The sequence below is a fragment of the Liolophura sinensis genome, chromosome 4 (assembly GCF_032854445.1).
Source record: "Liolophura sinensis isolate JHLJ2023 chromosome 4, CUHK_Ljap_v2, whole genome shotgun sequence".
In the NCBI taxonomy this organism is placed as follows: Eukaryota; Metazoa; Mollusca; class Polyplacophora; order Chitonida; family Chitonidae; genus Liolophura; species Liolophura sinensis.
The window spans coordinates 7602175-7674263 of NC_088298.1; the positions used below are offsets into that span (position 1 = coordinate 7602175).

Sequence of the window (72089 nt, forward strand, 5' to 3'; positions counted from 1 at the left end):
TTCTGCATCCCTTTGATGTTCTATTGTTTGTCCATGGACCAATCCGTCAGCATGATACTGGACACTTAAGCGTGGCATAGCTAAAAGTAATTTATTGTGGAGGTAAACATGGAATCCATCCGATCCGGGTATATATTATTGAATTTTCACAAAAAATTAAGGAAATTGGATTATGCTTCATTGCATTTTCATTCTTTAGTGGGTTGTACCACGGAAGGACAGTGGAGTTGATTTAAAATGTGGGAATATTAAATATTTTCGAAAGTATAATGATGTTTTATGTTTTTTTTTCGTTTACAAGGTTTTTGAACGTTTTTCTGGAACGTAGTTACTGACTCTTCATTTATTTATTTATTGGTGTTTTAGGCTGTACTCAAGAATATTTCATATTTTATACGACGGCGGCCGGCATTATGGTGAGTGGCAATCAGGCAGAGCCCGGGGGAAAACCCACGACCATCTGCAGGTTGCTGCAGGTCCTTCCCACCTACTGCCGGAGAGCATGCGAGCACATTGGGGAGAGGCTCCTGGGTCATTACGCTGCGCTAACGCGCTAACCAACTGAGCCACGGAGGCAACCTGACTTCATAGAAAAATTATTAGTTGAATTGGTGTTCAACAATGGACTCAAGAATTTCCCATGGACGAAATCATACTGTTCAAACCAATGGAGTTAAAGCTGCATCGCAAGGAACTAACGAGAGCTGGACTCGATCCCGCGACATTGGTATAGTACACGTACGAATGAACCATCTAAGGCCACATATATAATTTTAAAAGAACAGAATTTATCCTGGACATTTTGCATCCTAAAACTTCTGCTCATACTGTGGTTATTCCTTCGCTGATATTTTCCGGTCAGTCCTCAAATTAGTGTCGTCACCGCCTTATCCTCCCTTCAAGGCCTCTGTTTCGACAGCAATTCTAAGGTTCTAGAGCATGTATACTTATGGTAAGAACCCAGTCGATGGTAGTCCATATACTGCTCCGGTTGAGGCTGTGGCTTGAACTTCATGTCAGGATTGGTAACCTCCGTGGACTAGTTTTTAGCGTAGCACACTAGCCCAGGAACCTCTTATCGATAAGAGGTGAGTTTAAGTCCAACTCATGTTGGTTTCCTCTCTGGTTGTACGAGGGGAGGCCTTCAGACTGGTTCATATTCCGTTTCTGCCTGGTATCCTCCTACCACAATGTTGGCGTTTAAGTGAAATAATGTCGAAGCTCGTTTTATTGTTGAAAATAGGGACCTCGCTTGCTCAGACGACTAAAGCACTGGCTCACTTAAAGTCAAGAGGTTTGTCAGGCACCCGACGAAGGTCGCTGGATTACTCTAGGCTCTCCGGTTTGTCTCCAAACCAAAAACAAAAAGAAAAAAAAAATAACCAAAAACCAAAAAACAAGCAAACAAAAAAAACAAAACAAACAAAACAAACAAAAAACAGAACTATGTGAACGCGTGGCGCCTTGAGACAAAGGGATCATGTAAAAATATTGAAAAATTTATTCTTCCCACCATAATGCTGGCCAACGTCGTATAAGTTAGTATTCTCGAGTACGGCGTTAAACACCGATCAAATAAGTATTGAAAAATTTTATATTTAATTAGCGTGCACTTAAACTACGGTTTTGTTACCGTCGTAGCTCGGTTTATGATTGTTACGTAATTTGTATGTATGAATGAATGATTATGGCTTAACGCCACATCGGCAATATTTCAGCCATATCGTGGCGATGTATGTATGTAATAATTGATAGCATGTATGTATGTAGACCTAACTTTCTGTTACATACGATGGCATGTAAATTTTCTGCTTTCAAGTGCACATATGTCACATATAACTGGGGTTGCTGTTTATGACGTCAGTTTAAATTTTTAGATGAATCGACTTTTTTATAATGGGTATCTGAGAATGGGTCAACAACTCATAATGGACAGTAACCTCAGGTTTGCAGCACCCAGTTTATCTTGTGTCATCCACTTGGGGCACACACGTGAACTCCAGATACGACAACGCCGCATTATGGTCGAGCATGTACCATACACACCACGGAATATTTTAATAAACTTTTGCCAGACGGCGTTTGTCACTGAGCCACTCTCTCAGAGACCAAAGCAAAAACTACCACAGAAATCGAGCGCGAGAATGTCGTGAAATCCCGCGTTATCTGCCAGTGAGTAAGTATGAGCAGAAGACCCCCGAGTACAGATGGTGCTAGTCACACTTGACTAGCACCATGGCTTGACCGCAAATTGTTGGACTCAGTCAGACCGTCACCATGGCTTGACCGCAAATTGTTGGACTCAGTCAGATCGTATCTTACAAACCTGGCTATTTCGTCCAATCACAGTAGTTCTTACTCAGGCACTCGGGTCTATCAGTGGCACATGTAACTTCTCTAGGTGCATCTTGGGTCCGTGCAGTTATGGAGTCCAGCCAGGGCGGTTGTTGTCGAACGCGAATCCTCAGGCTTACTGTTGCTGTGCTGTGTTGTTGTTATTTGTTATACATGGCTGATGTGTTAACGTCGTCTGGACTGTGTAAGTCTGCTTCCTCCTCTTTTCAAAGTGTTCCCCTGTTTGATAAACTTCCACGAGTCCCTGAATTATACATGTATCTCGGATTTCCGATGTCCATACTGGAACATGGAAATTTTATGTTGTTGTGTGGTCACGTTGTAAACGACATGAAGTCAGTTGAAAAGTCGGCTTTACACAGTGAACTTCTGATAAAGATGTCGATGACCAAAACTGTACAGGAACATAAACTTTATTACAGAATTTAAAACGCGAGGGTGGTGTCACGTGGTAAAGTGAAGTTGATTCATTGAAGAAAGGAGCTTGTTACAATGAATCTCTGAGAAGGAGCTCATTGACTAACAATAGGGTCACCCTAGGCTTTACAACTGCCCTTTATTATTCCCCCTCCAGACTTCCTCGTTACCATTATAGTAAAATCGCATGATAGTACGTTATTCAGCCTACATGGTCTAGCCCCATCTGCTTCTGAGATCAGCTGTCAAAAGGCTCTACCTGAACCCGATCACGTGATCTTTTTCTTTGTTGTCGATGGTTGTAAAACCTTTCAGCCAGCTAAACACTCTCAAACCCATTACAAATTATAGTTTATTTCTTCCAAAAGAAAAAAGAACACATTGCTAGTATCATTCAGATTGGAATTACCTTGTTTAACGTGCTACCACAGGATATATGATAAAGTTTAAACCAAATTTATGGTTACAGAATGTGAATCTAAAGTGAATTTAACTGTTAGTTACGTGGTAAGTTGCAAGCCCTGAAAGACCCCAACTCCTTTTCTTGTCGGTTATTGCCCTAGCGTCGTAGCAGTCGTAACAGTATTAATTTCGTACTCAACGAAGGTTCAGGGCGATTCTCTTTGTCATGGAACAAGTCTATGCTTTACGCAGCCCACAGCACCGTTCACCATATATCCCCACTCGCTCTATAATAGATTTATTACAGTCATGAAGGCTTACACGACACACGCTCCACGGCACACTGCTATACAGTGAAGGAGGACATGCGTGTAGGCCTACATGTAGCTACACCACATGCCAGCGAAGACCGACGAGCATGCACTGTGGAAGCCTTCACAGTGCGAGGAGGGACACATGGTGCCGGTGCGGTGGGTGTGGAAAGCAGGTCTTCAGGTTGGTGTTTTTTCTTTGCTCGAGACTTGTTAGATAACAGAGAGAATCGACCTGGACCTTCGTTGAGTATGAAATTAATACTGTTAGCGTCGAGACTCCAACGACGCTAGGCCAGTATAGGGAAAGGAGTTGGAGTCTTTCGGGACTAGGTAAGTGCCCTGTTCCACATATGCAGACTATTGGTTTTTAATTTTGACCAGGTTTTTGTCATAAAAGTAAATCCTAATTTACTAGCTTATTGAACGTATATATTTCAATGGGTAAAAATCTCGACTGCTCCATATTCTTTTAACACAAAAGTTGAATTTTAGTGCGAAACGACCACCTACGAAGTTAAGATTACAAATTCTAAAGAATATATTGCCTAACATTTTTACTATAGGGTCAAGAACGAATTCACACTGGAAGCTACGTGGACCTACAGTTATGTTAGTGCGTCGGAGAGGCGGCCTTTCACGTGCACATTAAACCTTGACGCGCATATTGAATTTCGTGCCATCTTGCATGAAGTTCAGTACCATCAGAAACGCAAATGTAAAATTAAAGTAATTATACTATAAGTTTAATTGCAGCGTTTTTTTTTCTTCGGAGTTCAGTATAATAGACGCTTTAACTCCAATCTTCGCATTAATTCTGTTTTCGATTTTCTGTCTGAACTTTTCGTTATCGCTTTTCATAGTACCGGAACTTGTTTGTAGATTTGTCTTGTAACTAGCTATTAACTAAGGTTTGTGGTAATTCTAACAAAATCATCTTTATCAATCTGAGCATCATTTGATCTGCTTCCTCTTATTTTAGGCCAAATCAGGTCGTTGATTCTGATTTTTTTTGTGTGTGAGAAACTTATTTAGTTATTTATTGGAGTCACTTGTACGACGGCGTCCAGCATTATGGTGTTTTCATGAAACAGCAGACAATATTGTAAACATACACTCATATCTGGTTTTGTTCTTGCTTTGAAATCGGTAAAGTCTTATAACCGTGAATACCGCTGACCTGGTATTTTTGCTTGTAAAACATTTGAAGTCTAGACACAAAAAATTGATACGTAACTGTGGATTGTTTTTTTTTTGTTATCTAGGATTTCTAATCAACTCAGAACATAATATTAATGTTTGTCAGTCCCTTTGTCTCTCTTCCCATTTGTCAGTTCTCTGTCTCTCTTCGCGTTAATCAATGTTTTGCAAGTTGACAATTTTGATAAAGTTAAACGTTGAAGTGTGTTTAACAGTTGAGAACGTGGTGATTTTGGGGAGTTTTAACCGCACAACCCAGCTGAAGATGTGCGACCGGATCCTATCTGATGCTCGTTTGGCACGATCAGAGAACCCTTGGTTTGTCACCAAGGGCTGTAAACTACATAACTACACACACAGGTAAGGATCGTCACTGTAGCAAAAATTGGTTCTTTTTTTCCGGAACCAAATAGTTGTTTTGATGGTGTAAGACACGATTATGTCAGGTCGAATTAAGGATGTCGGTGTTTTAAGAGACATCAAAAACAGTTTAACTAACACACGGGTCTAAGATTTTAATGATTCTACTTGACCATAAAAGAAAAGTTACTCGAACGCGTGGTTCTTTCTGATGGTCGACCTGTCGGTTCGTCGGTTAAAATGTTGGCATGGCTCTGAAAGCAGGACAAGGAAACATATCTGCGCGTTGCAGGACAACATAAAAGGCATAAGAATTTTTCCTCGGTTCGCCATGCTCTTTTCACGGTTAATACATGTCTTTCCAGCGACGCCCAGAAATGTATGCGGAAAATCTCCAAGAGATTTGGTGTGAACAGTATAGCCGTGGTAGGGGACTCGAGGATGAGGAACCTTTTCGTGGGCCTGACGAAATTCCTGGGCAAGGCGGATTGGCACATACCAATACCCATGAGGCACTCTGACTTCCATTATTACAACCCAGATATTGATACCCTCGTGGTAAGGGCGAGTAAACTCTGTTGGCTGTATTACCCTGGTGGCAAGAGCGAACAAAGTTTAATGGTTATGATACCCAGAAGGGATTCAGTAGTAAAGTCTGGTGGTTGTGTTAGCCTCGTGGTAAGGGCGAATAAAATCTGGGTTGTTTTACCCTCGTGGAAAGGAAGAATAGTTTGGGGTTTTTTCAAGCGAATAAAGTCTGTTCGTTGTGATACCATCGTGGTAAGAGAGGAGGATGTCTGGTTGTGATACCCAGTGGTAAGAGCGAGTAAAGTCTGTTGGTCGTTATACGTCGTGGTAAGGGAAGAGAAAGTCTGGTTGTGATACCCCGGTGGTAAGAGCGAATAAAGTCTGTCAGTCCTGATATTCTGGTGGTAAGGGCGAATGAAGTCTGTTAGTTGTGATATCCCGGTGGTAAGGGCGAGTGAAGTCTGTTAGTTGTGATATCCCGGTGGTAAGAGTGAATGACGTGCATACTTATTCATTGCATAGATATTCTAGTGTTTAGATCGAGTAAGTTGTGTTAAGTGTAATATACCGGTACATACATTAATATGTTGTTTGTGTTACCGTCCTATTAAAGGACAAGTGTAATCTAGTAATGGTAATGAGAGGTGTAAACCTATATTGATGTGCTGAGGAACAGATGAAAAAATACTTCACAACCATGTAACCACCAAAGCCTGTCTCTAAGAGTTGCGTCCTGTAGCCGAAATATTATGTCTTCTTGCAGTTTTTGCGGTTTCGAGGGAAAATGGATGTGGAAATAAGTAACGATTACATCTCGTGGGAAGAAAGTCCTTCCATATTGAGACCTCGTGTCATCATACAAGGACATGCGCTGGTGAGCAGGAATTTAAACCTGGACTTACTTTACAAAAGCAGGGGCTCCATGGCCGAGGTGGTTAGCGGGCCAGGGCGATGCAATGACCCAGGAGCCTCTCACCAGTGCGGTCGCTGGCTCCCTCTCCGACCGAACGTGAGAAGGTCTATCACCTACCTGTAGTGGATTTCCCCTGGGCTCTGCCCGGTTTCCTCCAACCATTATGCTGTCCACCAATCAAATAAATAAATCAAAAAAAGTTATAAAAGAGTGGCCTCGCTGGATCAGACGGTAGATGCGACTATCATGTATTCAAATCCCGCTAGTTCTATCACAGCTTTAAATTAATAGGGGCTTATATATGTCATCTACCTCAGGAGGTGGGGTTCTAACATGACCTTGGAAAGAGAATTTGTAGACCCCACCTTCCCGAACACGCATACCTCGCCCTCTCTGCTTGTATGTGTGAAAAATCATCAGTAACTTACCAAAGTTCGATGGTTTACGCCGGCCATTCTGATTTCATTCATAGACTTGACCACCTTCATATTTTGAAAAATACTTCACCACGTGTGTACACAAACAACATATCGGCCACATAGGCAATATATCGGCTACATGGACAATATATCAGCCGCTTGGGCAATGTGTTGGCAGTATATCAGCCACATCGGTAATATATCAGCCATATCGTGGCGGTTTTATATGTCGAACAAGGGCTAGTGTGTCGTATTTTTCGCTTTACAGTGGGATCTTGTATACGGAGGATCTTTCAGGGTATCTTCCAAAAATTTCAAAGGTAAGTGCGACAGTGATTTCTCGTATTACACGCTGGGTCCTCTATTACATATATTGTCGTCATATGACTGAAAAATTGTTAAGTGCGACTTTAAACCTAATTTTCACATAGACACAACTGCTGCTAAAGTATTTCACCAGTTTCCCTAAAACTTTGTGTATGTCTTTAATTTATATTATCTGAACATCTACATGATGAATAATAACGAGTTTGATAAGTGTTTTTCTTAATTCTTGGAAATGTTGTTGGGTGGAAGCATTTTTTGTTTCGGGGATCTAAATTCTGGTTTCTGTTGTTGTGGAAAATTGGCTCTTGGTCAGCGTGGTCGCACGGATAATGCCACATGTTGTGGTTGCTTCTAGATAAAACCGTGGATGGTCGTGAGTTTGCCTCGGGCATGGTCCGGTTTCCTCCCACCGTAATCACGGCCGCCGTCGTAGAAAAGAAGTGTTCATGACCTAGATGACGCATTGAAGTGTTTACGATTATGTTGGTAAAACTCTAAAGGTAAACAAGGGCCTTTGTGGCTCAGTTGATCAACGCTCTAGCGCAGCGTAATGACCCAGGAGTCTCTCACCAATGCGGCTGCTGTGAGTTCAAGTCCAGCTCATGCTGGCTGCCTCTCCGGTCGTACATGGGAAAGTCTGCCAGCAACCTGCGGATGGTCGTGGGTTTTCCGCCGGGCTCTGCCTGGTTTCCACCCAGAATAATGCTGGCGGCCGTCGTATAAATGAAATATTCTTGAGTACGGCGTAAAACACCAATCAAATAATAAAAATAATAATCTAAGGATAAGCAAAAAACTATGCAATGAAAGTTGAATGTCATTTATATCGTCCTGTCAAAACATGAAACGATGTATCAGTTCTTCGCTCATGTCATCACCACTTACCATTCATTTTATCATTAAAACACTGATTATATGGTATTCAACCATAGCTTTGAGACCTTATCTATATCTCTGTGTCTGTATTCAGCAAACCTGACCGCCATTTTGCCTCATATGAAGGCGGTGACATCAACAACTGATATTCTGTGGATGCTTCAAGGTAAGTTCGCGAAAATACACCGATCCACGGTATTAAGCACCAACAAGCCTTGTTTATTATTTCAGAACTTATATCACCAGTGTAGTGCCCATTTGCAACGTTGGCACGGTCTAATTTCAATGGCCGCCCGCGATGGCTCAGTTGGTAGAGTGTCCACTTCGGGGGGAAGGGGGGGGGGGGGGGGCGGGAGATCCAGTATCAATCCTGGGTCGAGTCCCACCTAAAACTTTAAGAGGAATTCCTAGTTTCCTCGCTTGGCGTTCACCGTTACGGGGAAGTGCAACGACTAATTGACCCGTATCAGTATAATAGCTCGGGTGGTGCTTCTTACGTGCCTTCGGTAAGTCGTCTCATTGAAGCAGCACTAGATAAAAGATCAGTAGAAATCCGTCCTTCAAAAAGGAGGCACATTACATGCACCCTAAGGACTCCTTCATTGACATATGACTGTTATTGTCATATGTTGTTACGTAAATTAAGGTAAATTGTTACGTTAAACCCTAAGCACTCACTCACTCTCTCTAATTTTGGTACCGGTACACAGCGCGCATTTATTGAATATGTAATACTGTCCTTCTCGGTAAGGAGAATGCAAAACGCTGGCAAACCATACACATAGTGTTTCAGAAAACAAAAACAATTAACCCTTGATCACACACCCAACCAATTACACTGCACTACATTTTCTTTCTCTCACATTCCTTCACAATTCACTGTATTGACAAATTTGTTCCAACCACTGCATTGAGGCCTGAACGAAAAAGTCTTTTCCAAGTGGTTGTAACGGATTCACAAATTGTAAATGTAATTGTAGATTCAACAGAGGAGTTTCGAGTTGGAATTCTTTTGCCGTCAAAGGTAAAAACAGTTTTACGGTGTCATGTGACATGCTAGGCAACCCTTGTTGACATTAATTTACTGATCATATGTCTCGCCATGTTCCAGAGGCATAGATGACATCTCTTTCCTTTAGAAACTTCTCAAGTTTGCAAACGTTCAAATACTCAATTTTCTCTTTTATTCGTCTAGTCTAAATAAGTTTTTTTGTTTCACTTTTTCGGACGCCCATGCTAAAGTAAATGTGATCAAACGTAGTGTATCATTTTTGACAGGTCACCTGATACAGTTGGACTTTTTCTACCTTAATCGATAAAAGAGTTCGATTGGAACTCCCCTATTATGCCTAAGATTTATTGTTGACAGGTGTCCTCCGTGACCGAGGGCAGTGGTTACCCTGCAGGAACCTCCCACCAATGCGGTTGGTGTGAGCTCAAGTCCAGCACGTGCTGGCTTTCTCTTCGGCCATGCGTGGGAAGGTATTCCAGCAACCTGCGGATGGTCGTGGATTTCCCCTGGGTTCTGCCTGGTTTCCTCCCACCATAATTGCCGCCGCCTTATAAGTGAAATATTCTTGATTGCGGCGTAAAACGTAATCAAATGAATAAGTAAATAAGTATTGTTGGCTGGCCCTAGATGCTGTGCTGTCCTGTCCACAGTCAGTCATCCAGTGAGTTTGGAGGTCATCTGACTCGATGTTTACTTTGAACTTTGGTCTCATTAATCTACGCACTAGCATGCTAAATATATATGCTAGTCGTTGTGGAATATATCTGCTACATGGAAACGCCTAAATATTGTGTAAAGTTACAGTTACTCATAGTTCTTACAGGCATGAACTAATCTAAATATTTTTATTAATTCGGCGGGATTTTAGGGATTTGAAAGACGACTCGAGAACCGAACATCGCAACAGGTCGTTCAGAATGATGGGTTCATTAGTTTTGCTTAAATTTTTCAGATCCAACAGATAAACGGAAAATGGACGACGCGAACATAGATATAAAAGGTCCCAGGCGAATTGATGCCTACAATAAAATGGCCGTCAAATTGCTGTAGGTGGACATTCAGTATGTACTTGGTTGTAGAATTGTATTTCACAGACGTGCTTGTGTTCAGTATACCTAAGATGTCTACTGTTATGCTTTTGACTAGATAACAAGTGTTTGAATTATTAATCAATCGTTTAGCTGAGGAACGACTGAGTGAATGAAAGAATGTGTAAAAAGGAACGTCTGCTTAAAGGATGAATTCAACTGATAGTTACTCGATTTGTTTGCAAAGTACTGAATGGACCAATGATATATTGAATGGACAGTTGTGAATCTGAATGGATGAATCAAATATTGCATGGACGAATCAAATCTTGAATGGACGATTGCAATGTTTAATGGACGAATGAGATACCGAATGGGCAAATGAGTTATGGCATGGAAGGTTATAATGTTAAATGGATGATTCAGATACTGAAAGGTCGAATCAGATACTGAATGGGCGAATGTAATGTTGAATGGATGATTCCGATACTGAATGGACGATTACAATGTTGAATGATTAATCAGATGCCGTATGGACGAATCAGATCTTTAATAGGCCAGTTCGGAGTTGAATGAGTTTGTCTGATTATTAGAGTAGCTTAAGAGCTATTAAGATTGGATGAATCAGATAACGAATGGACGGATCAGATCTGGAGTGCGCGATTGTATTGTTAAATGGATGATTCCGATACTGAATGGACGATTGTAATCTTGAATGGATGACTCAGCTACTGAATGGATGAATCAAATACTGAATGGACGAATCAGATCAGGATAGGGTGATTGTATTGTTGAATGGATGATTCCGATACTGAATGGACGATCGCAATGTTGAATGGATGATTCCGATACTGAATGGACGAATCAGATCTGGAATAGACGATTGTAAAGTTGAATCGATGAATCAGCTACTGAATGGACGAATCAGATCACGAATGGACGATTGTCATGTTGAATGATGAATCAGATACACTATGGACGAATGAGCTCTTCAATAGGCCAGTGCAGAGTTGAATGAGTTTGCCTGCCTATTAGAGTAGCTTAAGAGACGCACAGTCTTACCACAGCTACAGTTGTTTTTCCCCATAACGGCAATCTTCATGTAGCTCCGGTGTCCTGTAAATCAGATGCATGTTAATTATGCTGTCATGATATCATGTTCTGAACAGCTTCGGTGGCCTAGTGGTTAGAATCTCCACCTGGAAGTCGGCAGATCTCGGATCAAACCCGGGTCTGCTCATATCAAAAAAATACTTTACTGTTGTACTTGTTGCTGCTTGAATTGGCACTCAGCACTGAAATTAGACCAAGGAAACAGGACTGGTTGGCTTGGTGACGGTATAATGTAACTGGACGAGGTTTCCTGTTTGGTGTCTCTGGCATGATACTTCAGTGGCGGTAGAGGGCTATTTATATACCCACACCAAATGATTCCTCGTGGTCATGTGACTGAACAATCCACATACGTATGTATCAAATATTTCGATTTTCAGTTCCCCAACTCCCGTGAAGATCTGGCAGTCTGCCAGGAAGGTGGCGCTTCGATTTCCCAACGACAGTGATGCCGGAGGATTGCATTATGGTCCCCGCGTAATACACTATGTAAGTCTACCAAGTCGCTAACATCCATGCCACTATAATGAATTGAACTTTGAATATATTAGTGAAGGCCCACATTCCCCCCCCCCCCCCCCCCCACAAAATACATGATAATGAACAGTCGGTGTCCGCCTGGATTCGACGAAAACAAACACCATCAGTGTTAGTCGGGATTTTAAGACATTCTAAAGCTTGGCATGCACGAGAGCTTTAAACCCGGCATACACGAGAGCTTTAAACTCCGCATAGACGAGGGCCTTAAACTCCGCATACACGAGAGCTTAGGACGTTACTCGACTCCTCTGCATGGTCGTACTGAGTTGGTCCCAGTTGCTGATGGCTGTGCGACTTGATCATTGACCAACATATGCATGAAGGCTGGAGTACAGCTCCAGCTGAATCGGGACGATAGTTCATATACAGGAGCTCTTAGGACCTTACGAAACAGAGGAACTGATTATAGTTGAGCTGTAAGCTCTCATGTAAACTTTTTCCAGTTTTATCGGAGGTTTGGTTCCTTCCAATATTAATCCGTCTATTTGCTTTGATTTGATTTTAGATACTCTCATTAGGGTATCGAAAATCATTCACTGCGTCCTAGTTGAAACATGTTCTTGCCACGATTCGGCGAAAACATGATCAAAGCCATAGTTATTCATTTGTTTTTTAGTTCACCAGTGCGAAGTGAGAAGAGGTACTGTGAGAGAAGGTATGAGATGCTGTCGGTGTCCAGTTTGCTTAAAGTCTTTGGCCAATCACAGGGGTTGCAGTAGCCACCAGTGGCCATCCATAGTACAATAGTTGCTTATTGCAGACCAAGGATTGTTTTTTTTTTACGTCATATCGTAACCTTCCCTCAGCCATTAGAGTTGCAATCCATAGTGCATGGCTTGCCAAATTCAGTTGGTGATTTGCATAGCAAAGACTTCTGTGGTAAATGTGTGCACGGCCTCTCGTGGTAAATGTGTGCACGGCCTCTCGTGGTAAATGTGTGCACGGCCTCTCGTGGTAAATGTGTGCACAGACTCTCGTGGTAAATGTGTGCACGGCCTCTCGTGGTAAATGTGTGCACGGACTCTCGTGGTAAATGTGTGTACGGACTCTCGTGGAAAATTTGTGCACGGACTCTCGTGGTAAATGTGTGTACGGACTCTCAACAGTATCTTTTACCACCGCAATGATTTACAACTCCATAACATTCGAAGTCACTGCTCTGCAATCCTCACTCATATGATGGACAGCTATAGTGGTGACATTATCATCATTTCGGCCTGTCTGGTTGATTTAATGGCAAGATCGTAGTACTGCCTAATCAGAGAATACCATCTGCGTATACCAGTGTCAATCATTCTACTCTGTTTTGGTTTAGAGATCAATGTTTGAACATATCATCATGCGATCTACCGGTATTCTCTGAATGAATTGTTTTTTTTTTTTTCGAGGACCAGCTTCTGAAAATAGAAAAATATCAAGTTTCAAATCTCCCTTGTCCCATGGCAAGATGGGAAGATTCCTCTGTTTTAGAAATGTCTTTCTGATCAGAGCAAGCTGTTGGGGTGGAAAAGGTTTCTTGGTTATACAGAAACTTCGGCCAAGGGATAGAACTCTCCCTGAAAAGGTGTTTGACTTTCACACATATTTGCCCCGTCACAAGCTGTTTTGGCTGGGAAATTCACAAATTTATAATATTTTTTTATATTTTATCTTTGTAGAAAGTGCAGTTGTTTTTGAACTGGTATTGCAACCGTCATATGAATTTTGCGGATGGCACCTGCTGCACATCCCCGGATGTCGTCCAGTCTGTTTACGTAACCACAGCCAAACGTCTCCCTCCGCCAGCAATCGTCACTGTTTTGCTGTCTGGGTGAGTCTGATAGTCCAATTCCATGGTTATCCCCACCTGACAGTCATCACCGTTATGCTGTTTGGGCGAGTGTGATAGTTGTCACTGTTCTGCTGTCTGGGTGAGTCTGATTTCATGGTTTTCCCCTTCTGACAGTCATCACTGTACTGCTGTCTGGGCGATTCTGATAGTCCAATTCCATGGTTACCCCCATCTGACAGTCCATCACTGTCCTGCTACCTGGGTGGGTCTGATAGTCCAATTCCATGGTTATCCCCATCTGACAGTCATCATTGTCCTGCTGTCTGGGTGAATCTGATCGTCCAACTCCTTGGTTATCCCATCTAACAGTCGTCACTGTTTTGCTGTCTAGATGAGTCTGATAGCCCTTTTCCATGGTTTTCCACGTCTCCGGTTGTCTTAAAGAGTTCCATTTCCATGGTCACCCAAGGTAAATGACAGAAATGGGGAAGGTATGCTCACGGTGGATGACTAGATTTTAAGTTTCATTGATTACAAAATGTTTGATTCAAGTGTGAGTATATATTAAGGAGATACTTTACGGAGTAAGTGGTATCCACACGTACACCTGCTAAATGTCATACGTTAAAAGAAAAGAACACCAGACAAAATCGACAAAAATAGCAAAATCCCGCTCACTAAGAAAATCGAAAGCGCCCACATGTTATGAGCTTTAAGCAATAACTCGCTATTATTTTTATAACCCCAGAGCGCAGCTGTTTCGACTGATGTTACTCGGACTGTTTTCCATTTTAGCGATAAGAGCGTTGGGAGGGGAGGCACGCGGCATAGTGTTTCTGGTGTCGTGTTTTCTAACATGGTGCACTACATGGTCTCGTAAGAATTACACATTATAATTTGATTGATGGCGTTAGAGCGAAACGGCTGTGGCCGTTTATGTATGTTTCCATCCGCCTTCCGAAATAACTGGGATTGTATTATTCGGTGACTTTGCTTTCAAAGCTGGCTTCCAGCAGCCTGTGGATAGACGGGGTTTCCCCCCGGGCTCTGCCCAGTTTCCTCCCACCATAATGCTGGCCGCCATTTTATAAGTGAAATATTCTTTAGTGCGGAGTAAAATACCAATCAAGTAAATAAATTGTAAAGCTGGTGTACACTGGAGAAATACGTCCACATGCTCCCAAAGGCAGTCCAATCATTATATATAATAAGAAGCGTATATTTCTGATCACTGTTTCAGCATCATCCTCGTTCTGGTAATCCGGGTCACGTGCTCCAGATCCACACAACATACACCGGAAGTCGGTAAGCGAATTCTTGTGCAAGTGACCGATCGGCATTGTCAATCAAAATATTGTGATCGACCACAACTGCCAGTCAAAATACTACATCAGCGTATGTGCAAACTTGTTATGTTTAGAGGACGCTATTTCGTGCATCAGATAGCTAGCCGGACTAATAAGATCGAATGGGAAATACGTTTGGTGCGCAAGGTTACTTAGATTATTTGGTGTGTCGATTGATTCATTTAGGATGGTGGCCACTCGCTTATTTCCACATTTGAACAATTCATATTAAAGCCATTATCTGTTGAAAGTCGATTGTACAAGAGTGAGTGAGTGAGTGAGTGCTTGGGGTTTAACGTCGAACTTAACAATTTTTCAGTCCACATGACGATGAAGGAATCCTTAGGGTGTATGTGATGTGCCTCCTTGTTGCAGGGCGGATTTCCACCGCTCTTTTATCTAGAGCTCCTTCACTGAGACACCTTACCGAAGGCAAGGAAGCTGCCTCACCCGAGCCATTATACTGATACGGGTCAACCAGTCGTTGCACTATCCCCTTAACGCTGAACGCCAGGCAAGGAAGTTACAACTTCCTCTTTTAAGGTCTTAGGTGTGACTCGACCCAGGATTGGCCCTGGATCGTAGAAGAACCCCACTTCCCTACTTTCATCTAACTTCAAGATCACATTATCTGATAGCTGCTTAACGCTATGCTCAAGATTTTTTAAACTAATACAGTGGACGTCATTTATATGGGCAGAGCAGACTGGAGGGCCTGCGCGGGGGAAATATAAGCTATTCACACCACTGGTATACGAAAAGTGGTCTTCAACAAATGACGGCTTATTGTCATCAAGAGGTTGGTGTCAATAAGACGCTTGTTTCGCCGTTTGCCCTGTCTTATGTTCGTTGAAGACCACTGGTGTTCCACAATGTGGTTTGCATAGTTGTACCTTCCATGTGGGAAGTGCGTCAGTCACTTGCAAATGGCTGGAGGTTTATTCCCGACTCTATTTTTGTCCCGCAGCACTGACCACCATCGTATAAGTAAAATATTCTTGAGTGTGGCATTGTACGTCAAAGCTTGTAAGTCCTGGACGGGTCAAACCAAAGAAAGATTTAAAAAAAATACTTGCTGATGCCTCGCTTGGCGCTTAACACTGAGAGGTTAGACGAAGGAAACCGGAAAGGAAACCAGTGCCAGTATAATGTGACTGGGTGTGGTGTCCTGTCTGTCGGCATGGTGCTTCAGTGGAGACAGACCTCTGACGGCATGGACTCGCCCGATAACGATATACAGTTTTTACACACACATAAGGAGCACTACAGTCAAACATACTACATGCTTACATACACACATAGAAACACACATACACGACGGCAGGCATACGTACACGACGGCAGGCATACGTACACGAATACAGGCGTAAGTACACGAACACAGACATACATACTTACATACACACATAGAAACACACATACACGACGGCAGGCATACTTACACGAATGCAGGCGTAAGTACACGAATGCAGGCGTACGTACACGAACACAGACATACATGCGTACATACACGAATGCATATATACATGCATACATATATACGTACATTCCTCAACGAGTATCCATGGAGTTTATATCGGTACGTTACACATGGAAAAGGTCGTCAGCGGCTTGCCAAAGGGCATTCCCCCTCCTTCATCCTTTAATGCTGTCCGTTATCTTATATAGGGAAAATATTCTGCAGAGAGAATATGGTATTTTATGGTAAACAAAAATGAAATAAAATAAATAAATCGGTGTTATGTAATTGTTTTAATATTAGAATCGTTTTGTTTCTTCTGTTCTTATGTACTCTATCGAGATGTAATAATAGCACAATAGACAGTAATAAGTGTAGGAAAAAAAGATTTCCCACGCCTTAATATTTGCCCTCAGGTAAGCTCGATGGTTTTACGGTGGGACAGGAGAAAGCAGAGCTGTGTGTATAAGGATTCACAAGAACTGAAACAAGACGTAGCACACAGAGCTATAAATGTGCTGGCAGTGGAAAAAGAAACAATTTATAGAAATTATGATGCTCTGAACAGTAAACAAAGCACCCGTTCTGCAGCTCTTGGATACCTGTAGCCCGAAAAACATGTCACCAAAATCAGGTACACAAAACAACTGGCTAATCGCAGTAGCTCTGAGAAAGCTGCACAAAACAAAAGGATAAGATGGTTAAGAAAAGCGAAATCCATTGTATATAAAATGATAAATTATTACATGAATGCAAGCATATTTTTATATGAATTATTGTACATATATTACTCACAATTTACAATAAGTAATAAGTTTAAAAAAGTAAATACCCATACAAAGTACAATTTAGACATTGAAATTTTTATCAGTGGTTAAGAGTTTAATGTATACGTTGATCGAAAAGGAAGTTGTGCTGCTGTGTTAAATTTATTTAATAAACTTATTTCCACAACGCAGTTTATGTCTTTGTTGACCTTTGCAGTGTTTCTGTTGGCCATGGAAGGTTTCTGTTGGCCATGGGAAGTTTTTGTTAGCCTGGGAGGTTGCTGTTGGGGAGGGGCCTTAGGACACTTCACTAGGGGGAGGGACCGCTTCCTGTGGCTTGGGTTTGTTTCTATCTGCCAGGGGCCTTCTCTGTTTATTTCAGACCGTTCCCTTTTATTCGAAACCGTTTCCGCAGGCCAGGAATCGTTTCTGTCGGCCAGAGACAGTTTTACTTGGCCAGGTACCGTTTTCACATACCGCTTTCTCTTGGCTCCGTGTTATCAAACCGCCACGGAACCTCAGTCTATCTCGACAACAGAGAAATTTACAGCATTCGAAAATCTCGAAATCGACGAACAACTTGATGCAGTTCAGTTGTATGGTCCCCATGGAGTCTCCTGTGTAAACAACACATCCGAGGTAAAACATTGCCGTCTGACAATTAATATAATAGTGAGCTCCTCTCATTAAAATGTAGAAATTATGACTAGGTTAGGAATGGGGTTCCTCTAACGCCAAGAAAGATCCATGTGAGCATGACCATATAGTGTTTATTTGGTGGGCATGATTATACTGCGATATTGCCGACTTGGCATTCAGCCATAATCACTCGTTCTCATTCACACGCATGCGTCGTGAACTCGTGATTGTGTTGCGAGTGTTTTGGGATTTTTAAGCTCTAGCGCAGCGTAATGACCCAGGAGCCTCTCACCAATGCGGTCGCTGTGAGTTCAAGTCCAGCTCATGCTGGCTTCCTCTCCGTTGCCTGTGGAAAACCACCTCTACGCCTGAATCCTTCAGCCGCCTTGGCCCGCTGCGACTTGGCATATCAACTCGTGGACTAATGGGATAAAAATACCATCAATGCTGTTCTATATGTTTTGTAGAATACATCCAATAATATTTTGTCAAAGCTGCTCAATTAAAGGAGCTGTCCTATTTTTATTCCACAAGTCGAATTCGTCGAGTTCGTAGAGTGGTGTTCACAAATCACATCGTATTTACACTGCTTTTGGCGATAAATTGTAAAGATAACCTTTGTAAATTACTGCCCAGTCTGCGCCACTCTACGAGTAGGAAAGACTTTCGAATATAAACTATACGTATTTACCTGTGTAAACACCTACATTAGCTATTAGTACACAGAAAAATCGGATAACACGGTGGCCTGGTATATGAAAAATTTTCAAGCTAAAGGCGTGTCCTTCATAGACCTACAAGTGCCTTGTAATCGCACAACACGATGAAAATTAAAGCTTTTATCAGCAACCTACGAGGGGAAATCTTGATAAATTGAATTGGTTGTGACTACGATTACAGTGAGTTAAAGGTTATCCTTAGCACCCGGGCTACCTTTGTATCGCAGTTATGCGCCTGAAGTAAAACTTAATCGAATCTCCAATATTCAGGGGTCACAGGAGATCAGAGGGTGGAAAGTTTGCATTATTTACTCTTAGTAATAGGGGTGTACGGATGCATGTACGCTTGGGGATTTACATCGCACTTCACAGTTTTCTAGTTATCTGACCACGAAGTGTCCTTGCCGCTTAAATCATTGCCGCCAAGTCCTGCCGCCACCGAAGGATTACGCTGAAAATATCATATCCAGTCACATTAACCTGACACCAAGCCAATCAGTCATGTTTCCTTGCTCTAACCTTAAAGTACTAGTTGTCAGGCCTGTAATATTTTTAAAGTCTTTGGTATGACCCGACCTGCCTTTGATCCCGGGTCTCACCATCGGGCAAACTAAGCGGTCACGTTCATTAGTAGGAAGACTTTAAAAACAATTCTTATTGCTGCTTGGCTTGATGCTCAGGACTGGTTGGGCCGGTGTCATTGTAATGTGACTGTGTGGGGTGTCATGTCTGGTGTCTTCGGCATGATATTTCAGTGGGCAGCACTTTATCGGAATGGAATCCTGTCAGAAAAAAATACCGTATATGTAAACGCATATCCACTCCTTGTCGTCAGAAGCTCTCAAGCCACCTGTTACTGGACAGGCTGTCCAACTTCACCTTAAGTACCTATGAGTTGACGTAAATCAATAAGAGGCAGTATTTCAGAATTTATACTTGTATAACTAAAGACGTACAGTCTAAAGAGTAAAACCTGAGCAACGGGGATAGTGTGATGGGAGACAAACACGTAACAGGTGAAACACGACCTAGTGTCTGTGTGCACAAGTCTTGATTGAGCGACCTACCTGTATGCTTCGGATTGCGGGGATATGATCTTATCGCCCAAGTCCATAATAAAATGTTCTGTATGTGGTGCAGTTCAATAACAGTTATGTCATATCTCACCTTAGAATATGAACGATGGGTTGATATTTAAACTGTGATAACCTCTTAAAACATATCGTATAACGCTCACACCCCGAAAGTCCGTAATCTCCCACAACCTGGTTGACTTCGGTTGAAAGCTAAGCTACAGACTCTACAGCATACCGTGATTTTCAAGATAAAAACCATTATAAACAGACAAAAAAACTCTTATTTCCAAAGACAGTATGGTCAGAAAGAGCGAGGAACAAAGAGAGAGACAGACACGTGGACAGAGAGACAGGGGCAGACAGACAGACAGACAGAGAGAATAGGACACAGACAACAAACAAGACACAGACATAAAGACACATGGGCAGACACACAGAGAGACACATGGACAGATACAGTCACATATATACAGAAAGACAGACACAGACAGACACAGACACAGACTGAGTGAACAGACAGAGACAGACACAGATGGAGTGAGACAGACACAGACAGACAAAGGCGCACAGGCACTCAGTTGCGGAGGTACGTTAATAAATGTGTTCACATCCCACTTAGACACAAAAACTGAAACGTCAGTCAGCAACGTGTATGGTCTTGCGTCTCCTCCCACCAAGGCACTAGCCGCCGTCGTATAAGTGAAATACTCTTAAGTAGGCCTACAGCCTGAAACACGAACAAACAAAAGCTCAAAATCTGGTCTAATTATGGCACCGAAGCGGTTTGAGGCAGCTGTATGGGATCTACGCCTGGCACGAATTTGTAGATTTCCTGACTTTTGTAGAATACTCTGCGTTTGTAGATTTCTCCGCTTTTCTAAATTCCCCTGCTTTTGTATATTTGCCATCTTTTGTAGATTTCCCCGCTTCTGTAGATTTCCCCGCCATTACTCTTTGTGGGCCTAGGTGCCATAAGCCACTGTTCAGATTAGCGTGTCTGTTTCCGCAGTTCAACATTTGTTGAAGGCCACTTGTCTTCTACGAATACTAGTATGGTGTTCTGATACCTGTTCGTCACACGAGGGAAAGTACGTTAGTGACTGACAAAGGACGGTGGTTTATCACGGGCACTCCGTCTTTTTTCACCCATAAACTGACCTACATCGTGTATAAAATCTTCGTGTATGCCGGTTAACAAAGGTCAATAAATCAAACTGTTATACTGCTGTCGTTAAAAACGGAAAAGACTTGCAACAAAGAACGACTCAGGGAAACTGTTTTTATATGTATAGACATAATTTCCTGCCTCATCACTTTGAGGACTGTAAAGTTGGTATACTATTAAATACTTTTGCCAGCACTACTGCGGTCGCTGTGAGTTCAAGTCCAGCTCATGATGGCTTGTTCTGCGGTCGTACTGGCAAGGTCTTGCAGCAACCTGCGGATGATCACGGTTATCCGCCGTCGTATAAGTGAAATACTCTTGAGTAAGGCGTAAAGCGCTAATCAAATAAATAAATAAAGGAATAAATAAGTAAAGACTTCCGCGATGAACTTATATAATGGGAGCGACGTATTACCGAGCGGCAGAGATAACTATTCGTTCGCAATGAGGTGCCGAATGTCATTCTCGGAAATTTGTTTTTAAAGGCCTTTGATAAACTTTAACATAGGCCTACATACCATTTATCAGAAGATCGATTATGTCCACGAAATCGATTATGTCCACGAAATCGCCATCTAAACATATCAGCATAGAACACATTTGCATGTCTCAAAATACGGACGTGAACGAACATTGGCATTTTATGTGTGTTTGAGGTGAGTTTTTTATACTTAGAAAAGTCCTATATTTTGTAAGAATTTTTGAACGAACCTTTAATCCACATTATCAAAGGCAAAAAACGTCAGCATTATGGTATTTTGCCTAAGTTTTACGAAAAAAAAATTATAAGTTACTAAGGGATATAGAAGACTAAATTTATAGGTGTGAGAGAATGTGTCGTGCCAATTTCCAAAATTTTTTAAACTTTCATGTGTCAGCTTTCTACGTGCTATGTCAGGTTTCTTCCATATATCTATGAGTAAGGCATGAAGCAAATTAAAAAAAATCTATAGTATTATGTTTTATGCTGTGATCCTTGTTGATAGCTTGGTGTGATTTGAAAGGTGTGTGATTTCTTCTCAAATTTGTAGATTCCTCAACTGCCACAGTTTGTAAGGTCGACTAATTGTGTCGGTTGTCGATGAAATAAGGCCTCTTGTCACAGTAAGTCAGTTTTATTTTACCTGTCCATGTCAATGCTTAAAGAGTAGCCAATTACAAGCCCCATACAGCACCATGGCTTAAGCAGAATTAGGTAAAAACACTTTGAAAAGCAGTGAATGATTCACGACGTAGTAATTTATTACATCAGAACTTAAATTAGATGAACATGTTTAAAACCAGATAAAAAAACATAAGCCTTAGTTAAAACTCGAAAACCATAATATTTTAATAGTATGGATATATATCCGGAAATTATATCTATGGGCATAATGTTAAACATCCAGGAAATAAATAACTATATAAATAAATATATTGATGTGTAATCGGCCTGCCACTTTTGAGTTTCGTGGTATTCGATATAAGGTCTCGTCATGACGATGGGGATTGTCTATCTGTCCATAAGATATGGGTGTTAGATAACAGCCTAAACCTATAGGTCAGGCCAACAAATTGCGTCTTCATTTTTACATATCCTGCGTATATATATATATATATATATATATATATATATATATATATATATATATATATATATATATATATATATATATATATATATATGTCAAAAAAAAACTGTAGAAGGCAAAACAACAAACTGAGTCATTTAATAATCATTTACTAATCGAAAAGTCAATTTGTTAGCATTCAACGTACCCACAAGATCAGCACAAAACGTAAAACTTTTTATCAAAGAAAAAGTAAAATTTCTTAAGAAATGAAGGCAACTACTTCCTCATACAGATCAAAGTTATTTTTGAATACATTAATCTTCTAACTTTTCTCGTGTTTCATCGTAATAAAACATTTCATCCTGAGAAAGTTTTCCGTAACCTTAGTTTATGAATGGTTGTGTAGTGTGCCTTCTGTGATAATACAAAGGTATTATGTTGTATTCTATACCATACGTGATGTACATAGATCTATACAGATCTACCAAATTATACAAAATTCAAAGGTTTTGACAATGTATTGGCGATCTTGAATCTTAATCGAAACCAAGACTGAACGGATGAATAATTATGGCTTAGCGCCACATGGGCAAAATTTCAGCCATATCATGGCGAGAACATGTTAACTACAGCAGGCAGTTGAAAACCATAGAAGATTTTCGTGTCCTGTACGATATTAATTACACAGTCCATGCCACAAAGAACAACAAAATCTGGCGATAATAGGATTACCAAGGTGGTTCCAAGATTGCGTAAGAAAGAGTTGACTCCACGGCACCTGTCTGCAGTGGTTAGTTAGGTTAATCACTGATTTGCCTTCGATAATGTTCTGATAATGTCAAGGATATTTTGTAGTCCTGAATAGCCGATGCTTTTGTGATCTAAAAATAGGCTTTGGGGATCAGAGATCTGAAGGAGGAAAGTCCAAGGCTCTGTCTTTGTATTTTCGGTGTGCCATGTATTTTTGAGCTTCACTGGTGCGGGCACTGGTGTGGTCGTCGGGTCGTTCTTGTCTTCTTGGACCTAGTTTTATTCTGTTCTGTTCGGGGATAGCGGCTTTATGTTCATTGTATTGAACAATTTTGTCACGTTGGATATATTTTGCAAAACGTTAGCGAAGGTATATCATATAGAACAATATAGTCGTTGTAATGATAAGTTTGCCACGCTGGATATATTTTCCAAAATGCCAGCAAAGGTATAGCATATAGAACAATGGGCGAAAGCTCTAAATGGTGATTATGACTAGTAGTATAGAATGTTGCAAACGTGTCGTATTGCGGTGGAGATTGGGATGGAGGGAGTGTGTCGTTGATTTATTTATTTATTTATTTATTTGATTGGTGTTTTACGCCGTACTCAAGAATATTTCCCTTATACGATGGCGGCCAGCATGGTGGGAGGAAACCGGGCAGAGCCCGGGGGGAAACCCACGACCAACCGTAGGTTGCTGCCAGACCTTCTCACTTACGGCCGGAGAGCTAAACGTATAAAAACGATTACGAAATAACACACACCACCACTGTGTCTTTAGATCTACAAAATATCCAGTATGCAATTGTAGTTAATAGTTGCTTGTTTCTGGTTGTCTAGTTTAAACGTTTAAATTATTGTCATTAATACATGTTGACACAATAAAAGCCACAAAGAATGTCTTAAAACGCTGTATGGTCAAACTATTCATAACCCGTAAGCATGACACTGGGACGGTGTTTGAACTTCCACATTTAATCATACAGTGCTAGTAAAAAAGGATTTTGTCATTCTTTAACTAGTGTCTTTTCATACCAACGCTGGCCTTTCTCTCTCAATGTTAAATCCAAAAGCTTATTAATTACCGCATGCATTACCTTTTATATCAACCCGTGCATGTAAAAACGTTTCTCACACTGCATCCTGGAATCGCGTAAATATCCTTTCGATGTCGTTTGAACGGATTGGCTGCAGTAATGTTAAAACAGTTCTACTTTCCACCTGAATGATTATCTCGCAAACAGTTAAGTGAGCAAATTGCATTAGTTGGGTTGCAAATCATTTGTGAGTGTTCGTGCTATGGAATTTGGTATGTTCTTTAACACTGACATCCTATTCAGAATAATTAGACAGAAATTATCAAAAACTTGCTAAAAAATTTAACCCTGAAGTTATTTGTGAGTGTTCGTGCTATGGAACAAAATTCCTTCACAATAGCTCGCAAGTCCAAACTGTCTGTCCTGTCTTTCACTGAATGGCAAATCAGCATGTTGTTTAGCTGATGCTGGCTCATGGTGGAACGAAGATAAATCTTCTCTCTTCATAACACAGAGTGACTACGCTCTGAGTCGTTGTTGTCAGCACTGCCTAGCATACCGTCTCCATGCTGGGAACAGAAGTAGCATATGTCTCCGATCTAATAAGGTCAGGCAGCATTTTAAGCTGCAGTTCGAGGCGCTCTATGTCAACATCATCTCTATATTGATCAACCAGCGATTGAGGTATTAATGTAAAATTACCACAAAGAGTCGTTTGGAGAAGAAGAGTTTCCAGTTCTACAAGGATTCGCATCCCTTTTTGGTCAAACCTGCGTGTAAGCTTAGATAATAGGAAATCTAACACTCAAAAGTACAGTTGTCTGAAGTATTCAGCAGGGCCATCATAACTCACCGGAGCCGATCCCTTGTCGATTCTACGCGGCGGAGCCCTTTGCCCGGGTAACTTCGGGCATTCGGTCAAACCCGTAGACTCGGTTAAAACAGTGTTGTTGAATGTAGCGAAGGATTTATAAGAGCGCTGTTCTCTGTAGAACGCCTGTAACAGGCCCATGGCCTGTATAACTCCTTGTACAGAAGTGTCGTTTCCCTGAATATTAATCGACAATTATTCTGCTTTCGAGAAACCATGGTAAGCAAGATTCAAACCAAATAAGGTGCTAAACTTTTCCATCAGCGCTGCTTATCCACCTGCGCGTCCAGCGGACTCATTTATTTGCATTTGAACTTCCTCCAATGTGTCAAGTCTGGCTTGGTAATGTGTAAGGATATCTCCAATAGAGCTGGTCCTGTCCACCTGGTAGGACAAAGTTGCCGAAGTTATCGTGGATTTTCTGCCCTGGTCAAAAGACTGAATTCGGCAGAAGAACCCCGATCGCTTTGGCCAAAATTTTTTTCAAGTTAACGATTTAGAAAATAAGGTCACGTGCATTCCGTAATGATTTGCTTTGTCTGGACACATCTTGTAGGCACAAGTTTGTGCAATGGGCCAAACAATGAACTGAAAGTGCCTTGTTGTTCATATTTTGAATCTGTGTAGCCACACCATGTAGTTTGCCTTGCATGTTTGAAGCTCCGTCGTAAGCTTGGCCTCTACAATTGTCGAAAGCGAGGTTGCATTGGACCAGGACGTCTGTCAGGGCCTTTTAAGGGTATTGCTGGTTATATCCGGAACCTCTACAAACCCAACAGATTCCTCATGTACCTCATACTGTTCTGTTCCCCAGCGTACACATGTGTTAATTTGCTCCTTATAAGATAGATCTGTAGTTTCGCCAGTGATAACCGAATACCAGCCAGCTTCTCTGACCTCTGATAGCAGTGATCTAAGATCTGTATGGCCCATTAATGTTATGATCTCATTAACAAGCTTGAGATGAATACTTGCGACCCGTTATGATCTAATCATTGACATGTGGTATGTCGTTTACTCTTACTTTTAATATTTGAATCAAGTTACCGTCATCGATGTCGTTTCTCCTAACAGTTAGACCCTGTCTCAGCAAATACTGAATGGTTTTCAAATAAACATATACCTTTCCTGTGCAAATTCTGATCCTTCAATAACTGGTTATTTAGCAATGTATGCACATCAATAACATTTTCTGCATGTTGATATTTGAGTGCTGCATCGGTGTGAGTTTTACTCTGGCCATGTTCTTTGAATTTAAGAGTTGCTTTTTTCCAGTTTTGATAACCTGTTTGTGTAAAACTCTTTTCAGCATTTTTACTGAAAAAAAAATCAGTTTAAGCTGCTATGCCCTTCTGCACAGTTTACAATTTACTTTGGGTTACACATAGTGTCAGTCATGGGTACTGAACACACCAGTCAGCTTACACACATCTTTTTCGACCATTATATGTGCGACCTGTCTTTCTCAAAATCCCAGCATCGCTTGATTGATTTGCTTTGCTTTGTTGGTTACAGCACAGACTGGACCACGCAGTTGTGGTTTCTGATAACTGAAAGATCGAAGGAGGTGAATAACTAAAGCTGCCGATACAGCAAGTGTATATGCAAACATTGGTCAATAATCTTTCGTGGAATTGACCGCAGAAGTAGAGGAAAGTTGAATGACCATATCAAACCAGTTCTTTGACAAGCAACTCTTCCAAGAGTATAGCGCTACACTTTATACTTAGCCGCAAAAAACAACTTTTTAATAATTGCCTAACATGTCTTAACTTTGAGCTAAGGAATGTTTGTAAGAGTTACAATATGCCTACTACATATCAGTGTTTAAAGTATATCCAGAAAGACTCAGATTTCGTCAGCAAACCCCAACATGTATGCCATGAATCGCCACCAGCAAGTTCCCAGAAACAATGAGAGGGAGGCTGTATTGTAAAATCGTCCACCGAGGCCTGGTCAGAACCCGATAACGGGCCGTGTGTGCTTCTTGATCATCCCTTACTCGTCAATAAATATAGCAATATTATCAGAATAACTTTGTGGAACATAGGCCTATAGGCCCTACATCTTGAGATTGTATTTGTAAACGATGCATGTTTTTTTTTATCCTTTTAACTGCCGTTTGTATTTGATTCAAAACACTAATAATAGTAAAAAAAAACGTTTAAAAAACGCCAATCAGGCTATACATGCACTATATATAGGCCTACGCTTTTACCCATTTTTAATTGGTATTATACGCTCATTTTGTCAATTGTTTAGGCCTAAACTTCGCATATGATAGAGCGGTAGATCCAGGATCAGTCCTGGGTCGAGTCACACCTAAGACTTTGAAAAAGAGGAAGTTGTAACTTCCTCGCTTGGCTTTCAACATGAAGGGGATAGTGCAACGACCGATTGACCCGTATCAGTATAATGGCTCGGGCGGTGCGACATACTTGCCTTCGGTAAGTCGTCTCAGTGAAGCAGCTCTAGATAAAAGAGCGGTGGAAATTCGTCCTGCAACAAGGAGGTACATACACACCCTAATGATTCCTTCGTCGTCATATGACTGAAAATTGTTGAGCACAAAGTTAAACCCCCAAGCACTCACTCACTCACTCGCATATGATAACACTTTAGAAACTAGTATCGGGGCGTCCGTGGCTCAGTTGGTTAGCGCGTTAGCGCAGCGTAATGACCCAGGAGTCTCTCACAAATGCGGTCTCTGTGAGTTCAAGCCCAGCTCATGCTGGCTTCCTCTCCGGCCCCCGGGCTCTGCGCGGTTTCCACCCACCATAATGCTGACCGCCGTCGTATAAGTGAAATATTCTTGAGTATGGCGTAAAACACCAATCAGATAAATAAATAAAGAAATTAGAAGGTAGTATTAAGAAAAGATGTGATTTTGTATAAATAATTCAGCACACACTTTTGAGGTTTTATCCCTAGGTTATCACTGTGAGTAGACCAGTTTTCAAAAATATAAATTTAGATCCCATAAAATATTTTTTCTTAAATTATACCCAGTCATATGACAAAATTGTCAGCAGCTCATAATATTTATTTATAAATGTATATTGTAGTTGTTGCTTATTTTGTTATTCTTTACCTCTTTATTTCCTGTTGACGGTGTAACTTCACTGCCACTTGGTTTTGGTGCCTGACTTCGTTCGCTTGTGGACGGGCTTGTATTGCTAGACGACGAAGTTCGATTTGCAGATGTGGTAGAAAAGGAATCTATCGACCGTAGTAGTATAGGGAATAGGGGTTCTGGCGCACCCTCCCCTTGGCAAATAGAGGCTCCCAGCCCCCATTCCCTTCCCTGCTTCTGGGGGTAGTATACACACTATAGGTTCTGGACCACCCTCCCCAGAACAAATAGAGGCTCCCAGCCCCTTCTAGTGTCGCAGTTAGACACATCGGTCTTTCGGTCTATCCCCCGCCGAAACACGTACCAGAACGACCAACCAGAACGACAAAACAGACATGGCGTCTAATAATGTCACCTTTGACTGCGCTGAGCTCATCGCCGCTTGCGAGGCCGCCAAGGCCTCCGGCAAGCCGCTTTCGACGGTCTTCTCGATTGAAACCTCCGCCCGCCCGGGCCCCCACGGTACGAAGTACATGGGGCTCCACGCCGCCACCCCTGGCAAGAAGGGGCGGCTAATGGTTCGAGTTCTCAAGGAGAAGCACGTCGGCCAAATCCCCCCTCTCGACGACGTCGAAGCTTCCCGCATCAACGCGGAGCGCGGCGGCAAGTACGGGGGCGTGAAGAAGCGCGAACGCCACCCCACCCTCAATGTGCAGCTATACAAGGACCGCGTCGAGACAGACGACCAAGGCGGCTCCAAAGGAGCCCTGCCCGGCGGCGACCAGAAGTCCGAGTACTTCCACGTCTGCCAGTTCGTCGATGAATTCTTCAATGCGACGATGAAGGAACCGACGGGACCATCATCCTCCGGGATGCTCGACGCAAGGACTACCCGCCCGGCGTGGTCGTCGTGCCCAACACCACGATTGTCCTGCCCTTCCAGACCCACGTGTCGATGGAGGCAAAGACGGATCCCGGTACTGAGCTGGCGAATCCGATCTGCCGCACGAACATGAAGTTCGACAAGAACACGGGCTTCCCCAAAAAGGCCACTTTCTTCGACTACACGAAGGCCCACCGTGACGCCAAGACTGGCAAGCGCACCTATGAGCCTCTAACCTTTGACGGCCACCCGGTGACGGCGCACAATGTCCACCTGATCCGCTCCCACTCGGTCTTCAGCGGCATCGTCAATATGAACGCTGTCTGCGCCTCGAACATGGGCCTCTCCATTCCCTCAGAGATGCGGGCGGTCGTCGTGGAGCCGCCCGCCAGCCACAGTATCACGGTCCACGACGTCTTCGAGGGAGACGAGCTCGACGATGGCGACACCGCGGCCCTGCCCGCCAGCCGCCGTACCACCAAGGGGGGCCGCTAGCGCAAAAAATCCGGAGCCCACCGTTAGGGTGGTGATTAATTGGAAACAGGGGAGCTATAAACCAGGCTTTTTGGACCATGGGTTCGAGCCCAACACTGGGCACCTCCCCAGAACATCATTCGGAAAGAGCGTTTTTCAGCTCTTGCCGAGCTAGTTTTCGGCCGCGATCTATAAGCTGTTTTTTCGTGCTTTCATCAATCTCTACGGCGTTGAATGCCTTACGAGACTTAGCGCGTATCTCCTGCTTCAGATCAGAGTAATTCTTGAGCTCCTGAACAACTTGCTTGAACTCTACGTCCGAAATAACACCATCAGATAATGCCGTAGACACCTGCGCACGGATGCTGTTAAGTTTGGCCTCAGCCAACAGCCGTATATCGTTATGTTTCTTGGCCTTTGCGTGAATTCGGCGGCTAACGAATTTTCCGGCGATATTTAAGATACCGCAAGCTAGGGCCGCAGCTTCCATGTCCAAGGCGAATCAAGGGCCTCGGCGGCTAAGACACCGCGCCGGTACTTTTTGTACAAGGCCCGACGGAGATATCGCTCAGATTCAAGCTGATTCTGTATTTCGCTGATATACTGCAGACGATGGGCGTGCGCCACGCTCTCCGGCGGCGCGGTCGGGGGGTTTTCAACCATAATCGTCGGCGCGGTCGGGGCCAACGGATGGTCATCCGTAATCGTCGGCGCCGCGCCCTCTGGCGGCAAGGGATTTTCATCCGTGATCGCCGGGTACAATCCCATATTGTCCGTCCTAAGAATCACTAACGTCGGTAAACTCTAAATCGTCATCGGGACTACTAACACGAAAGCTGCGAATTCTTATACCGGACTCTAAATAAATGTCATTGAGATTTAAAACGCCCCCTGCAAAGACCCGTATATCCTCGAGAACGCTCCGGATGACTGGGTCGCCCTGGGCCGGTAATTTGATCATAAGTCTGAGCTCCTTTCCATCGTGCTCTGCAGGCCACTTTAGTCTCACCCCGGTAATCATGGAGGAACGGCGCTGAGAGGCCGCGCCAAGTATGATGTTGAAGATAAGTATAGATCCAGGGTTTATTCGGAGCATGGCCGTAGATATGGATTGCGCGCTAAGACGCACGGTCTCTACACCCGGCGCCGCAGATAGTGTGAAGTAGCCTCCTCCACCCAAAGCTATATGACAGTCGCTGGTTGGTACCCACGACACGAAAGAGGTTCCGGAGTTGAAAACTTTTTTCACCCGAGCCCCGGTAGTCTGGACCGTCATCGGGGTCACCTTCACATCTACAAACCAATCGGGGTTGCGAGCTCTGGTAAGAACAAAGCGGTCTTCAAACGAATTAATGAGAGTTTTTGTTTTTCAATCACCTCAGAAGGCGACCTGCGATCTTGCTCTACAGAGGATGAGACATCTTGAAGGGAAGCAAACGTGGCAGGTTCTGCTTGCCCCCCACCCCGCAATATTTTTGCGGTTGTACTTGCCACTTTGAAATTGGAAGGCGTAGATTTTACCTTCCTGGCCTTGCAGTTCGAACTCCGACACATCTGCCAAGTCGCTTAAAGACAGGCACGCAGACCTGGGACCGGCTGCTTCCACCATACTCATTGTATTTCTAGGGTAGTACTGAGGTACCATACTGAGGCGTGCAAGGTTTTGTACTGTGGGTTGGGAAATGAAACCGCCTTCCCGCAGTTTATCCCTTCACCAGTCACGGCGATGGTCTGAAGTAGTGTGGAACCGCCACCGAAATCTGAGGTTATTCTCACGTTTTCTGAGGTGCTAAGTTCATCTAAATGCACGAAGACTTCTTATTGTGAGACCAAGTTAGCTTTTCACCCCCACAGTCCCATCTATAGGCATATTCCCGTTGGAGAACTCTAAGATAGGGGCAAGCTTTCGGAGTATTATGAAGGTATTTTTAGGGAGGGTAAGGACTACACGGCCCGTGGCTTCATTCAATCCCAGAGAAACCTCATGCGGGCGGAATATGTCCTTGTCCAGCGTACAGATATTGTAGTAGCCCCTCGGCACTTCGACGCGTACTACTTCGCGGCCGCCAACTCCAAACAAAAAGCCCACTCCGGAGGGGATATTCACCCAGGCTGGGTAGAATGTTATCTGGCGAGGGGCGGTTATAAGGCGTTCGTCGAGGTTGTTTAGGGCATGAGGCAGCGTGTGCTGTGCCCCATTTAGAATGTCAGTCAATGTGATGAACATTTTAGCGACGATGAACAGCGAGGCTTACAGGTTCAATAGAGAGGCCACTTACAAGACCGGGGCATTTCATAGTATCCAAACCCACGCAGAGCAGCTCACGCGATTTGACATCTACATCGATGAAAAGAAGGCCTTTCCAGTCCAGTTCACAAATGTGTTGGCCAAGTACGGACTGCCAAAGATAAGCAGCAAGGACATTGTTCGGGCCTGGAACACCAATCCTATGCAATTCTGGCAGAACCAAGTGAACTTCGCGGTCTGGTGCGCAACCACGGGCTGCGGCGTCTCTGCAAAAGACCATTTTCTCGCCCCCGACCAACGAATAAGGGCCCTGTACACGTTCCATGTGTATTACCAAGTTAGGCGGATCTTGGAAGAGATCCAGGCTCCCCTGCCGCAAGACAGAGCGTGGGCGACATTCAAAAACCCCTACGAGAGGGCCTATGAGAGGATTTGTAGGGAATTCCGCGTAGATGCGCACACAGACTGGAGGCGCAGGGGGGTGAATCACAGCCTCGGAGTGGCATATAACTATATTACGAGAACGGGCTACAGCCCCGTTGGCGATGGGACCTTCGATCCGAGCAGGATGTCGTTCTCCAGAAAGCTTAGAGTGCTCCACGTCGACTACATCGAGCAGGACGCCGAGGAAGCTTGGGCGTCGTTCATTGCCAAAAAATCCCAAGGATTCACGCAGTCGGGCGTAGAGCGCCTAAACGATTCCATCCGGACATACGTGTGGGCTATTCTAGGCGCCCAACGTCAAACAAGGGCGCGTATTCTAGGCACGGGCACAGCCTTCGACGCGCAAAAACAGTTTGCCGCGAACGTTGAAGACGCTATTTCCTCTCCGATCGACCTTCCGTCTGCTATCAAACGCTACCAGGACGTGCTAAAGTATGCCGGGAGCGCTGTAGACTTTGTGTATGGCATAGGCCTATATATGGCCCCCAGCGACATGCTTCTGCAGATCGGCCATGTGGCGAACTACAACAGCAAAATCGTCGTGGCCACAGAGGACCAGAAGCTAGGCGCCAATGAGGGTGTGAACGCTAAAGTGCCTCCCACTCTGCACAAGCGCGCACCTTCCCACGGGATCGTTGAGCCACAAGAAAGCGTCCCACCACCCACCGCGCGCGTTCAGCATGTTGCTGCCACCGGAGGCAAACAAGAACCTCTATTTCCAAAGCAAAAGAATCACGATGCGGAGAAGACAGCCATCGTCGTCGCTGGGGTTGGTATCGGCTTACTGCTGCTGTGGACTATGCGTTAAATACTTGCGAACAGCCACGAGCATTAGGCCACCTACTGCGACGACTAGAGCCCAGACATTATCGGCCAGCCACCCAGCCGCTTTCCCGAGAAGGTTCAGTAACCAGGACACGATACTGCCAATAATACCCAGAATCGCAGCGGCAGCCTTCCCAGCCAGCTTGCCAAGGGCGCGCGCCAGGGACTGGAGATGCTTTTTCACCCATTCTTTAAAACCACGCCTGTCGGATGGAGGTGGTGTTGGCTGGATGCCCCCGTCGGACCCGCCAGTCAGCGCCAACTATCGCTAGCCCCAGTGTCGAGATCGCCATCCCAATTGCCGTGAGAATGGAGACCACGGTTATTCCCTGCTCCCGGAAGAGGGTGCGGACGCGCTCGGCCAGAGTGGTATCCTTGTGTAGGATGCGATCGATCGTCTGCTTGATGCGGCGTATTTGCGTGCGCAGGGCTTCGGCCGTTAAAGAGGCTGCTTCGAGCCGGGCCACCCTCTCGTCCTCGAGATTCCTTATCCGGTCTGCTATCCGGCGCCGGGAGAATTCATCAGTGGCCTCCTCCAACTTCTGTTTTTGTTTTGCGATGTCCTTATCGAGACTTAACAGCGTGGCGAGGTTATTCGCGTGCTCGCCTTCCGAGGTCTGCAGTGCCTTGTCAAGCCCCAGAAGTTCTCGCATGGGAAGAGGAGGGTCGTTTATCGTTTCAGGACCCGCCCGACCTCACTATCCGTCAAGCTTGTTTCCAGTGTGTGGACAGCATCAGCGGCCTTTTTCACTGGTTGGCTTAAATCCTCCAGCTGCATGGTATCTGCCGCGCCGGCCGCGGCACCGAGTTCTGAACTCGCTGTCTCCAGGGCAGCAACTGCAACGATGTCTGTTCTCTTTTTTTCCAGTCTATAAAGCCCAGGCCCCCTTCCCCCCTAACAACATCAACCCCTCCTTTATTGGCGACTGTTGAGAGGGCTAGCGGTCCACCTGTTCGTTTGTTGATGATGTTCAGATCGGGGTGGGCCACGAGTCACAGACGCCCTTGGACAACCTCAAACTTCGTGTAATCGAGAAAGATGGGGGTAAGGCTGGGATCCGCCTTCGCCAAGGCATCATAATAATCATCCACGGCGGCCTGCGTCAGCTCTTGTTGAAGGTTTCTGGCGGCCGCACCCCGGCTTTGTTGCTCGGGAACATCACCACCTACACGGAGAGTGGTCTGCTGGTCGTCGATGTTGTTCTCCTCTCTGGCATCGTCTTGGGCGTTGTCCTCTCTGGCGTCGTACGCCTGGTCACCAATGTTAAAGTCTGCCATAATCCTCGTATTGAACATTGCAAGGTATACCTTCAATACACACAATGGATGCATACGGACGCAGGCTAAACCCCTTCAGAAAACTCCGTAAGCCCCTCGGGGTACAAGGTGTACGGCAGTCCTTTGTGGTCACCAACAACCCGAGTACGATCGACCAGAATCAACAACTCTTGGTCCGCTTCCCCAACCTCGGCGCAAATGACGTCATTGTGCCCTGTACCGTGCGCTTGGCCTTCTCGATCACGATCAATTCAACCGACTCGAACGCCACAGTGGTCAGGAATCTCGGACGCGCAGTAGTCAAGAAAACCACGATCAGAATCAGCGGGAATGAGGTAATGTCCATCGACGACTCTGATGTGTTTCATTGCTACGGCGACTTATGGCTGACCAAAAACGAACGGCAGAATGCGCCCTACCAAGGCATCGGCAGCGAAAACATGCTTAAACTTCGAGTCGGAGCGGAGAACGCACGTAACGACGATGCTGGAGACAATGCCTCGCTAACGCCTTTGGCAACCGGTTCCACATCCCGCTAGACTTTGGGCTTCTAGATAGCCACCTGCCATTCTACCAGTGCCTTGGCCGACCGACTGGAGTACGAACTGACGTTCAACGATTACGGCCGGGTCATCCAGGCAACAGACGATGCCGACGCGACTTACACCATCGACAACATCAGCCTGGAGTTCGATATGGTCACCGAAGAGGAGCTCGCTAGACAGATCCGCACCCAGTTTGCCGGTGGCGTCTCCATTCTGTATGATCGCGTCCTCCGCCACCGAAAGTTTGTGAAGGACAAATCTGATACTCTCTGGAACATAAACCTGAACACGCCCGCAAGAGCAATGAAGGGCATCCACATGCTGTTCGAGACTAAAGGAACCCCGTGGAAGAGGAGGTCGGAATCCTTCTACAACCCGAAGATCACCAAAGTAGAAGTCACAATAGAAGGGGTCCCCAATCAGCTGTACAGCCAGGGCATGCGGGCGTACCAGCAACGGGGCGAGGTCCAGAGGTTCTTCGCCAGCTCACCCCTACGGAAGCGGGACCCTGAGGTGGCCAGGGTCGTTAAAGACTTAGGCCTGGCAGACGTCTCCCTGGAAGAGTTCTTGACGCACAAGCACGCCTTCTGGCTTGACTTTCGGCCAAGCGACGATGACGACCTGCATGGCAGTGGGAGGCGCGTTCTGAACGCCAGCGAGGGGATTACGATACAGGTGACAAAAGAGAGAGAAGATCCCGGCGTGTTGAACGTATATCTCTATGTGATCATGGACGCAAAGCTGCACATCCAGAATGGTAGATTCGTTAGCGCGCTTTATTGATGACGCCCACTGCGCGATTATCTGTGGGCAGACGAACTGCGGCAAAACAGTCTTCGTGCTGGACCTGCTTGAGGGCCCTTTCCGCGGTTTCTTTCATCACATTGTGATCCTGTGCCCCACTCTTAAGCATAACGAGGCGTACCGGCGCCTGACCCTGAGGTCTATTGTTTTGACCCCAGCGAGCTGCTCAACGACTGTCTGAGAGCTTTCTACAGATTGTTCGAGGGGGAGCCCACCCTATACATCATCGATGATTGTAGCGCGTTGGAGGCGATGAAGAAAAAACAAAAAATGCTGTCATTCATGGCTTTCTCGGGCCGTCATGCAAAGCAAAGACTTTCGCGAGCAGACAAGGTGGGTGGCTTTATTCCACTGCAAAGATCGGCACTCGTTCAACGAATGCCTGGAGGAGAACCACATCATCGAGGCCGAGAGCGAAAAGGCAGAGGTTCGACAGAAGCTCAAGAACAATCCGCATTCTAAGCTCCTGCTAATGACTGATACGCCCGCCACATCTAAGATTATATATTAGACGTAGGCGCCCCTACGTATGAAGCATGGATATCGACGAGCTTATAGACGAGATTCTGGGCGCAGAGGAGGAGCCCGGCCGAAGCCAACAGCTCGGCCCCAGCCAACAGCCCCGCCGAAGCCAACAGCCCGGCTCCAGCCAACAAGATGATGCACGGCAGCTCAGGGATAGGCTGGCGGCACTTGCGGTGGGTGGGCAGGCCAAGCAATATCTGGGAAAAGACTCAACAGCCGCTGAGATCGACGCCATAAGCGACGAAGACGTTGAAAGGCTGCACTCCCGGTACGAGGCTAATCTCGGTGCGCGGATGGTTAACGGTCTCGGAGTTATGTTCTTGAGATCATATGTAAGGGCGACCAGCTGGCTCCTACCAATCCCACCCGAGAATCGACCAATGCTCATGGCAGAGCTCGCCACCGACCCATTTGTTGAACAGGCGCTTAGCAGTGCTAGCTGCTGGCTATAGTACTGCCATGGTAAGTACTTTAAGTTACTCACCGTTAACCATGGCGCTGACCACTGCTGAGCACTGCTTATTTGAACATCACTGCTGTCCTAGAAATGAGCCGTATGATCCAGAGGAACATGAGTACAACGAATCCGGAAGGCCCGAAGGAAGCGGAGCGGGAGACAGCGGATTCTACGAATGGCGGCCCTGTGAAGAATCCCCAAAAAGTCGCTGCGGGTCGAGCGGGTGCTGCAGCGAGAAAGGCCAAGCCTGAAAAGCTCAAGGACGAGCCACGCAAAGCAAAGGCTGCTTTGCTTGGCGCAGATGATTTATGCACAAGGTGCAGATATCACGCCGCAAGAAAAGGATCTCCATTTGAATACACATCGCGACGCTTTCTATATAGAGCAGCATGTCTACTCCACCCAGTGACGGAAAAGTGCTAGTCAACGCGGCCTACCACGCGGCTGTGGTCTCTCTCCTGGCTACTGGGTACGCTCGTCTCGGCCAGATGTTCCTGAAAGGAGCCCTCCCGAAGCTTGACTTAACACCCCGTGACGTCGGCATGGTCATTGCAGATGTAGGCCTGGCCATGTTTTCGAAGGAACTGCTAATTAAACAAGGGCTCCTTCCTCCCAATATAATCCAGTAGTAATGGCCTCCATCGCAATGATGATGGGCGGCGCCCTAGTAAACGGTTTGGCCTTCAGCGGGAGCAGCTATATGTTTTCGATGCTGAGGAGGTCCGGTGTCGACGAAGAGCAGAGGCGCCATGACCGCGCTGTAGAGCAGCTCCAAGCCGCCCAGGAAAATGGGCCCGAAAGCGCACTGAGCGCTTGGACTGGATCAACGATAAACTCCGCCGCCAGGGCCACGCTGTCCAAACGTTCCGGGATGTCGACGCTGCAATCCCCGAGTATTCTAGGGTCACGGGCAAAACTCTTACACGCGAGGCGCTGCTGGGCTCAGAGCCACAGCTCTCCGATTTCTATGTGCATAGTGAAGATCAAAATCACCGCGAGATGACCTTCGTCATACTGGGGATGTGTGTGGTTGGGGGTGTGAGTTACGGAATCGCAAAACTCACCAAGTAATCCGAGCTGACTCTGCCGGACTCGCCATCGAGCTCCTCGCCGTACGGCAGGCACGATCTTAGTAGTGAGGTGGTTCTGAGCATGCAAATACACCACGACAATTAACATCTTTTTCGTCGCAAATCTGTTAGAGGGCTGCTAGAATACCTTGATGACATGGCTAGTAAGGTGTCTGCTCGCCTGGCAAATATCTACTACAGCCCTGGTGGGTACTGGAAGGGCCGCGCGGCCACCCAGAAACTTGCCACTGCGGCTAAAGTCTCCAAAGATGTGGTCCGGGCCTGGCTGAAAAAGCAGGCTATCTGGCAGATATACCTGCCTCGTCCCCGAAAAATACCGAGGCCTATGTTCGATGTTTCCACGCCGAATGACATCCATCAAGCTGATCTTCTATTTCTACCACATGATCGGCGAGGCCGGAAGCTGTATAAGTACGCGCTGACAGTTGTTGATGCGGAACCTCTGGCTACTAAAGATTCCAAAGAAGTCGCTGATGCTCTCTCTCGCATTTACAAGCGGAGACCCCTTTGATGGCCGAAGCTTCTCCAAGTTGACCCTGGGCGCGAGTTTATGGGTGCGGTGAACCAACTGCTGGCCAAACACGATGTCACAGTCCGCCGAGGCCGCGTGAATATCCACCGAGACCAAGGCATGGTGGAGCGTTTCAACAGTAACCTGGCTGAGCGGCTCTTTGGACATCAGTACGCCCAGGAGATGCGCCTCCCTCCCGAACACTGGACTACTGAATGGGTGGCTCGGCTGCCCTCTGTTGTGGCCGCTCTGAATAACGAGACAACGAGACTGATCGGTAAAAAGCCGAAAGACGCCATCAAGGCAAAAGGGGTGCCCCATAAGCCTTCCTCGGCGGTTCCAGGTCGTCCCGTTGGACTTAATGAGCGGAAGATCCCCGAGGGTGTTGGCGTTTGTTATCTATATCAGCCTGGAGAGCTGGAGGGCGGTCGCCGTCGCGCTACTGATCCTGTGTGGTCTCTAGAGATATATCGGCTTGGGCGCTCTGTCACAAAGCCTAATGAACCCGTGCTGTACTATCTAGACGATACGTCGGATGGCCCGCGACGCTGATTCGTTCGTGAGGAGTTGCTTATAGTGCCTCCCGATACTCAGCTTCCTCCGGATGGGGTTCTACGGCGCTAGTAGTTCCTCGAAGAGGATGTCCATTCCAGCCCATCCTGCGGGTGCCGTCAAGGAGGCGCATCTCTATGGCCATAAGCCAAGGTGTGGACACCATCTTCGGCGATCCAGCGCTTACTATCGAAGGGGGACAGTGAGACCTTATTCAGGTGCTGCCTATAAATATGGTGGCGCTCTGATCGCAGCACGTAAATACCGTGTCGGAAGATCTTCTTCTCGAAGAGGGCCTCTTTGTACTGCTTATGGCGGATGCGCTTTTCCACAACTCCTTTTTTCACGCCCTTGGCCTTCTTAATGTTGGCTCCACCTGCCTCCAGAGTGGAGTACATCTTGGGGCGCAGACCAATGTATTCGGCGATCGGCCGCCCCGCGCACTCGTACTTCATTTTCCCCAAGACCTTCATATTTGTTACGCTGTGCAGGGGGTGGTCTTGTTGGTTATCTGAGGTGTCGTACAGGTTTGCATTCTCAGCCATATCCCTAGAAACATCCTCAGTCTGAATCTCGAGTAGCAGACTATCTGTGTCAGTGTAGAGGAGCTGGCAGCGCTCTCCGTACTGGGCCTTCATGTGGTTGTAGTAGAAGTCGTACATCAGGTGCTTGGAGAGATCTAGAATGCTCATGTCCACGTAGATAGGTCGGTTTAGGACTAGACGGGTCTTGTGCATCTGAATCGCTGCGAGGTCATCATCAAATATGTTTGCCCGTGCGAAGCTCGGGCTGGCTATCAAGCGTGGGATCTTGTCGTCTTCTCCAGAGCGTACCAGCTTGACGTCCACACGCTTCCGAAGGTTCTCCATGGTTTTTCCAAAGACCGAGTTGTTCATTAGCTTGTACAGGTCCTTCTCGAATTTACTCGCGACTGTTTTTCGGAGCTCGGTGTTCATCCTGATATAGGGTTCCATCCAAGGGCTCTGGGCGAATCTCAGGGCCCGGTAAACCTTTGTCAGGCGCATTCCCAGAGATAGATACAGCTGTAGGTTCCGGTAGTGCAGGACGTACCGTTCCTTGTTGCGGAGGTTGGGGACCAGCTTTTCGACCTCGGTAGGCGCTTTCTTGCCGAGAAGGCCGTGCTGATATTCTGACATCCACGCCTTCTGGACCACCAGACGCTCCGGGGCTAATGGGTAGCCGTTATGTGCGTTATGTAGGTCGGCCGGATACTCTAGGTCGACCTCGAGGATGTAACCAGAACGACTGTCGTCGGGGTGGGTAGCAATCGTTTCACCGAGACGCCGCGCGACACCTACCCACTAAAAGCCGCCCGTCGGAGGAAACTGACTCATAGCCCAGCCATATAGATTATTGGCGTCTAGGTATTGGATGTAGCTGTTTGGACTTTCGGGGTTGTATCCCTCCACCTGCGGATTATTGGCTTTGGCGTGTCGCTTACTTACCATGGCGATTCCTCCTCGCGACCCCTTCTCAATGAAGAGATGTTGGTTATAGTCCGTCAACAGCTCCAGCTCCACCCCGGTCTTCTTGAACAGCGCATCCCACGAGAGACCTGGGCTCGTAAAGTAGTTTGCGGGGTCCAATCCAAGTCTTCCGGAAGGCCTCAAATACATCGGCCAACAGGAGCACGTCTGTGCGGCAGTAAAGGTCTGTGTAGACTCCCAGATTGGTGCAGTCAAATACCTCCCATACCTGTTGAGCGTGGATGTAGTCCTCATCGCTAATGCCTCCGACTTTGAGCTTACTGTAGAAAGCCTCTTTGGGTGGGAGGCTGGACTCGTCGAAGCGCTCCCAGGAGTCCATATACTCATAGGGGTAGACACCCTTGCGCATGAGTAGCGGACGTTTTTCTTCGGCGGGCTCATACCGGGCTGTGATGTGGAAAGCCTCAGGTTTGTTGGCAACCAGATTGTCAAGGGAAGTCGGTAAGAATTGAACGCTGTCGATGAAGCGGAGCTGCCCCAGCGAGAAGGAGATGTACTTTTCCGTTTTGTTGGGGATGCAGCAGATGCGGCCCTCCACCTTACTTATGGCTTACATCAGGAGGTGCCCGTCGTAGCCCTGTAGGTTGTGGAAGATTACCGGTATGGCTGTCTTGAGACCCAGCCGCAACTTTAGGTTGCATGCGTTATGGGCCGCGCCTCTGTACTTGCCGGTGATATGGCAGTGATCGCGCACAGAATTGACGCCTAGAGGCTTCTCACACACGTGACAGGGTGTGGCGTTGTTGTGGGCCTGCCAGTCTTGGGGAGTCATCCTCATGGCTATAGGGTTGGCTAGAACATTTTTGATTTCCTGCTCCTCCTGTTGGAGAGCTCTGAGGAAGTGTTCCGTCGCGTTAGGGCCTCTGTATTCCACAGGGCGTTTTGTGTGGCCGTCGCAACGCACCACAACATAGCTGTAACTGCAGGGCTCGTGGTGCTGAGTCTTTTGAGAGCTGCTCTCTGTGGGGCTGGGCGGCGGGCCTTCAACCTTTTTGGTCAGAGCCTCGAAGTCGGCATATATGATGAACGGCGCCGGTAGCTGTTTGTGGTGGTTCTGGAAGGAGAACTTGTTTTCCCCCTCCTGGGGCATTTTCACCCTCACCGCCGTCTTGCCAATTCCTCGGCATTCCGGCTTATGCGCCTCGAGCAGATCCTCCCTTGTGTAACCGTGTAGACAGCGCTCACAGAAGTGTTTGCGATTTCGTGTCTTACTTTCTTGGAACAGGAGACGATCGAGATCTTTTATCCACGTATAATGGAATTTGCCTGCCTTCCCAATCAGCAGCAGATTGATTCGGGGCGTGTCGCCGGGCTGCTTGCTGAGACGATGCACGATCCCATCCAAACACATTGATGGCGAGGTCGTTCTTTTCCTCCACTTTAGGGATCTGAGAGATGGGTGTGGGGGTGTTGATCCCCCCAAAGTCAAGACCATCATTGGTGGGATACTTTGTTGGTCTCTGAGGGTCCCGGGCGGCTGGAAATATGGCAGACCGGAGTGCCCATCGGAGTCAGTCGTCGTCTTTGTTCTTCACATTGATGACTGCTTTCTTGTTACTCACAGCTGCAGGTAGGGGGATGTAGGACCCGCCTCTCAGTGGCTGATACCTTGCAATGTCAAGCCAGAGTGTTTGCACGCTATTGACAACCCACCCTGACCCTCGCTGTGTCCATTTTTCCAGCACCTCCTGGATGGTGGGGAAGGCCTTATCTAGAGCCCCGTCAATGTCACCAGCCTCTAAGAGGGCCTCCTGTTTGCTGTGGAGTACTGGGCTGGTATACTCTTCACTGCCATCGGCGTTGTCCTTTCGCAAGTGAACCCTGAGGCCTAGTTGGAACTTAACCCCGTTGAGTGCCAGGATCTCTTTTTCTAGCTTCTGGCGAATAATGGCTCGAATTTCTTCTAAGAAGGCTACTAGGTCCGTCCAAACACCTTCGGGCACGTTCATCTGCCAGCCCCGGAGGAGATTCCTTATGGCCCTGCCCGTGGTAATGAATTCTAGTTTCTTTTCACCTAGCAATTCATCCAACCTCGTTACTGAGGAGGTTCTTGACGTCTTGCTTCAACTCCTCGTTACTGAGGGGGTTTTTGACGGCTTGCTTCAACTCCTCGTTACTTCGGGAGTTCTTGCTGTCTTCCAGCCGCTTCAACTCAGCCACAGCCGTTTTATACCTATCGAGGATCCCCTGCAGTTCTTCCAAGGCAATGCGGGACCGTGGGTACTTGGGCCGCACACCTAGGAGCGTCTCAAACCCCTCCCGTAGTGCTCGCGCTTTTTGATGGTGCCTCATTGTACGCGCCGATATCATCATTATACTAATAACATCAACTCTCTAATTGTAAATTTCGATAGCCGCCAGCTGTTTGAACTCATCCAAGAAAGCCTTGAGCCTCCTCTGTCTTTCACGCGTCTGGACCCTATTTTATCCGCAGGCCATGCAAAGCCGAAATCGGTTTTTAACACCCCGACCACCGCTAATACATGGCTGGGTGCCAAGACCCTTGCGCAGACGGTTTAGGTGAACCCCACAGTACTCCCCTAGACAACTCTTACCACAGAGCTCAGTGAAGCCGATAGGTAGCCACCGGCAATTATTGTAACCCTTTGGCATGTTGTTGTTGTATACACAATAGGTGTAGAAGCATATCTGAGCAATGGGTATGTCTAATAGAACCCCAGATGGGGCTGGGGGCCTCTATTTGTTATGGGGAGGGTCCCAAGGGGAGGGTGTGCCAGAACCTATAGTGTGTATACTACCCCCAGAAGCAGGGAAGGGAATGGGGGTTGGGAGCCTCTATTTGCCAAGGGGAGGGTGCGCGAGAACCCATATTCCCTATACTACTACCGTTGAACTCGACGAAGTTTGTGTAGCGGCTCGATTCAAAATCGACTGACGAGTCCCATATAAGGGAGCTAACTCATAAACATATATAGATATGTAGGCCCAAGGACGGAAAAAAAAAACTAGGCCCTATAGTAAGAGTAATGTGCACTTGGAAAATTGCAGTCTACCATGCTTAGTTTACCGAGAAAATATATTTGCAATAGTGTGATGTTTTAATCGGCAACGGGGCCTGTTTGTGTTTGTTATATATAATTCCGGAAGCTGAAAAGTCGGGGGGCCAAAAGATATGGCGCCCTTGTTTAGAGCCAGTAAAAGCAATCAAACGCCTTCATGCTGGTGTTGTAACGATTCCTCATTACGACGTGACGTCCTCAAAGTAGGCAGAGTCCACGATAAATTTTGCTCCACTCCAAAGGGGCCAACTTCAAATTACATCTGAGTCTAGAAGAAGGAATGGACGGGAAGAGCTAAAGGCAACTCTGACCTAATACTCGTCACTCGCAGTAACTGAGGAGTGATAAGATCGGGTGTGTTTTAAACAGGTAAATGTGGTAGTGTCATCGTGCCTTGAAATTGCTCCGCTTATTTTATTATGCGATTTTTCGCTGAAGCCAAAATATTATCATTGTCACTTGGATTAAAAAAGGACAATTTACATCCCATTTGTGATGCCGGGTAAACTGTCTTGTTTGAAGTAATGGTCTGTGTGGTATAGCTTAAATACACCATTCTGGAGAATTTTTGGCAAGGAAAGTCGATCAGCGCGAATCCAATCGAATTTGTGTTTTCAGTTTAGAATAGCCCGACTAATTTCCTTTCACAAAATACCAGCCTTCTCTGTGTATGTGTTACCGTTAAAAACAGCTACCTAAATTTTATGAAATATATAATTCGACCCGATTTATAACTTGTTGAATTTTAGAGCCCACGTAACACTATACAGGTACGAAATAAATTTTAGCTCATCTTGGTACGTCGAGAAAATTTGATTTTCAGACCTTTTTGTCAGATGTTAGATAAAATAGATTATCAGATTGCTCCCTCTGGCATAATCTTTTATTTTTAGATGACATTCAAACATCCCTGGACAGGCAGTAGTTAAACCTCGGCACATGTTGTTTCTTGTGCTCCTATGAGCATAATGCGAACCTTGTCTTGTTTTCTGGCTCTTGTGTCTTGAGTTCTCTTGAGAGAGGTAAACTTAAATGTTTTTTAAAGAAGTTTGGAATTCTTTGTCACACCTGCCAAGCTAGGTAAAATGTTACCACAGCCACAAGTTCCGTATTTCATTGTGGGATTAATGCCTTATATCATTCTGACGTGCTGTTCATGCTTGACACACATTCCTACACATTGTATGTCGTGTTCATTAATTTGAGAGGTTTCACCCTGTTAACGTTGCCTTGTGGAGGGACATACGCGGCACTGATAAATTAGCCATATTAGAAAAACTGATCACATAAGAAATAAGAAGCATATCCTGATTTTAACTGTGGTTTACTAATTTGCTATGTTGTTGTTATAAACATTTAGCATTTCCGTCGTCATCGCATTTGAAATCTACCTTTCAGTCTGCTATGTACCCAAAAATCTCACCCGTCATTCTCCATTGTTGGCACAATCTTGCATAACTTTTCACACTTTTGAGCTTTTTTAAGGAGAAAAAATCATAAAAGGATATCATATGGCAGAGCGTTAAGTCGTATTTTCAAATATGGTCTTCAATATTTTTTTCGATTTTTTTTAAGGAGAAAAGGTATTTGAAAATATTTTTGTATGGTGGGTATTTGAGACCACCGTTCGGTATTTATCGTCAGTGCATTATAATGTTCTAAATAAGGATGGGATGCATGTTTAATAAATTTATTTGAATGTAAATTTGCAGCTTATGTCGTTACATTTGCATTAAATCTGAACTATTGTAATATTTATGAATGTATTGAAAATATAAATGTCACAAGTTTATCTTCCTCCTATTGTAATTTCTTTTTCCCTGCCACTCTATGCATCATCCATCCTGATCATTCATCTCTCACCCATGTTAATAGATTTTAACTAATTTCGCGGCGTAATACATGAAGTCTTAGGATACAAGTCGTGACAGTTTTTGTGCCATATTACATGGAGGGTGTTCTACGTGCATTTTTGACAGACACTGGACTTGTGAATCTGGATGCTGAAAGGTTGTGTAACTTTGCAGTGTTCCGTTAAGGCGTATAAGCTTAGCCCTAAGGGATGTTCAGTGCAGACAATGTTGTAACTTGGCTGCATAAGCTTTGTTTTCTGCCCCCTCAGGTCATCTTGTCCTGAATAAATCCAGAAAAAACCGGGAATAAAAGAAGTGTCCCATGGGACATAAATGTGACCAAAACACCATGCTAAACACATTTGTTCGCTGAAGAGACCAAATTCTTGTGCAAATGTTTTGATTAAACATGTGTTACATCCTTATTTAGAGGAAATAGTATTAATGAACATTAATGAAGATGACATTCACAACTAACTTTTCGCATTTTTTCACACTGAACTTATGTAATTTTTATGTATTCTATATGTTAGAGGGATAGTGATAGAAATGTAAACGATATGAACAATTGTTGCGTTTGAAAGTCAAACAAGTAACATAATATGCAATCAAGAGGCATGTAGAATCGAGAAAGACGAAAAAACGTTTTGACAAATGAATGGGGGAACCGCACTGAATTTACTCATGAAGAAACGCGTCCAGGAGAGTTGCGAGTTTAGGGGGACACGTTAAAATATGCAAGTCAAAAAGAGATAAGTTTGGGAGGTGTATATTCCTGGAGGTAGAATTTAAGGTCATTATTTAGCCATGGTAAATCTCCATTCGCCTTTTGAGTTTCATTCTCTACCCAGTTTATTACTTCATAAATTTAACTGTACTAACTTAGTACTGGGTGGTGACTTTAATACTGTCATTAATCTAACATTAGACAGGGAATATTTTTTTGTTTCAATCAGAAGACTAGCATTTATATCGAACGACATTTTCGCTCTCACCTACACTCGCATTTTTTTTATATTTGTTTGTTCCTTAAATACTTTATAGCTGCTACTCCATTTGTTTTTTAATTTCGTTCCTGCACGGCACATATCACCAATTTGAAGTATTCGGCTATTTTTTAAGTAGAGTTTCTATACGAAATTGTCTTTTGTTTTTTTTTCTCTCTCAAAAATCTACCTATTTGCTAATAAATATACCATTTATTATTATTTTTGTTTTACTCTAGCATTATCAGTTTTGCACGTAAAGTTGCGCTCCTTGCCTTTAACCATCCTTCAGATAGGAATAGTTTATTGTGTAGACCAACTGGAAGCTAGCCTGACTACACATAGTCCCTGATGGACAAGTTCAATTTAAGTGATGTATGGTAAAAGCATATCGCTGGCTTGAGTCACACCTAAGACTTTAAAAGAGGAAGTTGTAACTTCCTCGCTTGGCGTGAAGGGCATAATGCAAGGACTGGCTAACCAGTATAAGTATAATGGTTCGGGCAGGGCGGCTTACTTACCTTCGTTATCCGAATTTTTGGAAATTCAATAAAACATACATAAGCTTTGGGAAAAAATAAATATAATATAATATAAATATAAATAATAAATAAATAATATATAATATATTAACATATAATAAATAATATAATAATAATAATAAATACGACGGCGGCCAGCATTATGGTGGGTGGAAACCGGGTACAGCCCGGGGAAACCCACAACCATCCGCAGGTTGCTGACAGACCTTCTCACTTACGGCCGGAGAGGAAGCCAGCAGTTCAAGTCAAGCTGGACTTGAACTCACAGTGACCGCATTGGTGAGAGGCTCCTGCGTCATTTCGCTGCGCTAACCGACTGAGCCACGGAGGCCCCAATACATACATATATATATATATATATATATTATATATATATATATATATATATATATATATATATATATATATATATATATATATATATATATATATATATATATATATATAGTCTCCATACTGGAAACTAGGACTTCAGGAAAGACGGGTGTAATAACTTCAATTGAAAAAAGAGATCAAAAGCTCCTGGAAAACTGCCCCCCCAGATCACACTGTTGAATTGACATTCTAGTTTTGTTTTTCAAAATTACTAAATAACCTAAAAAAAACTGGTACTTACCAATATAACTGAAAAATCACAAATTGGACGTGTACGTCGTCGAAACATTGTGGGGGGCATACGTTTTTTTCTGGATTTAATGGTTAACTATGATGGTGATGGTTATTGCTATTTCTTGACATTGAGAAGGCTTTCCATTCTACAGAATATGCGTATTGGCACAAAACGTTTCTATGTTGTCAAGTTGGAAATAACATCTGGCTGAAATGATTTTATACCCAAACGCTCAGCCGCGCCTTAAACCGTTGTAGATTTTCCCGAATTCCTAGGCAGTAAAACAGGGGTGATATACCCTTACTAATAAGGCAACAACTCTTAAATTCTGGCAACAACATGCCGATGGTCGTTGAGAAATCTAAGCTATCTAAGTCGCTCTGAAAGTTCCATCTCTTGTCACCTCATGTTTTGTCCGGACAGTTTATGTGACTCTAAATTATCTAAGTCACTGTGACTCTTCAATCTCTTTGTTTGTCCCATGTTTTTGTAGGACAGTTACCATTTCATTTAATTGACGTCTGTCGCGTGTCTGTCGTGAATATAAAGCTAAGTTTGTCTCAATTGCTCAGTGTAATCTAATCGTCACTGTAGAGATCACATCCACATTTAATTTGGTCTTTTAACGTTGTACAACTTCTGACCTTTCTTAGTCTGTAGTTTGGCGATTGCCTGAAAGTATAAACAAATGTTATCTTACCTTTGGGAGTGTGCAAAGGCTATAGTGTGTTTCATGTAAATAGCAAGTACTACAAGCATAATTTTATCACATGTCAATCAGACTTTTAACAAGCTACAGTTAAGGGTTTAATTATTTGACCATAACTGTCATATCCTACATTCGTATACCACTCGTTAACATGAAGAGGGGCTCCAAGTTGATAATGGAAAGACCCTTACCAAAACAACTTAAAACACAGCTTCGCAAATGATTTTTGACCAAATAATACATAAATGAAAGACAGGTGCAATCATCAGTTTTCAGTGGGATCACAAAATTAAAAGGTGGCTGATCTGAAATATCCAGAAAGTGTAAACCATGAAAACAGTAATACTGTTACCCGGAGTGTTCAACTAATTTTCAACATGAGAACACAGAAAGGGTATTCCCTAATAAGGGTAATTCTGTTAGTATTAACACATACGCATTATTGCTTGTACAGCTCCTAGCCATAAATCTTATCATTTTTATAAGATGACATGGTATATTTAACACAGCTACATAACATGCTTTATCACTGTGCTATTTTGTTTCATTTAACACACGAATAAGGCAATGTCACCAATGAAATGTCTCTATGCAACGTGGATATTTCCCATATAAATTACTTTCAGCCAGTAGGGATATGAATGGAAGCGGATATGACGATTATGAAAATGTGCTGTGCCAATTTTAATGTCTAGGCGTTTACTTTGGTTCTGCACACTGAAACTTGCTGTCAGTCGGTACCATGCACCGTAGCATTCCTTCTCGTAAGAAGGTTGAACGGCTCGTAGAAGTCTTTCGCGGGCTTTTTCCTACTCTGCAGGGCAAATACCTATTCCTCAATAGCAAGTGAGGTAAACAGCATGTTGTGTGACACAGACGTCATGGCATACCACGTGACAATTACAGAAAAAAGACTATAATCAAAGGTTATAATCTGTGGTGATCATGTAACTATGTCTTCTCATGTTTTAGTATAGTAATGCGCTTTCATCACCAATACCACATTGAGACAAGCGATGCGCGACAGCTGTTCATGTAAACCAATATGCTGTGAGGAGTTTTAAAAAAAGCCCGTGGCACCATAGATAGGCATTTGCTTTGTGACATTTTCCAAACTTGCCAGCCGAAGTAGGCCAAACCACTCACGCGGCAAAATGCTTTTTTCTTGGGTTATGTATTCACAGGAAAATGTCACTCAACATTTCCTGTTTCTTTTCTGCAAGGTCAAGACAATCATGAGGCCAACCGTCTTAAGCATACTGCTACTGGTCTGGTCGAGTTCTTTATTATCTCTTTCAACCGAAACTTCAACAACAATAACAAGCCCAACGGCCGCAAGCCCGACAGCACCAACGACCGGCAGCCCTACAACACCAACTATACAGACCATCGCCACGACACCAACTACTACTGCACTGGGCATCGCCCCGCCACCAACTGCTACCACTGCACTGGCCACCGTCTCGACACCAACTGCTACTACTATTTCACTGGGCATTGCCTCGACACCAAGTGCTACTACTATTTCACTGGGCTTTGCCTTGACACCACCTGCCACTACTACTGCACTGGGCATCGCCTCGACATCAACTCCTACTACTGCACTGGGCATAGCCTCCACGCCAACTGCTACTACTGCACAGAGCATCACCCCCACACCAACTGCTACTACTGCTGCACAAGGCATCGCCTCGACATCAACTCCTACTACTACTGCAATGAGCATCGACCCCACACTAACTGCTACTACTACTGCACAGGGCATCGACTCGACATCAACTCCTACTACTACTGCACAGGGCATCGCCCCGACACCAACTGCTACTACTACTGCACTGGGCATCGCTTCGACATCAACTCCTACTACTACTGCACTGAGCATCGACCCCACACTAACTGCTACTACTACTGCACAGGGCATCGCCTCGACATCAACTCCTACTACTACTGCACAGGGCATCGCCTCGACACCAACTGCTACTATTGCTGCACAGGGCATCGTCTTGACACCAACTGTTACTTCCACTGCACCTGGCATCGCTTCGACACAAAACTGTCACCACTACGTCACTGGGCATCGCCTCGACACCAACTGCTACTACTGCACAGGCCACCGCCCCCACGCCAACTGCTACTACTACACAGGGCACCGCCTCGACACAAACTGCCACTATTACTGTAAAGGGCCTCTCCCCCACCTCCACAGCTACTACTGCACTGGCATCGCCTCGACATCAACTCCTACTACTACTGCACTGAGCATCGACCCCACTCCAACTGCTACTACTACACAGGGCACCGCCTTGACACAAACTGCCACTATTACTGCAAAGGGCATCTCCCCCACCTCTACAGCTACTACTGCACAGGGCATCGCCTCGACATCAACTGCTACTACTACTGCACAGGGCATCGCCTCGACACCAACTGCTACTACTACCGCAAAAAGCATCTCCTCCACACCAATTGCTACTACTACTGCACAGGGCAATCCCTCGACATCAACTGCTACTACTACTGCACAGGGCATCGCCTCGACACCAACTGCTACTACTACCGCAAAAAGTATCTCCTCCACACCAACTGCTACTACTACTGCACAGGGCAATCCCTCGACACCAACTGCTACTACTACTGCACAGGGCATCGTCTCGGCCCCAACTGCCACCACTGCCGCACAGACCACTACTAATGCATTGGGCATCGCCTCGCCACCAACTGCTACCACTGCACTGGCCACAGCCTCGACACCAACTGCTACTACTATTTCACTAGGCATTGCCTTGACACCAACTGCCACTACTACAGCACTGAGCATCATCCCCAGACCAACTCCTACTACTGCACAACGCACCGCCCCCACACCAACTGGTAGTACTGCACAGGGCATCCCCTCTATACCAACTGCTACTACTACTGCACAGGGCATCGCCTTGACACCAACTGGTACGACTACTGCACAGGGTATCACCTGGACACAAAGTGCCACCACTATGTCACTGGGAATCGCCTCGACATTAACTGCCACTATTATTGCAAAGAGCATCGCCCCCACCCCAACTGCTACTACTACTCTGGGCATCGATCGAACGTCAACTCCAACTACTGTACTGGGAATTGAACATGCAACATTTGCTACTACTACTGCACAGGTCATTGTCTCGACACGAACTGCCACTACTACTGTACAGGGCATCGCCCCGACACCAACTGCTACTACTACTGCACATAGCATCGCCTCGACACCAACTGCTACTACTTCTGCACTTGGCATCGCCTCGACACCAACTGCGGCTACTACTGCACTGAGCATCACCCCCACACCAACTGCTACTACTGCACTGGGCATTGCCTTGACACCAACTGCCACTACTACAGCACTGAGCATCATCCCCAGACCAACTCCTACTACTGCACAACGCACCGCCCCCACACCAACTGGTAGTACTGCACAGGGCATCCCCTCTATTCCAACTGCTACTACTACTGCACAGGGCATCGCCTTGACACCAACTGGTACGACTACTGCACAGAGCATCACCTGGACACAAAGTGCCACCACTACGTCACTGGGAATCGCCTCGACATCAACTGCTACTACTGCACAGGCCATCGCCCCCACACCAACTGCTACTACTGCACAGGGCACCACCTCGACACAAACTGCCACTATTATTGCAAAGAGCATCACCCCCACCCCAACTGCTACTACTACTCTGGGCATCGATTGCACGTCAACTCCAACTACTATACTGGGAAATGAACATGCAACATTTGCTACTACTACTGCACAGGGCATTGTCTCGACACAAACTGCCACTACTACTGCACAGGGTATCTTCTCGACACCAAGTCCTACTACTACTGCACTGGGCATCGCCTCGACATCAACTGCTACTACTACTGCACATAGCATCGCCTCGACACCAACTGCTACTACTTCTGCACTTGGCATCGCCTGGACACCAACTGCCGCTACTACTGCACTGAGCATCACCCCCACACCAACTGCTACTACTGCACTGGGCATTGCCTCGAAACCAACTGCTACTACTACTGCACAGGTCATCGCCTCGGCACCAACTGCTACTACTACTGCACTGGGCATGGCCTTGACACCAACTGCTACTACTACTGCACTGGGCTTCGCCTCAACACAAACTGCCAAAACTACGTCACTGGGCATCGCCTCGACATCAACTGCTAATACTGCACAGGCCACCGCCCCCACGCCAACTGCTACTACGCCACAGGGAACCGCCACGACACAAAATGCCACTATCACTGCAAAGGGCATCGCCTCCACGCCAACTGCTATTACTACTGCACTGGGCATCTCCTTGACACCAACTTCTACTACTGCACAGGGCATCACCTCGACATCAACTGCTACTACTACTGCACTGGGGATCACCTCGACACCAACTGCTGCTACTACTACTGCACTGGGCAACGCCTTGACACCAACTGCTACTACTACTGCAAAAAGAATCGCCTGGACACCAGCTGCAACTACTACTACACAAGGCATTACCTTGACACCAACTGCTTCTACTAGTGCACTGGTCATCGCCTTGACAAAAACTGCCATCACTACAACACAGGCCATCACCCCCACGCAAACTGCTACTACTACACAGGTCTTCGCCTCGACACAAAATGCAACTTTAATTGCAAAGGGCAAAGCCCCTACATCAACTGCTACTACTGCTGCACTCGGAATCGCCTTGACACCAATTGCTACTATTACTGCACTGGGCATCGCCTCGACACAAACTGCTAATACCACTGCACAAGGCATCACTTCGTCACCAACAGCTACTACTAATGCACAGGGAATCACTTCAACAAGAAATGCTTCTATTACTGCATTGGGCATCTCCTTGACACAAACTGCTACTACTGCACTGGGCATCGCCCCCATGCCAACTGCTACTAATACTGCACTGGGCATCGCCTCGACACCAAGTGCCAGTACTATTGCACTGGGCATCACCCCCACACCAGCTGCTACTACTGCACTGGACATTACCCCCACACCAACTGGTACTACTACAGCAGAAGGCATTGCCTCGACACCAACTGCTACTACTACGGCAAAAAGCATCGCCTTGACACCAACTGCAACTACTACTGCACTGGGTATCGCCTCGTCACCGACAGTTACAACTAATGCACAGAGCATTACCTCAACATCAACTGCTTCTATTACTGCATTGGACATCTCCTTGACACCAACTGCTACTACTTCTGCACTGGGTATTGCCTCGACATCAACTGCTACTACTACAGCACAGGGCATCACGTCGACACCAACTGCTACTACCATTGCACAGGCCACTACAACTGCTCTGGGTATCGCCTTGATACCAACTGCTAGTACTGCACTTGGCACCACCTCCACACGAACTGGAACTACTACTGCACAGGGCATACCCTCGACATCAGCTGCTGCTACTGCAGCACAGGGCATCGACTCGACACCAACTGCGGTTACTTTTGCACAGGGCACTACTTCTGCACTGGGCATGGCGTCATCAACAACTCATACGACTATTGCACTGGGCATCACCTCGACACCAACTCCTTCTACTACTGCCACTACTATTGCACAGGCGACTACTTCTGCTCAGGGGATAGCCTCGACACCAACTGCTACTACTGCTACACGGGGCATCGAGCCGACATCAGCTGATACTACTGCTGCAAAGGGCATCGCCTCGACACCAACTGCCACTACTGCTGCACAGGGCATCGCCTCGACACCAACTGCTACTACTGCTACACGGGGCATCGAGGCGACATCAGCTGATACTACTACTGCACTGGGTATTGCCTCGATACAAACTGCTACTACTACTGCACAGCGTATTGCCTGGACACCAACTGCCACTACCACTGCACAGCGTATCGCCTGGACACCAACTGCTACTACTGCTGCACAGGGCATCTCCTCGACACCAACTGCCACTACTGCTGCACAGGGCATCGCCTCGACACTAACCGCTATTACTACTGCACAGGGCATCGCCTCGACACCAACTGCTATTAGTACTGCACAGGGCATCGCCTTGACACCAGCTGCCACTACCACTACACAGGCCACTACTACTGCTCAGGGCATCACCTTGAAACCAACTGCTACTACTACTGCACTGGGCATCGCCTCCACACTAACTACTACTACCGCACAGGGCATAGCCTTGACACGAGCATCTCTTAGTACTGCACAGGGCATGGCCTCGACAACAACTGCTTCTACTACTGCACAGGGCATCGCCTCGACACCAACTGCGGTTACTTTTGCACAGGGCACTACTTCTGCACTGGGCATGGCCTCATCAACAACTGATGCGACTACTGCACTGGTCATTGCATTAACGCCAACTGCCACTACTACTGCACAAGTTACTACTACTGCTCAAGGGATAGCCTCGACACCAACTGCTATTACTGCTACACGAGGCATCGCCTTGACACCAACTGTTACTCCTACTGCACCTGGCATCGCCTTGACACCAACTGGTACTACTACTGTACAGGGTATCACCTCGACACCAACTGTTACTACTGCTGTACAGGGCATGGCCTCGACCCCAACTGCTACTACTACTGCAGAGGGCATCGCCTCGACACCAACTGCTATTACTGCTACACGAGGCATCGCCTTGACACCAACTGTTACTCCTACTGCACCTGGCATCGCCTTGACACCAACTGGTACGACTACTGTACAGGGTATCACCTCGACACCAACTGTTACTACTGCTGTACAGGGCATGGCCTCGACCCCAACTGCTACTACTACTGCAGAGGGCATCGCCTCGACACTAACTGTTACTCCTTCCGCACAGGGCATCGCCTCGACACCAACTGGTACGACTACTGTACAGGGTATCGCCTCAACACCACCTGCTACCACAACTGCACAGGCCACTACTACTGCACAGGACATTGCCTCGACACCAACTGCTACTACTACTGCACAAGGCATTGCCTCGACACCAACTGCCACTACTACTGCACAGGCCACTACTAATGCTCAGGGTATTGCTTTCATACCAACTACTACTAATGCACTGGGCATCACCTCCACACTAACTGCTACTACTGTACAGGGTGTAGCCTCGACACGAACAGCTCTTACTACTGCACAGGGTATGGCCTCAACAACAACTGCTACTACTACTGCACAGGGCTTCGCCTCGACACCAACTGCGGTTACTTCTGCACAGGCCACTACTTCTGCACTGGGCATGGCCTCATCAACAACTGATGCGACTACTGCACTGGGCATCGACTCGACGCCAACTGCCACTACTACTGCCAAGGCGACTACTTCTGCTCAGGGCATCGCTTCGACACCAACTGCTACTACTGCACAGGGCATCACCGCCACACCAACTGCTACTATTACTGCACTGGGTATCACCTGGACACCATCTGCTACCACTGATGGACAGGGCAATCCCTCGACACCAACTGCTACTACTACTGGTCAGGTATTCGCCTTGACACCAACTGCTACTACTGCTGCACAGGGCATCGGCTTGACACCAACTGCCACTACTTTTGCACAGGTCACCACTACTGCACAGGGCATTGCCTTGACACCAACTGCCACTACTTCTGCACAGGCCACTACTATTGCAATAAGCATCGCCTCGACAAAAACTGGTAGTCCTACTGCACCTGGCATCGCCTCTACACCAAATGCTTTTAGTACTGCTCAGGGCATCGCCTCGACACCAGCTGGTACGACTACTGTACAGGGCATCGCCTCGACACCAACTGATACGACTACTGTACAGGGTATCGCCTCGACACCAACTGCTATTACTGCTGCACAGGGCATGGCCTCGACACCAACTGTTACTACTACTGCACAGGGCATCTCCTCGAAACCAACTGCTGTAAGTACTGCACTGGGCATCGCCTTGACACCAGCTGCCACTACCACTGCACAGGCCACTACTACTGCTCAGGGTACCGCCTTGAAACCAACTGCTACTACTACTGCACTGGGCATCGCCTCGATACCAGCTGCTACTACTGCACTGGGCATCACCTCCACACTAACTGCTACTACTGCACAGGGCATCGCCTTGACACCAACTGCCATTACTTCTGCACAGGTCACTACTAATGCATTGGGCATCGCCTCGACACCAACTGCTACTACTACTGCTAAGGGTATCACCTCGACACCAACTGCTACTATTGCTGCACTGGGCACCGCCTCGATACCAACTGCTACTACTGCACTGAGCATCACCTCCACACTAACTGCTACTACTGCACAGGGCATCGCCTTGACACCAACTGCCATTACTTCTGCACAGGTCACTACTACTGCACAGGGCATTGCCTCGACATCAGCTGCTATTACTACTGCACAGGGCATCGCCTCGACATCAACTCCTACTACTACACCACAGGGCATCGCCTCGATACCAACTACCTTTATTACTGCACAGGCCACTACTACGGCACAGGGCATCGCGTCGACACCAACTGCCACTACTGGTGCACAGGTTATTGCATCGATAACAACTGCCACTAATGGTGCACAGGGCATCGCCTCGACACCAACTGCCACGACTACTGCACAGGGCATCTATACTCCTGCGAAAGGTAAGCGCAATTTGAAAAATTATAGCACTGTTGCTGACATTTTGTGTGATCTACAGGCTTCGTTTTGCTAAACTGAGACTAATGGGAGTGAATTGGACTGAATACATATGACTTACATGACCAGTGTACGATAGCACAGCACAATATCCTAGGAAACTCCCACCAATGCGGTTGCGATGATTTTAAGTCCAGCGTATGCTGGCTTCCTCTCCGTGGGAATGTCTGTCGTCAACCTGCAAATGGTCGTGGGATTGCTCCGGGTTCTGCCCGGTTTTCTCCCATCATAATGCTGGCCATCGTCGTGTAAGTATAATTCATGGCCGGCTTATTAGTATACTGACCTTAAAGTCTGTCCACTTTGTATGAATATACACATATTTATTACTATTTTCTATATATATGAAAAATCTGGGGACTACGATGAATGCTGTAATTTAGTGGCCTGTTAATAGTTTTTTTGTGTACTGAACCATTTTTATCTTAATAAAATGTGGCAACTGATCAAACGAAATTAGTCATAGATCCAAGGTCATATGTAGCTCGCCAAAGACAATAAGCTTCAATCACATAGTAGGTAAAAATAGTTAATGGAGAAAAGATAAAAACAAAAAAAAATCAAAAAAAACCCCCAGATACACACACGCACACCTGCACACCCACCCACGCACACACACACAAAACGACAAAATGAAGGTAACAACACACCAAATAAAAGCATTATTGATTAACACGTTAATGCGTTTAAATTGCCCAAATCATTAACATTGATGTTATTCTAATAACACGCACATGTTGTTATGATAAAGTTTGCGTTAAATGCAAGATGGATGAAATAAAAATAATAGAACATTAGCACATTTATACGTTAATACATGGGCCTGTAGTTCCTATGGTTATTATCTCTATATATCGAGTCTTTCTGTTAACAATGAAACGGTGTTTAAAGGATAACACTGAAACTTACAAAAAGCATACTGAAATACATCTTGTGAAGTGTGGCCGAATGCTGCTTATATGATAGATAGTAGCTATAAGGCGATCTTTAAGCCGAAAAGCACCAAAAATAATCCAACAATATGTGGGAACAAACAATATTAAGAAAGAATTTTAAAAAATCATTGGTCGACAGTTAAACGAGATTTTTAAAAAATCCTTAATTTAATAAAATATTTGCTATAAACATGATCAACGCTAGCGTTAAACATAACTGATTTATTCCTAACACAAGTGTTTGCTTCTGTCCGCCGTCATTGGAGCACGTGATCAAAAATTTTGAACGGTTATGATTTTAAATGAGCTGACGCCCGCGTTTCAAGCTTGTGAAGTAAAAACCAAAACTCGGGCGATGCCGCATTTCCGAAGAAGTCAACAGTTTCCAGCCATCGAAACACTTAGTCCAAATACTTGGTAAGTACGCATTGTTCAATCTGCGCTAGCACAACATTTTCGGACAATGATAAAGACTAGGGTCATATTTACCTGTTGAATTTCACGTACCTTGTGACGTCATTTTTTCCCCACGGTCACGTGATTGTACTGATTTTTCTTTACCTAAAATTGAATACGGAGATGTTCAACTTGCATACAAAGAAAAACAGCGTAAATATGACGACTGTCGTGCTAGTTTGTTTACTGTCATATATCTGCTTTCTGCGCTGTAGAATAAGAGCTTTATGCATTTCTAAAAGGATTCACCTTGTTTGTTGTGAAATGCTCTGGATTCGAACTTCCATCAGGCAGCATGTCTGGTCCATGGAGGGTTCCTTATACCACTACACCACTACACCACTGAGTTGATGTGCCAGAACGGTATTTTAGACGTCTTTAAGAGAGGTAAGCATGGCAAGGTTTGAAAGCGTATGTTCGTGTATGATATGCTTTTGTCACGTGGGCTACATCTGAAAATGGTTTCCTCCATATTTGGTCGGCCTCATTCAGGGAAGCATGAATGAATTGACGTAATTAGTGACGTAGAAAGTTACAAGTAAATATCACCCTTGTCTTTGCAACTGCCCAGTCTTGTAGATATGTTTCACAAGTTGTTTTACTGAATAAGGAGTAATTAACCTCAACTGGGCCATTGCAAAGGAATAAAGACATTGGTGTCATGTTGTTATACCGTTTATCGTGTCAGATTTCTAGTCCTTAATACACTGTAGGCCTATTAACAATTGATCATTAAATATTTAATACCACGTCATTGCAATACATCATAGACATGGGCCTATCTCACTAATGATTTATCTGCTGTGTTTACCCCTACTCTCATCATGTGACCAGTGATACTACCTATGATTGGCTCACAACAGCTGTGACATCAATTCAAAATAATGAATATGAATTATAAGTCCCAGTATGCTGACCGAAATACTTGGATATGTTATAATGATTACTGCTTTATCTCTTGCCAGATATCATCCTAATGGATTCAGGGGAAAATTTACATAAACAGTGTATCATCCACTTCTGGGTTACCCAGTGGTCGCCGCACTCTTCTGGGTTGTATAATAATCTACCTTAGTGGATTCTATACTCTAATTCCCGCCGTAGTTTGTGAGGAGAAAATAAATTCCATACCTTGGTTGTAATTTCATAGAGACTCGATAAGAACTAGCTTCTCATTTTGTTTGTTCCGGTTCGGAAGTGCTAGATCAAGGGTCAGTCTTAGCTTGAGTCACACATAACACTTTAAAAGAAGAAGTTGTAACTTCCTCGCTTCGCGTTTAGCATAAAGGAGATAGTGCAACGACTTTTTGACCCGTATCCGTATAATGGCTCGGGCGGGGCGGCTTACTTGCCTTTGGTAAGGTGTCTGAGTGAAGCAGCACTAGATAAAAGAGCAGTGGAAATCCGTCCTGCAACAAGGAGGCACATTACATGCTCTCTAAGTATTCCTTCGTCGCCATATGACTGAAAAATTGTTAAGTTTGACGTTAAACCCCAAGTACTCACTCATTCACTAACTCTCGGTCTGCTTTACTTGAACAGTGTTTAAATTGCTTGCTAAAACTGGAAACTTTTAATAATATGTACTGCTTTAAATGTTATGACAAAAATACTGATGACATGGTGAAAGAACATTCAAAATTATATAAACACTCAGATCATGCTCGCCCTAAGGGAAAGAGCTTAGTGTGAGGAACTTTTGAACAGTATTTAAGTTGAGTGCTTGATGTAATCATTTGATACAGAATATCACGAGCAGTGTTTTTATAAAATATAATATAATTAAAGACGTACAGCAGAGAGAGTAAGACCAGAACAGCGACGACAGTGAGATAACGTTGTAATCAGGTGCCACCAGTTGCTGTTGAGTTTGGCACAACTCTAAAACAGCAGTGGTCATTAGGATAAACAAGACAAACTGATTGAAGGAGGACTGATTATGGCCCCAGCTGATACCCCTGATATTAATGTGCTTGGTGGTTTTAAAGAAGGGGTGTCATTTGCGGACAAAAATGTCGCACCTGTCACGTTTTAGGAGGTAGCTTTAATGTTACCTTTACTGACGAAAAACTGAGGTAAAGGAATTATGATGAGTATCTGCAGTGTTGTTATAAATTTGAGAATGGAAAATCTGTCCAAACAAGCTAAGCAGTATTGGAGCACCTTCTTGAGGGATGAACACTGAAAGTGTTTTGTGTTCTCCTCCTGATTTTGATCTAATCCATTGCTTAGTCCATGATCCAGTGCATGTGCGACTGGAAGGTATGCTGCCATTTGAAATGACCCTCTTGCTCACTTTTATCACAGACACTAAGAAATATTTCACACTTGCATGGCTAAATGATCAGATACGGTCCTTCACATATCACGGAGCAAACCTGAGTAAACTGAAAAAAAAGAATACTATTTTACTGATGTGAACATCAAGCAAACATTTGCAGCTCTGATGACTTTTGAGTTGTGTTTTACCATACATAATTGGTCCCAAGATTCCTGAAGATGACAATAAGTGGAAAACTTTTTGTGAAGTCAGTACAAGTAACTCTGATTATCACAAGTCCGGTTGTTACTAGTGAGACTGCTCAAGATTTTAGGCATCTTATTGAAGATCATCACAATGCGTTCATCAGAGGGTGCCGAATGGTTCTCTGTGACTTCTAAGATGCATTTTATGTTTCATTTTCTCAAACAGATAGAACAATTTGGAACTGGTAGATTTCAATGGTGCATGCTCTTTAAAGCTATGCATGGCTAGTTCACCTCTCTAAATGGAGGAACTTTAAGAAGTTGCCACTCGGTTTTGCAAACCTTCACAAAAAATGGTTATGTTCGCAAATTCTCATCCTTTTGGGACACCGCGTAGTTTTTTATGCAGGTGATCATGTGAAAGAGGGAAAGGTCGTAGAAATGACCTCTTGCTCATCTTATTACAGGAACTTGGAGTCTCATCAGAAATCCCAACATGTAAAAAAGACTACAAAACAAAAGAAGTCGCTATCCATGGTTGTACATTCATAGAAGGCTGTGTAATTACGCTAGGTTACAATACTACTCACTGTCTACATTTTGGACTGGTAAAGAACATATTTGTCAGCGAGCAGAAGAAATATTTTCAAGTGTGATTGGCACTAGTTGTTGATGTGTATGATCATGTTTTGTCTTATGCTGTGGAATCTGGCGACACTCGTGCCATTGTACCATATCGGTTTCTTTTGCAAACTACCATTGTCACTTTATTAATATGCTGGAAAAGACTGTATTCTGAATAAGTCTGCATATAAACTTGTATTATCTTAGGGTCTCCGTGGCGGAGTGGTTAGCGTGCTAGCGAAAATAGTAACTTAGATGCCGCTCACCAGAGTGGTCATCTAGGGTTCAAACCCTGATCAGGCTGGCTTGATCTCTGGTCTAACGCGGGAAGGTCGGCCTGTAACCTTTAGATGGTCATGTGTTTCCTTCGCGATCTGTCTGGTTTCCTCCCACCATAATACTGGCCATCGTATAAGTGAAATATTTTTCAGTACGGCATAAAACGCCAGTCAAATAAAGAAATATACATGTATTATCCACTGCCTGATCGAGGGTTGATACAAGATTTACTTCTTCATTCTCTCCCGCCTCTTTGTGAACATATTGTATTTGTGAAGCAGAACCTCATGTGCTACTGAAACAATCAAACCACAAAACACTTTCCATTTCCACCACACAATCAAATCAGAATGTTTACATTGCAACAGATTATCTTCTCTTGGATAACTTAACACATTCTTTCACACGCTAAATACATATTTGTAGTAGTTTTGGAGGGTGGGGGTGATGCGGAAAACCAGTTAAGGTCGACAAGAACAAATAGAAGATAAGAATTTATCCCACTTCTACTGAATTATCCTTGTTTTGCACATGAAAATTTTGTAAATGCATTTCCACCTTTAGGGTTTTTTTTCTTTTTACAATTGCAGGTTGCTTGGGCATGACGTGATAAAGCAATAAGCAGCCGTTTGAGGATAATATCTGGCTGGTATCATTCTCAGTCCAAGCACTATGACAGCTTTGGAACTACGTTGCTGTTTGATATGGCAGAAACATCACTGCAAATGGTTTACAACGAGGTGCTGTTAGTGATTATTCAATTGCACAGGCAGTGTGCTGATGTCAAATTGTGAAATGTGTGTTAACTATGTGCTGGGCATGTTACTTCATCTTTTCTGGTTAAAATATCATGAACACAATTTGTTCCAGGTTGTCTACGACTTTTTCTGTCAAAGAAATGCACGTGATCCTGACAACGTTAGAAAACAAATACACACCAGGATGGGGTTGGTCATTAAACTTGTTGAAAGTAAATATGGGCCAATGGATGTGAGTAAAACTACCTGTTTTATTTTGTTAAAATAAAATCCCATTGATTCCTGTTTACACCACATGACTTGTGTGTTGATTTAATATTAAATCATAAAAATAAGATGCTATCAATTCTTGTGTGGAAGAATCACTCGAATCATGTGTTTGGTACCATATGCATCATGCGTACTTGTACAGGTAAGTAGCTCTCCAACAAGCAAAGCTATAAAGTCGTGCAAACTTTTTTCAGGACAGTGGCACCATGAGGGAAATACCGCTTATTCAAAAGGCTTGAGAAACTCGTCATGAAGGATCGAGGTAAAGGGGAGAAGTCAAAGTCTGCTCTTTCCATTACCCAGGCAAGTGGAACTTTCATATACAGCCTTCTAATAAAGTGTTATTATTAATTGTTAGCCTTTTAAGTGGAGAAGAGGAAGCAAATTCCCATTGCCCTTTGCTAAATGCTGACCCTCAGTGTTAAGAAATGCAATAACGGTATGTGGATAATGATGTGTGTCCAGATAGCATGCTTACTTTCAAATCTGACATACAAATGTGTATGGGGGAATAACTCTTTACATATAACTCGCACAATATAGTTTTTAATTCGATATTAAGGGGAAGGTCTTCCAGCAACCTACGGTGTCATGTTATTGCCTGGGTAAGCGTTTTGTTATTGTCAGAATGGCCAGAGGAAGGGTTTTGTGTTTATGTGTAGATTTGATTATATTTACAGAAATCTTAAATGATTCTTGAAAATGCTTTGAAGAAGTAGACTTCTTAAATTTGAGGTTTGATTTGATTTTTATTTTAATGTCAATGATCTCACACGTTTGCCACTATTCCGCCGGTCTGTTTTTTATGAAAAAAAAAATGGTAAGCATAGATTATTCCAGTATCAAGGGTCCACTGTTTTTCTCTCGGTTTTGCACATTAGCACAAATTATTTATCTGATGTTATTATGACAAAGTTCTTCCAGTCTCTAGGTGACACGAGACGCGGGTTCAGTATCATTCTTAGACAGGGAATTTTCAAGATTTCTCTGTTTCCATTATTCTAAGGGACTTTAAAAATTTGCTGGAAACCATGTTCCTTCCATCAAAATGAAAAGAAAAATTTGCCATTATAATTTGTCAAAGGTCGGTGGTATACTCTGGTATCTTCCATCCATAATACTGTAGCCCCCATCGTGCAAGTGAGGGCTTCTTAAGGATGGTGTAAAACAACAATCAAATATTAAATAAATATAACGAAGTTATGCCTTGATTTTTGGTCCTCTATTGGTTGTCTCCTTGTATGAACTTGCTTAGCTTGGGATTTATTTTAGGATTTAAACAACTGAAAATGGACCTTCATGGTGTCATGCAAGAGCAGATTTAACATTAATGTCAGCTTGCACTAAAACATAGAGACAGAGGATCAGTGATTTTCCCGAAATGCAGCAAAATGATTAACTGACCATAAACGTGAAGCACTTATTTACAATTGTTTTATTCTGCAGATTCATCAGTTGGATGCAGTTTCGAAGAACCTTTTTATAGTGCACCCTTCACACCTCCATCTCTGCGAATTTTCCTGCGGTGATGACGCCTTTAAGTGCCTATGTTCCCGGTGATGGATAATTCATCTTTGCAAACACGTCCTGTGTCCCTGGCAGCCTTATTCTACTTATTACTGTGTACTATTATTTTTGATATGTCATATCCGGCGATGTATGCTCCCTGTCTGGGTCTTCTGCAGCACTGGGTGCTGGAGAACAAGTCTTCCCAGAGGGAAATTCGCCAGCTGGGTCAAAAGTTTCTGAGTCACTAATTCAGGCTACACCTCCTCTTATGTAAGCTGTAATCTTTGATTTGAATCTTGATTTAAATGCTCACAAAATAAAAAAATGTAACTTTGTGACTCCGTTTTATTGTTTATTATTAGTTTGCACAGTGGATACTATCACATGACAAAATAAAAAAAATCGCCTGAGTGTTTCATCGTCTAAAAGCCAAGAACATTTCCTGCTGATTTCAAATATGTTTTTTTCAATGATTTTTAAACATTTTTTCTCTGTAAATAAAATACAATTTAAGCTTCAGGGGCCCGTTTCACAAAGCGCACGTAACGTTAAGTGCACGTATTTTCCATGGCAAGCAGTATTGTAGGTATTATGTACCTCAGCATGTTCAGAATTATCCAGAAAGTTCGCTGTCCTTTCTTATTCTTCATTTCAATTTTACTCATGCTTACAAAAATGTTAAAAATCAATAAAACGTATTTTAAATCAGCATGACATAACTTATATGATTAACCTTCGAGTGTTTATTGTCGTAATTTTATGTAATACGCTTTGTTTTCTGTTAAAAGTTGTAGATTGTTTCTTGACATGTGTTTAGCAGGCCGTGAACCACTGCATCCACAAGTATTGACGATGCTCACACACACTGGGCATTAGACCTATCATAAGGTTATTCTGTTTTGACCATCTGGAATCCTTGGTCATTCCCTTTTAACTAGTGTCGTGTGTCTGCAATTTTGCTTAGTTTTCTTACAGTTTTGCTTACAAGATGATCAGATCTTCATTGTAGGGGTGGAGGAGTGCAGGTTGAATAGAATTGTATGGATGACTTTAATCATTAAAAGCATTGCTAAATCAGAAACCTGCCTTGTTTAACATCATTAATTTGTGTAATGAATTCTGAATATATGTTCAGAATTATACAGTAGAATGCATTTCCAAATTTATAGAAAACAGAACGACTGATTTTGAAGAAATTGACGACCAAACATTATTATACCGTGTTTCACAGTGGGGCAGATAAAGGCAGTATAATATATTATATATTTATACATTTATTTATGTGTGTCTGAACCAATGGTTTTCCCGACTTTTCCTGAATGGTTACTTGTAATTTGTAACTGTACACTGTAATGAAGAAATTTTTTTCTAGTCATTAATTAAGTGTGTGTGCGTCAGAATCTGCTAACTGATATTAACTTGTGCTTATTTAGATGTTGACTGGCTGACAAAGTGCCTTTTTCATTTCAAATGTCTACTCGAGAATGTGGTTTTTATTTGCTTTATATGCCATTACTTATGGTTTTACCTCTTTAACCTTGTCTTATTTTATTAAAGATGAAAATTTAATGCGTCATGTTATAAATTGTAGGTCTGTTTCGTATAACTACTGGTAAAAATCAGTTGCTTGTCAAAAATATGCGGCTAAAGAGGCAATTTTAATTACTGAATATTCCCTCATTCTGTTAGGTTGATTATTCGAAAAGCTGAACATAAACGAGAACGATAACAAATCTACATAATGTAATTTATAATCATATAAAAGTTCCATTTAAATGAGTAAGCTTGTAGCTCAGGGCCCAGTTGTTCGAAGTTGTATTAGTTAATACCTGTATAAAGCCATACATTATATTTTAAATTTTAGACAGACTGAGCAGCCTAAGCGTCGCGTCCACCAAACCTACGAAGAGCCAGAGCAACGGGTCCGCCGTGCCCACCGACCCATCGACAAGCCAGAGCATTGGGTTTACGGAGCCTCCGACGAGCCAGAGCACCGGGTCTACCGACCCTCTGACGAGCCCGACCACAGGGTCTACCGACACTCCGACAAGCCAGAGCACCGGGTCCACCGAACCCCCGACTACGGTACCTCTTCCAGTCAGCACCATACAAGGCATCTACACCCCAGACAAAGGTTAGGTGATGTTTATCCCTAAACTATGCACGGTTAGCTGTTTTTCAATTTCAGTGTTTCACTTTATGATGTTGGTAAGTCAGCCAGAATTATTTAGTTTAAACCAGTATCCCTCCGTAACGGCCAAAGAGGCAAGTTTTGTTAGCGAATTTTTCCTCATTGTGTTACGCTGAAAATTCGAAAAGCTGAAAAGGTACTAGACTGATCACAAATCAAGATAATGCAATTGATATGCACATAAAAACTCCAGTTAAGTGAGTGACCTTGTACATCAGGGCCCAGTTGTTCGAAGGTGTATGACTTTATACTGGTATTAAGTCCTACATTATATTTATAATGTTGGCCAGACTCGGCAGCTAATGCAGTATTACAACAACAGCAGATTTAGTTCATATTTAATACACTGTTACACAGTTTTTCTGTGGCCAAGCACAAAATTGAAAGACTTGGCGCGAAGTTAAATATAGTATCAAGTCTTAATACGGTTTTGAACAAGTGGGCCTAGATGATTAAACCATTGCAGCTAACGTCCTATATTCTGATATCTGGACACGCAAGAAACGTAGCCTTACCAAAACTTAGTCATCTCACATATAGGATTATCGATAACAATAACTTAGTTGTGTCAAGTGTATTTCTACTGAGAAACTGTAAACACCAATCGCATAATTATAAAGGTCACCAATCAGTTAAAAGATGTTATGTCACTAAACAAAATCAGCTGATGACGACAAATATTTAAATTTTTTATCGAGTGACGAAGTCTGATTTGTTATTTTTTGGGGTATTTATATTCTAATCCCACCCAAGTCCCCCACCCCCCGCCAAGAAAATTAAACCACGCCCCCAAACGGACTACTTTACGGCTAAAAAATATAACTAGACGTGTAGACAATCCATGCAGTCGTAACCTGTTTAACAATTACACCACTGTTCAACTAACACAAAAAATTTATATAGTAATGCTTTTCATAAACAAGATATATGAAGGTATGGAATGGATATTCTTTCGAATAATAAAAAATAGCGTGCTAGTGTCCACAGCGTTCCGCCAAAGCAGGATCTGTCAACGTCACTGTGCACGCGTACATATCTGATAAGAGAGTGTTTGTTTGATGAGTTGGAGTCTGAATTTGTTGGGATGATGGCATCAGCGTCTACATGGAACAGGTGTTCGCCGAATTCAGCGATGGGCGTATCTTTGGTTTGGATCTTAACAACCATCTACTGCGAGATTTCGGTTCAAAACGCTGACAGAAGTCGAACTAGCGGCATTACAAGATTATCAGTAGTCAAAGGCAACCGAAAAACACAAAGTGGTTAATTAAACCTTCCCAGGTGATTTGTATGTGTTGTCCAAGTTATACGAAAATTTAGTAAAACCCGTGTTATAAATCTACGAAAATATAAACATATCAGGCAATAAGTCTAAAGAATTGGCCATAAAAATAATTTTGAAAGAAGTACAAACAAAACGAAATTTCAGCCGGACAAAAATAATGTTAATACATATTTTTTTTCAAAATGGAGTGTTCATAGCAATGGCGACGAAACAGATTTCCACATAAACCTCTGAAGAGCTGAAATCAAATGACGACGTCGATTTTACGCGGAGGCCCAGCCAAAAACACTGTGAACAGAGCACAGAATATGCCTGTTAAACAAGCTCTAGAGTACCACAAGAACTCCTTGAAAAATGTTCTGGCTGCCAGCAACAGGCATTTGCGGAGAATAATAAGAAACATTGATATTGTCAGGGACAAAGGTTTGCGTCAGGCTAATGAAACCTTGGACGGAAAACTAAAATTAAATTTGAATGAAGGCCTTTCTCGGCCCACAAAACACAAAGACAGGGGGATTTAACGAAAATAAGTTCTTACCTCCACATTACTACCTCCCCTGGGATTTTACGATATGGTGTATGGTACAACATTGCCATGCACGTCACCACCCGTGACCTGGACTTCCACAAGCAACTTTGGTGTGAACCTCTAATCATACAGTTTGCACAGCAGGTTTTTGTTTATACTCCAATAAACCTACAAAATGTTACAGCCAATCCTGAATAAACATAATCAGCATGGACTGTATTTTTGAATGATGATGTATTAAATTCTCTCAACCCGAGAACTACTTTGCAAATACTCAACCAACGTGTGATTCAACGCGCATTACTGAGTATTCTATACTCTGCTGAATCCAATAATTATCACTGATGTGATTGTCTGTGTTTTCTGGCTGGAAACCATGAAAACCATAATTATGCATGGTAACGAGACAAGAGTTAATTACATTGATGTTTTTTTTGTTCCAGTGGTGTACAAGCTAACTATGCCTCTTACTGTAAACCAGAAATATGATGAAGGCAAGAAAGAGGTGTACAGAAGTGAATTTAAACGAGTGGTGAGAGCAAATCATTGGTAAAATTACTGGAATCCCCAAATCCTCAAGTTACCACAATATGAAAGGAGAACAACACATAAAAATTATGCCAAAATCGGATGAAAGAGCATGAAATCTTATTTGCATATATGGTCTTTAATATGTTTTCTAATGTTTTTTGTTTTTGAAAATAGTTTTGGATAGTTGGTATTTGGGACCACAATATGGTATATATCGTCTTTGCATTAATAACGTTATAAACAAGGATGTGATGCATGTCTAATAATTTTTTGGAATGTCAGTTTGCTGATTGTATCTTTTATAACTTTTAATCTGAACTGTGATAATATTTATGATTATATTAAAAATATAAATCAGATCAAAATCCAGGTTGAACACATTTGTTAACTCAAAAGACCGAATTCTAGCGCAAATATATTTATTAAACATATGATACAACCTCATTTATAACATTATTAATCAAAGACAATATATATCAAGAGGTGGTCCCAAATACCCACCATAACAATTATTTTTAAATGTCTTTTTGTCTTTTAAGAAAAATCGAAACAAATATTGACGACCAAATTTACAACTAACTTTTGGCACTCTTTCATCTGAACTTTATGTAATTTTTATGTTTTCTCCACCTTTATAATGAAATTTTAACAACTGAAAAAACCTTTTAATATATTATTTGAAATCAAAAAATATTTTTATATTTATCGAAGAGAGAAGGCGACGGAATAACTGCGTTTGAGCACAAGAGAGATGTAACAGCCACAGTTTTGCTGTTTGCGGATAACAATCCGGATGTTACAAGAAATACTGATATTTCCAATTGATGTTATGTATATACATGTATATAGGAGTCTAAACGCTTTATCCTAAACTGGTGTACAGTTTCTTGTGATACAAACTTACTCTACATATTAATATGTCGACATTATTTGTTTGGATAGTTATGGTAATATCTGTGCAACTTATTTGAATGATGTGGTTAGTATGTACATGACTGAAGTAAAACAAGGCTCATTGGACACCTCAGCGTGCTGTTTATTAGACCCACCCAAAGCTGAACTTTCTATGCAGCCCTGTTGTTTCTCCTTCTGCTGTAAGGTCTGCACTGCAATAAAAGTTGCAGGCCCATTGCACATTTCACTGCCGGTTAGCACTCTGAGCTGCGCTTTCAGCTAACCTTGAGTAATGAAGTTTGCGAAAGTCGCCGGGCAAGTATGAAACATTTTGACGAGCACTCAGCAGCCTGATCTCCAGTCTACTGGGGGAAGACATGCCACATGTATATTGTATGTGCCAGGTTCAAATACATGTAGAGAGTGTTGAGGTAGGGCTCAAACACATGATCCTGAAATTGAAACTTTAAAACATGGTGATTTATTTATTTGATTGGTGTTTTACGCCGCACTATATTTCATATTTGTATGGTAGGGGGAAACTGGGTAGAGCCCGGGCGAAACCCACGACCATCCGCAAGTTTCAGGCAGACAATCGCATGTCTGGAGAGGAAGTCAGCAATAGCTGGAGTTGAACTCACAGCGATGGCATTGGTGAGAGGCTTCTGTGTCATTGCGACTTAAAAAAGATATTTTACCATGAATAATTGAATAATTTTTTTAAATACCATATTGTCTTAATTTTCGTTTCAGCTGAATACAGCCTATCAAAATCTCACAGGATTCCAGAGTGTTCAAATCAACGACATAAGGTAGGTAAGCTTTGGGGCCCTGTCTAAGAGAAAACATTGTCATCTAGAACTACCTGCAGTTACACGGCTTCTGTAATGTAGACTTTAGGAACGGTTTTGAGCTTCTAAGGGACATGTCAATTTGTGATTACCAATACACACATAGGGTAATGCTATTTAAACACCTGTAGCTAATAGACTACAGAATAGACTTCAAAACCGTAAAAGACAAAATCCGCGAAAGTGTTGGTGCCAATTTTCAAGCAGCAGCCATTTGCTGTTTTCTAAGAGATACAACAAAGAGCATTGGCCGAAAAGACTGTTTATAATCGCCCAAGCAAAAACAATAGGCTCCTAGCTTTTAGCTTGGAAACCTATTTATAACACAATTTATTCACCATGATTTTCATTATTACCTTTTCAGTATTTTGTCCTAAGAACATACATAAGAGTACATGCGATGTACCATTTTTTATATGTGAAAGAAATCGATCAGACCCCTCTGAAAACCACAGCTACGGACAAATCTTCTGACGTTAAGCCGCAGCTATAGTCTATCATGTGACGTCATTCGTCAAGGGTTTGTCGTCTGCAAGGTTAAGATCACTGCATTTTTGTTACCGGTTATATGTGGCCAATATTCACATTGTCGTCCGTGCTCTGGTTTCATTCCATATCGTGTAAGTGTTTCGCGATATTTTATAAAGTTGAGTGGTTCAGTGATTTATCACATTATAGAGAATTCAAAGGCGCCAAATATGAATCATACCGAATGTATTTTAACAAGAGCAAATCGTTGAAGATCCTCATTTGACACTTAGCAAAGGGAGATAAGCCAAATACTGGTTACCCTTTTGTCTGCAGAATAGGACTGGGTCTCCTATAAGAGGATGCCATGTTGATATGGCCAATGTTGAAACGACGTTACGTCGCAATAAATCGACTGATTCAATAAAAAAATTCAATAAATGTTCTAAAAATGTTCAAATTCATTTCGTATGATGTACAAATGTTCTTTATTTGATTTAATTGGTGTTTTACGCCATAATGTACGAAAATTCTCGTGGGTATAATGAAGTAACCACTCAACCCTGTATTCTTTGACTATCTGAAGCAGTCCGCCATTGCTTCCCCCTTTTCGTGTAATTTTGTACTCATCCATGTCGTCGTCCAACTATACACAAGGATTCGTCCACTCAGCAGGCTATTTACCCAGACGGTCCACTGTCCTGGTATCTAAAATAATTAGACTTACAGCTTAGAGAGTAAAACCAGATCAGTCACCTTGTGTTTCTCAAGTTTATTATTTTTGGATAGTGTGATAAATGGCCAATGGTCACACGTAACGAATGAACTACGGCTTCTTTGTTAGTTTTCCTCACATGGGGTATTATTCTAACTGTTCATGTAAATGCTTAAATAGTACTAAATCACACGTTCTGTGGCACTATGGCATAAAAAGAATTGGGTAACAAAATGCAGTGACGTGAATTACAAAGCAGATCTCTGGTCTAGATTTACTCAAAATGCTGGGTTTTATCACAGCCATCTATCCATGCAATCACCCATCCATTCTTTCAATTTAATGAGTTTTGTGGCGCTGATTTTGTTTTCCACAGGGAGGGCAGCGTGATCTGTGACCACACCGTCAACTTTGACACCAGTGCCATTCAACAAGGCGCCAATAATTCTGTTGCCGCCATAGCAACCACCATACAAAGGGAGATCAATCAGACAGTTGTGCCTTACCTAAGTCGGGAGTCTATTGCGAATGGATCCGTAATTATAGACAAGTTTGACGCTGCTTTGAAGACAGGTAAGCCCTCATGTGCTCCCCAAATGTATTATTTTTGGACAGAATATTACGAAATCTAAACAGAACAGTAGTCTGAAATTATTGATGCGCTAAGTGAAATTTAATTAGCTAATCAGTTCAAGATCCGTAATGAAATGTTTCAGCAACCAACAAGGCTGTGCGAGACCCTTG

At 44.0% G+C, this 72089-nt stretch overlaps 3 protein-coding genes across 3 annotated transcripts in view; all 3 read left to right on the forward strand.

The window, feature by feature from the left end:
• Positions 1-2507: 2507 nt before the first annotated feature.
• Positions 2508-6609, forward strand: LOC135464367 (uncharacterized). Its single transcript, XM_064741792.1, has 4 exons — positions 2508-2539; positions 4901-5045; positions 5411-5603; positions 6337-6609. The coding sequence occupies exons 1-4, from the start codon at positions 2509-2511 to the stop codon at positions 6607-6609; spliced, it is 642 nt and encodes a 213-aa protein (XP_064597862.1). The 5' UTR covers position 2508.
• A 1597-nt stretch (positions 6610-8206) lies between these two features.
• LOC135464338 (N-acetylneuraminate 9-O-acetyltransferase-like) lies at positions 8207-17277 on the forward strand. Its single transcript, XM_064741765.1, has 6 exons — positions 8207-8274; positions 10073-10166; positions 11642-11750; positions 13460-13611; positions 14813-14877; positions 16794-17277. The coding sequence occupies exons 1-6, from the start codon at positions 8229-8231 to the stop codon at positions 16844-16846; spliced, it is 519 nt and encodes a 172-aa protein (XP_064597835.1). The 5' UTR covers positions 8207-8228; the 3' UTR covers positions 16847-17277.
• A 31853-nt stretch (positions 17278-49130) lies between these two features.
• Positions 49131-72089, forward strand: part of LOC135464368 (mucin-2-like) — a 24154-nt gene continuing 1195 nt past the window's right edge. The window contains exons 1-5 of the mRNA XM_064741793.1: positions 49131-56529; positions 65746-66015; positions 68330-68418; positions 70065-70123; positions 71722-71943. Of these exons, the coding sequence (XP_064597863.1) occupies positions 49131-56529; positions 65746-66015; positions 68330-68418; positions 70065-70123; positions 71722-71943 (8039 nt within the window). The remainder of the gene's footprint in view (positions 56530-65745; positions 66016-68329; positions 68419-70064; positions 70124-71721; positions 71944-72089) is intronic.

Bases quoted from the DNA above. Each gene is read 5' to 3' on its own strand.
- LOC135464338 (XM_064741765.1), top strand. From the start codon at position 8,229: ATGAAGGCGGTGACATCAACAACTGATATTCTGTGGATGCTTCAAG. The intron at 10,167-11,641 runs GTAGGTGGACAT...TTCGATTTTCAG, and splicing joins AAAATGGCCGTCAAATTGCT to TTCCCCAACTCCCGTGAAGA. The intron at 14,878-16,793 runs GTAAGCGAATTC...ATTTGCCCTCAG, and splicing joins ACAACATACACCGGAAGTCG to GTAAGCTCGATGGTTTTACG.
- LOC135464367 (XM_064741792.1), top strand. From the start codon at position 2,509: ATGGCTGATGTGTTAACGTCGTCTGGACTGT. The intron at 2,540-4,900 runs GTAAGTCTGCTT...TGTGTTTAACAG, and splicing joins GTTAACGTCGTCTGGACTGT to TTGAGAACGTGGTGATTTTG. The intron at 5,046-5,410 runs GTAAGGATCGTC...ATGTCTTTCCAG, and splicing joins CTACATAACTACACACACAG to CGACGCCCAGAAATGTATGC.